General features: G+C 43.0%; 2 protein-coding genes and 2 long non-coding RNA genes across 12 annotated transcripts in view; 1 reads left to right on the forward strand and 3 right to left on the reverse strand.

Moving 5' to 3' along the window:
• Window positions 1-2,358: 2,358 nt before the first annotated feature.
• On the reverse strand, window positions 2,359-5,624 carry LOC121682313. 5 transcript variants are annotated; one of them, XR_006022515.1, is made up of 5 exons: window positions 5,466-5,624; window positions 5,162-5,249; window positions 4,539-4,584; window positions 3,131-3,620; window positions 2,359-2,692 (listed from the first exon to the last, which is right to left on the reverse strand). It is a non-coding gene; the product is annotated as an uncharacterized LOC121682313 (long non-coding RNA). The 5 variants fall into 5 exon arrangements; XR_006022513.1 differs by having other exon boundaries at window positions 4,539-4,592; XR_006022512.1 differs by having other exon boundaries at window positions 3,131-4,584.
• A 1,348-nt stretch (window positions 5,625-6,972) lies between these two features.
• On the forward strand, window positions 6,973-10,288 carry LOC121682311. 5 transcript variants are annotated; one of them, XR_006022508.1, is made up of 5 exons: window positions 6,973-7,141; window positions 7,358-7,445; window positions 8,015-8,068; window positions 8,987-9,476; window positions 9,915-10,280. It is a non-coding gene; the product is annotated as an uncharacterized LOC121682311 (long non-coding RNA). The 5 variants fall into 5 exon arrangements; XR_006022509.1 differs by having other exon boundaries at window positions 8,023-8,068; XR_006022505.1 differs by having other exon boundaries at window positions 8,015-9,476; window positions 9,915-10,288.
• A 9,130-nt stretch (window positions 10,289-19,418) lies between these two features.
• Window positions 19,419-54,493, reverse strand: LOC121681926 (gamma-aminobutyric acid receptor subunit alpha-2). The gene is made up of 10 exons (XM_042061887.1): window positions 54,199-54,493; window positions 53,660-53,745; window positions 51,895-52,010; window positions 45,845-45,912; window positions 40,927-41,147; window positions 38,944-39,026; window positions 36,953-37,090; window positions 30,200-30,352; window positions 24,464-24,666; window positions 19,419-21,354 (listed from the first exon to the last, which is right to left on the reverse strand). The coding sequence occupies exons 2-10, from the start codon at window positions 53,728-53,730 to the stop codon at window positions 21,052-21,054; spliced, it is 1,356 nt and encodes a 451-aa protein (XP_041917821.1). The 5' UTR covers window positions 53,731-53,745; window positions 54,199-54,493; the 3' UTR covers window positions 19,419-21,051.
• A 13,665-nt stretch (window positions 54,494-68,158) lies between these two features.
• The window catches only part of gabra4 (gamma-aminobutyric acid type A receptor subunit alpha4), a 29,383-nt gene continuing 25,452 nt past the window's right edge, over window positions 68,159-72,089 (reverse strand). The window contains exon 9 of the mRNA XM_042061886.1: window positions 68,159-72,089. This exon is cut by the window's right edge and continues 701 nt beyond it. The gene's annotated coding sequence lies outside the window, so the exon portion shown is untranslated.

Here is a 72,089-nt window from a genome sequence, read left to right on the forward strand (position 1 = left end):
CTCTGTGTGTATGAGTGTCAGTGTGTGTATGTGAGTGTGTGTCTGAGTTTTTGTGTGTGTGTGTGTATGTGTGTGAGAGAGAGAGAGAGAGATCCGTGCCAAGACAAGCATCTTGCAGACACAATGGTAAAGACTTGACGATGGCTCGGTGACTAAGAGTGCTATGAGACTAACATTGAGACCACATTTCTCATGAAGGCTGTCCAGTGAATAGGCCTCCCAAGAATTCATCTGACCATCATCAATAACATGATGACACATGCTTTCTTTGGCGAACACAATCATTATTGCCTTTGTCATTATAGTTGCAATTAAATTGATGACAATGTCAGCCACATTAACCCTAATAGAATCAGAACACCCCGTGCAATACATCACAAGAAGACATACCGAAGAGAAATTAGTAGGACGCATCTGGAAATGTAAAGAGTTCCGAACCATGCAGAGAATTATGGCGTTCCATTAGTGCCATAAATAATGCCTATGTCGACTAAATATTGCTTTTGTCAACTACTTATGTCCACTGAAGATGTCTATGCAACATTCACTTTACGACAGACGTGACAAAACGGCCTTGTTCATGTCATTGCTCACCTTACAAAACGACACCCCTAGTGTTGACTGTGATATTGTGCCATGACTCTGTTGTTGCACATGTCTTCAAGTATGTCGACAGGCCTGTTGTTTGATTCTGCTGTTGTGCATGTCGTCTTCTGTGTCGTTTGGATCAGCTGTTGTGCATGTCGTCTTCTGTGTCGTTTGGATCAGCTGTTGTGCATGTCGTCTTCTATGTCTATGTCGTTTGGTTTTAATGTTGTGCATGTTGTCTTCTGTGTTGTTTGAATCAGCTGTTGTGCATGTCGTCTTCTGTGTCGTTTGATTCAGCTGTTGTGCATGTCGTCTTCTGTGTCGTTTGATTCAGCTGTTGTGCATGTCGTCTTCTGTGTCGTTTGGATCAGCTGTTGTGCCTGTCGTCTGTTGTGTCGTTTGATTCAGCTGTTGTGCATGTTGTCTTCTGGTGTCGTTTGGATCAGCTGTTGTGCATGTCGTCTGCTCTGTCGTTTGATTCTGCTGTTGTGTCGTCCTCTCTGTCATTTGTTTTTAATGTTGTGCATATTGTCTGCTCTGTCGTTTGATTCTGCTGTTGTGTGTGTCATCCTCTCTGTCGTTTGCTTTTAGGGTTTAATTTTGTGGTTTGATGTTTTGGGTTTAATGTTGTGTCGTCTGCTGTGTCATTTCATTCTGCTGTTCACCACCCCCCCATCAAACGTGGATAAACCAATCGCGGCTCAGCACCAGGCACTCTCGGCCAACTTCAGCCCAGACAGAGCTCGAACTGCCGAAATTCTATCGAAATTGGTTGCAGTTCACCTTTAGTTCCTCTAGGGGCGGTCGCAAAAAAAAACATCCCCCCACCGCTTGTTTCACTTCACCAAAAAAAAACAAAAAAAAACTCACGGACCACCTAGCTAAAAAAAGAGTAGACCTACTTCAACAGTATATTATACAATAGTTTACTCACTGAACCACCCTGCTTATCGTCTTTGCACCTTGCTTATTGTGTCAGAGGATTCATATGATTTAAACTGGCATAGCTTACATAGTTCAATATTGCAAACAACTCATCTATATTATATTTTACCAGGTCTGCTCGCGTACCGTACCACCTGTGGTTCCTGGACCACACTTTGAGAAACACTGCTGTATTTTGTGGTTGTCAAAAGAGTGTTAGCCTTACCGGGCAACAGCTTTATTACTTGCAAATTTAGATACCCAATATTTACAACATCGTCTCAGATATGTCAGCATGCTGTGGCCTACAGATCTAGTGTTCAGGCATTTCTGTTAGTGTCCTATTCAGTTATTTTGATAAAATAAAAGTTGCCACCACAGCATTGATAAAATTGTAAGACTGAGCCATAATCATGTGTCAAATAAATATACAAATGATCAATAGGCCTTTATCACAGCAGCCCACAGGCAGCTGAAGCAGGGCTGTTCACTTCCTGTTGGCAGGCAAACCACAGGTGTTCCTAAAAACATTAACGAGGCCTCTGGTTGAAGTAACTGTGGCTGAATCTGACACTTAATTAGAAACAACTTTGCTCACACAGAAACAGGGCTGTTCACTTCCTACTTCGGCTGCCATGATAAAGGCCTATTACAGCTTAAATGTTAAAAATAAGTTCTATCAATACACAGCCACTGTTTCCATAACACACTTGCAACTCAATAGGCAATCAACCGTTTCAATAAAACAGTTGCAACTCATATTTCAAATAGCTGGTGAGACTGCAGCATAAAAAGGTGACATACATTTTAGATATTTTATTCATTTTTCAATGTGTGAAACAAGTGTGTGTTAACAAAAATCTAGGGGGAAAAACAACAAAAATACCAGAAGGGAGATGTGGTGGGACTGCAACATAGAAAGGAGGTTTGACACTCATTTATATTTTCAAAAAAGATTTCAGTTCCTAATGTCTGAAGTGTGTGTGTGAACAACAGAAAATACACAATGTGCAAAGGATGGGTAGCTGTCTATAAACTCTGCACACCTATAACAGGGACAAGCTAAGGAGGATGCGGCACGTTTGATGGAGCCAGGAATGTTAGGGGAGGTGTTGAAGATGTTGAAGCTGAAGGCTGTTCATCCTACTGTACACCTTTCTCGTCCTCAGCATCCTTGGTCCTAGGTAAGCAGAACAGGCACAGTGGAGAATGGAGGGAGAGAACAGAGCAGGTAACATTCAGTTTATACTTGGAACAACTTCACATTCACAGCTGCCACATTAAGTCATAACCATAGACCAAAGCAAGAGGCCATCTCCAGCAAGACCCACCACACACAGCCAACCACCTTACATCCACACATAAACTGTAACGATAACATGAAGACAGATGTTGTTGGGGATGACTTTCTGAGCGATGTTGAGAACAGTACAAAGCTGACAGCCAACCAAAATCCATAACATTTTAGCTATCATATTCAAGGACAGACTTTTCTTAATTGGTCAGTGAGGATACTTATTATAGTAATCGTTCCTGATGTGAACGGCCATTAACACAGAGACAACCATACTCATTTATCCTTCATGACTGCCAACCCACTCCCATTTCAGTGTCCAACCTGCCATGCACGTCTTTAGTAGAGTGACCAGTGCTGTCCTGAAACACCTGGTTGAGGAGGAGAAACGGTCACAGTCCTCCCTGAAAACATCATGGTTCCTTGAGGAAGTAGACCACCGGTTCGACCTTGTCGTAATTGCCCTAAGCAGATTGAAAGAGAATGAGTTAGAGAAAGCCATAAACTTGCATTGGGACACCTTCCATCTTTTTCGTGGCCTGAAGATTGGTCACAAGGGCAGCTGGATACCAGTTCAAAACGTAGTGGTGACTGCTGCAACATTAATCCTGGAAGTAAGCCAGGTACAGAAGTGCATTCTCAACAGTAGCTTGTACGAGGAATGCCTGGAGAACACTTTCAGCTGCATCAGACAGAGGAATCCTGTCCCAACGCCAGTGGAGTTAACACAGTTGTCCAGTTCCTCTCGATGGTCAAAACCGGAAGCTACCTCCTGGACTTCCTGGATATCAAGGAGACCATCTGCAATCTTGGTCTGAGGGAGGAGGAGAGGAGCTGATAAACACTACAGCAACACCTGACTTAACAAAAACAGATACTACTGTATTATATCATATTGCAGGATACAGTGTTAAGAGGGTCAACAGCAATTGACTTAGAGTAATGCCAGCATGCTGTAACAGGAAATGGCAATGACAACACACTTCTTTCATGCTATGACCTAAAAAAGAAATTTTCAGCACATACATTAGAAGCAAAATCAAATAAGGCACCAAGGAAGGAAAAGAGAACGGACGATTGGCACCTTGGGAGCAAGGTTCAAAACAGAGAGGCAAGGAAGATGTACTTGGCCTGTCCGTTCCAGCTTCAGGGAGCCCCCAGCAGCCTAATCTTCATGCCAACCACCACTACATCACTCCAATAACCATCCATCAACCCGGTGAGGTATCTGCTGTACATGTGGTGTTTACTCAATGTCTTGATGAAATCATCACCCAATTAAGTCTGATGTGAGCTCTGAATATCATAACCATGGGTGTTAGCTACACATGGTGATGGAAATATTGAAAAATGTTAGGTGGTTTCACTACTAACAATTAGAACTTCAGCGTAACATTTATAATATTAATGAGGTAGGTGTTAGCAAACCTGTGAGTTCCCCTCCCCACTGTGACTGTCAATAGCACATCCTGTTAAGGACAAAGTCCCTGGAATATCACTGTAGCTCCCTGCCTGAAATGGGGCTTTGCTTGCTACGTAATGATTCAATAACAGCCGCAGATTTACCATGCCATTATCAGATGAATTATACCTAATTTTTTAATGGGTGGCAGGGCTGTACGTTAACGCTTTCGTTGTTAGCACTGGTGCTACAGATCCATACAAGGTAAAAAGGACATATATCCACAAAAGGTAAAAAGGACATTTTATCCTTCTTATAAAGATTACTGACCTAATGATGGGCAATGTCCTCTTGTCACTTCAGCCTCTCTCGGCATCTGCAAAGCTCATATGCATTTAAGAAATTATTTGGCAGATACAGCAATACAAATTATTCCATCAACATTACATCAAGAACACAAACCTGAACTGGTGAGACTTTAAAAGTGCAAATTTACAGGGAAATAAATTATCTGAAAGCAGTTGGAGCAAAAACTCCTATCTAGCTATATCAGGTTCAAAGCAAATGTAGCACATAAATTTACTCCACTGTTCATCTGCATAACAGTAATCGCAAACTCGTTGATAACCAGCACATCTGAATATAGTTACCATGCTGAATGAAACGTATTTGATCAAAATCACGTTGGTGTCCTAGCTCATAGCATGTTTAACGTTAACACTAATGTCAGTGAGCTGTCTCGCTAACGTTAGGTAACGCTTCGGCAAATATCATTATAAACGTAAAATCCCATTGATAACCAATCTAATTAAACAACGTCGTACTTAACACTGACATTATTAGGCAGACAGCAATGGAATTGAATGAGGCCAACTGGCGAATGTCAATTTGTCAAAGTTTGGCACTGTTGAGCTCTCAGCACAATCAGAAGTGACTTGGGAATATCTCAATACCCATTTTTCCATGGTCTTCTAGTTCAACAAATCACGCAGACCACAAGTTCCAGTTCACTTTTCATGGTGTTGATGAAGTAGGGTAAAACTGAGAAATGAAAACACAACATTTATCCTATTAAATAAGCTGTCTACAGAAAATTACCCTAGCTGCTAAGTTAGGTTCGCCAGAAGGCTAGCACTAACGTGACTAAATACCCTTCGGCGGTGTGCTAATTCGTTTACAAGTTAACATTAAATAACTGACATTAATTACATTATATTTCTAATAATCTCGTAAACATAGCATTTCATTCACACGTACCAACGATGCTTTCAAAAGCCAACTTGAAGCTTAAAGAGGTTTGAAACCAGTGCAGATCACCATAACTTTCCGATCCAGTGTGTAACGATAACGTTCGTTGAGTCCAAGGCATATGACATCATCAGACAAAGACGTAAGTATCCGAAGCGCTACCCACTTTCACCATTAGATGGCATTAGTGTACCATTACTCTCATCTCTGATTACTAAACCTGTAAAAAACATGGAATTAAATTCGTTGAACACAGGACAAAATGCATGCAACAGAATATGGCACAGCCTAGTTTGTATGCCCTTTGGTATGCCATTTGTGTGCACCTATTGTTTTGTTAAATTAAAGACTTTTCCTTAACTCTATTTATTGAGAAGAATAGGATATATAGCCTAGTGCATCAACTGATCAAATAAGGATGATCCAAGCTGTCAGAGGAGGCCTGGAATGCATTACCTGTTGAACAACACAAATAAATAAATGACAAAAACAGCAAATAGCAAGAGAGAAACTGACATGCCTTTCATATTACAATTTCAATTTCCCTTTCTCTGCAGCCTTGCCATTTTTTGCTGAAAAAATCACATTAGCATCACATTGTCCTGTCGGCAGTAACCTGACCAGCTTCTAGCTCAGTGGACATGGCATTTACTGTATATACAGGGCATAGGAAACGTGTGGATGGGAGCAGAACATTTATCATGGATCAGCAAGTAAATACCGTCATTAACTCCTTTGATGGAATGAAATAAATTACCACCTCCTTGCCTGATGAGCTGAACCACTTCTATGGCTGCTTTGACAGGGACAACAAGGAGGTGGCCATAAACGCTGGTCTCTGTAGAGCATCAGCCCTTTAGGCCTACACTCTCCTCATTGTGGTCATTTAATCCAGTCCATAATTATCAAAGGAGTTAATGACGAAATGTTCTTGCAGAGCATGATACATTTTCTGCTCCCATCCAAAAGTTTCCTACACCCTATATAGGCCTATGCAGTAAATGCTACATCCACTAAGCTGGTCAGGCTACTGTCGGTAAAGGTGAGAATGTACTTTAGGCCTACTGTCAACGGGTTGCCCAATGTGATTCAAATGTAATGTTTTCAGCCAAAATGGCAGGCTGCAGACAAAGGGAAATTGAAAATGTATATGTAAGACATGTTAGTTTCGCTCTTTTTTTGCTGTTTCTGTAATTTATGTATTTCTGTTGTTCAACAGGCCATCCATTCGAGATAGAGTCATCTGACAGCTTGGGTTATCCTGACCAGTTGATCAGTTGATGCACTGGACTGGACTGAATAAACAGAGTTAAGGAAAAGTCTTTAATTTAGCAAAACATGAGGTGCACACAAATGGCACACAAAAGGGCACACAAACTAGGCCGTGTCATGTTCAGTTAAATGCATTTTTGTCCTGTGTTCAACGAATGTAATTCCATGTTTTTAAGGTTTAGTCAGAGAATGTCTAGCTCTGGTTTAGTAATCAGAGACGAGAGTAATGGTACACTAATGCCATCTAATGGTGAAAGTGGGTAGCGCTTCGGATACTTACGTCTTTGTCTGATGATGTCATATGCCTTGGACTCAACGAACGTTATCGTTACACACTGGATCGGAAAGTTATGGTGATCTGCACTGGTTTCAAACCTCTTTAAGCTTCAAGTTGGCTTTTGAAAGCATCGTTGGTACGTGTGAATGAAATGCTATGTTTACGAGATTATTAGAAATATAATGTAATTAATGTCAGTTATTTAATGTTAACTTGTAAACGAATTAGCACACCGCCGAAGGGTATTTAGTCACGTTAGTGCTAGCCTTCTGGCGAACCTAACTTAGCAGCTAGGGTAATTTTCTGTAGACAGCTTATTTAATAGGATAAATGTTGTGTTTTCATTTCTCAGTTTTACCCTACTTCATCAACACCATGAAAAGTGAACTGGAACTTGTGGTCTGCGTGATTTGTTGAACTAGAAGACCATGGAAAAATGGGTATTGAGATATTCCCAAGTCACTTCTGATTGTGCTGAGAGCTCAACAGTGCCAAACTTTGACAAATTGACATTCGCCAGTTGGCCTCATTCAATTCCATTGCTGTCTGCCTAATAATGTCAGTGTTAAGTACGACGTTGTTTAATTAGATTGGTTATCAATGGGATTTTACGTTTATAATGATATTTGCCGAAGCGTTACCTAACGTTAGCGAGACAGCTCACTGACATTAGTGTTAACGTTAAACATGCTATGAGCTAGGACACCAACGTGATTTTGATCAAATACGTTTCATTCAGCATGGTAACTATATTCAGATGTGCTGGTTATCAACGAGTTTGCGATTACTGTTATGCAGATGAACAGTGGAGTAAATTTATGTGCTACATTTGCTTTGAACCTGATATAGCTAGATAGGAGTTTTTGCTCCAACTGCTTTCAGATAATTTATTTCCCTGTAAATTTGCACTTTTAAAGTCTCACCAGTTCAGGTTTGTGTTCTTGATGTAATGTTGATGGAATAATTTGTATTGCTGTATCTGCCAAATAATTTCTTAAATGCATATGAGCTTTGCAGATGCCGAGAGAGGCTGAAGTGACAAGAGGACATTGCCCATCATTAGGTCAGTAATCTTTATAAGAAGGATAAAATGTCCTTTTTACCTTTTGTGGATATATGTCCTTTTTACCTTGTATGGATCTGTAGCACCAGTGCTAACAACGAAAGCGTTAACGTACAGCCCTGCCACCCATTAAAAAATTAGGTATAATTCATCTGATAATGGCATGGTAAATCTGCGGCTGTTATTGAATCATTACGTAGCAAGCAAAGCCCCATTTCAGGCAGGGAGCTACAGTGATATTCCAGGGACTTTGTCCTTAACAGGATGTGCTATTGACAGTCACAGTGGGGAGGGGAACTCACAGGTTTGCTAACACCTACCTCATTAATATTATAAATGTTACGCTGAAGTTCTAATTGTTAGTAGTGAAACCACCTAACATTTTTCAATATTTCCATCACCATGTGTAGCTAACACCCATGGTTATGATATTCAGAGCTCACATCAGACTTAATTGGGTGATGATTTCATCAAGACATTGAGTAAACACCACATGTACAGCAGATACCTCACCGGGTTGATGGATGGTTATTGGAGTGATGTAGTGGTGGTTGGCATGAAGATTAGGCTGCTGGGGGCTCCCTGAAGCTGGAACGGACAGGCCAAGTACATCTTCCTTGCCTCTCTGTTTTGAACCTTGCTCCCAAGGTGCCAATCGTCCGTTCTCTTTTCCTTCCTTGGTGCCTTATTTGATTTTGCTTCTAATGTATGTGCTGAAAATTTCTTTTTTAGGTCATAGCATGAAAGAAGTGTGTTGTCATTGCCATTTCCTGTTACAGCATGCTGGCATTACTCTAAGTCAATTGCTGTTGACCCTCTTAACACTGTATCCTGCAATATGATATAATACAGTAGTATCTGTTTTTGTTAAGTCAGGTGTTGCTGTAGTGTTTATCAGCTCCTCTCCTCCTCCCTCAGACCAAGATTGCAGATGGTCTCCTTGATATCCAGGAAGTCCAGGAGGTAGCTTCCGGTTTTGACCATCGAGAGGAACTGGACAACTGTGTTAACTCCACTGGCGTTGGGACAGGATTCCTCTGTCTGATGCAGCTGAAAGTGTTCTCCAGGCATTCCTCGTACAAGCTACTGTTGAGAATGCACTTCTGTACCTGGCTTACTTCCAGGATTAATGTTGCAGCAGTCACCACTACGTTTTGAACTGGTATCCAGCTGCCCTTGTGACCAATCTTCAGGCCACGAAAAAGATGGAAGGTGTCCCAATGCAAGTTTATGGCTTTCTCTAACTCATTCTCTTTCAATCTGCTTAGGGCAATTACGACAAGGTCGAACCGGTGGTCTACTTCCTCAAGGAACCATGATGTTTTCAGGGAGGACTGTGACCGTTTCTCCTCCTCAACCAGGTGTTTCAGGACAGCACTGGTCACTCTACTAAAGACGTGCATGGCAGGTTGGACACTGAAATGGGAGTGGGTTGGCAGTCATGAAGGATAAATGAGTATGGTTGTCTCTGTGTTAATGGCCGTTCACATCAGGAACGATTACTATAATAAGTATCCTCACTGACCAATTAAGAAAAGTCTGTCCTTGAATATGATAGCTAAAATGTTATGGATTTTGGTTGGCTGTCAGCTTTGTACTGTTCTCAACATCGCTCAGAAAGTCATCCCCAACAACATCTGTCTTCATGTTATCGTTACAGTTTATGTGTGGATGTAAGGTGGTTGGCTGTGTGTGGTGGGTCTTGCTGGAGATGGCCTCTTGCTTTGGTCTATGGTTATGACTTAATGTGGCAGCTGTGAATGTGAAGTTGTTCCAAGTATAAACTGAATGTTACCTGCTCTGTTCTCTCCCTCCATTCTCCACTGTGCCTGTTCTGCTTACCTAGGACCAAGGATGCTGAGGACGAGAAAGGTGTACAGTAGGATGAACAGCCTTCAGCTTCAACATCTTCAACACCTCCCCTAACATTCCTGGCTCCATCAAACGTGCCGCATCCTCCTTAGCTTGTCCCTGTTATAGGTGTGCAGAGTTTATAGACAGCTACCCATCCTTTGCACATTGTGTATTTTCTGTTGTTCACACACACACTTCAGACATTAGGAACTGAAATCTTTTTTGAAAATATAAATGAGTGTCAAACCTCCTTTCTATGTTGCAGTCCCACCACATCTCCCTTCTGGTATTTTTGTTGTTTTTCCCCCTAGTTTTTTTGTTAACACACACTTTTACATTACATTACATTACATTACATTTGGCTGACGCTTTTTAACCAAAGCGACTAACAACATGGTAAACAGTAAGTTTTTAGAACAATTCTCACAATTTTAGGACAGTTTAAAAAAAAACATTAGAGTACAGTAAGAATAAGTGCGTCGGTGAGTGCTGTTTTTAACAGTTACTTGTCAGTTTAAAACGGCTGGTGAGTGCTAGGATCAGTAAGACTTGTAAGTGTTGCTATGAGAGTAGATGTTCTCTAAAGAGCACTTGTTTCACACATTGAAAAATGAATAAAATATCTAAAATGTATCAGTCACCTTTTTATGCTGCAGTCTCACCAGCTATTTAAAATATGAGTTGCAACTGTTTTATTGAAACGGTTGATTGCCTATTGAGTTGCAAGTGTGTTATGGAAACAGTGGCTGTGTATTGATAGAACTTATTTTTAACATTTGACACATGATTATGGCTGAGTCTTACAATTTTATCAATGCTGTGGTGGCAACTTTTATTTTATCAAAATAACTGAATAGGACACTAACAGAAATGCCTTAACACTAGATCTGTAGGCCACAGCATGCTGACATATCTGAGACGATGTTGTAAATATTGGGTATCTAAATTTGCAAGTAACAAAGCTGTTGCCCGGTAAGGCTAACACTCTTTTGACAACCACAAAATACAGCAGTGTTTCTCAAAGTGTGGTCCAGGAACCACAGGTGGTACGCGAGCAGACCTGGTAAAATATAATATAGATGAGTTGTTTGCAATATTGAACTATGTAAGCTATGCCAGTTTAAATCATATAAATCCTCTGACACAATAAGCAAGGTGGTTCAGTGAGTAAACTGTTGTATAATATACTGTTGAAGTAGGTCTACTCTTTTTTTTTAGCTAGGTGGTCCGTGAGTTTTTTTTTTTTTGGTGAAGTGAAACAAGCAGTGGGGGGACGTTTTTTTTGCGACCGCCCCTAGAGGAACTAAAGGTGAACTGCAACCAATTTCGATAGAATTTCGGCAGTTCGAGCTCTGTCTGGGCTGAAGTTGGCCGAGAGTGCCTGGTGCTGAGCCGCGATTGGTTTATCCACGTTTGATGGGGGGGTGGTGAACAGCAGAATGAAATGACACAGCAGACGACACAACATTAAACCCAAAACATCAAACCACAAAATTAAACCCTAAAAGCAAACGACAGAGAGGATGACACACACAACAGCAGAATCAAACGACAGAGCAGACAACATGCACAACATTAAAAACAAACGACAGAGAGGACGACACACAACAGCAGAATCAAACGACAGAGCAGACGACATGCACAACATCAAAACCAAACGACATAGAAGACGACATGCACAACAGCTGATTCAAACAACACAGAAGACGACATGCACAACAGCTGATCCAAACGACACAGAAGACGACATGCACAACAGCTGAATCAAACGACACAGAAGACGACATGCACAACAGCTGAATCAAACGACACAGAAGACGACATGCACAACAGCTGATTCAAACAACACAGAAGACAACATGCACAACATTAAAACCAAACGACATAGAAGACGACACGCACAACAGCTGATCCAAACGACACAGAAGACGACATGCATAACAGCGGATCCAAACGACACAGAAGACGACATGCACAACAGCAGAATCAAACAACAGGCAAGTCGACATACTTGACGACATGTGCAACAACAGAGTCATGGCACAACATCACAGTCAACACTAGGGGGTGTCGTTTTGTAAGGTGAGCAATGACATGAACAAGGCCGGTTTGTCACGTCTGTCGTAAAGTGAATGTTGCATAGACATCTTCAGTGGACATAAGTAGTTGACAAAAGCAATATTTAGTCGACATAGGCATTATTTTTGGCACTAATGGAACGCCATAGAGAATTCCGGCACATTCATCAAGACACAGGAAGTAGTCCATTTGTTTGGAGTGACAGCTTGCAAACTAGATCACTCAGGAAACCTTGAAGCCTGCACTTCTTAGAGGAGACCACTTCTTAGAAGTAGATGGATGACATGGTAGATCTTTGGCAGGGCATTAGTTTGACTTTAGACTTATAGAGTATTCAGAGGAAGCACTCATGTTAACATGTAAATGATCCAGTAGTTAGTTCAGACCACACAATATGATCGGAAGACAACATTCAGGTCTGTGCTTAATCCTGAAAACACCACAGGACTGTGCCAGCATCATAGGGCTACTTGCCTTTTATACTAACAATTAGTGTTGCTTTTGTGGTGTCTCTTTGCAATATAAATCTACTTACTGCGAAGTTAATTTTTTGGCTGATTTTCGCTTTTTAGTCCTGTAATTACACAGTTGTTGTATAAAATAAACAGATCACTCAAGGTCCTGTGTCATCCTAAATAAGAACACAGATGTAATGCTCCATGCATTTCTACCCATTTCACTCTCATATGCATGTGCATTCTGTTTCTGTCTCAGATTGTCTGGTATCTGTGTGATCATCAGTTTTAATCCAAGTAAACTGTCACTGATAGTAATATTCACTATTTAACCATCAAATATATTTTCTTCATGTTGGCACCGCATAAGAATGTGCTGGTTTTAAAAATGGAGGGGCTTCTTTGAAATGAGGTTAAACTCCTGTTGGTGGAAACTGCAGAGCCGAGAGAGGTGGGGAGAGACAGAGACAGAGAGAGAGAGAGAGATGGATGCTGATGAGACACAAATGATGGGATGTTGATCCAGATATAATTTATATAGAAAAGAGGGTGATAAGGGTATCCCCTGCACTGCTGTGGTAACTACAGACAGTGCAGCGGTCTTGCCTCTGAATCGGTAAAAATGTCAAAATGTCAGCATACATGGCGTGGCACTAAATAGACTCGGGGAGTCCAGTCGAGCTCAGCGTCAGCGAGATGGACAGAAACCAGTCGCCTGGCGTCTGACATGAGAGAGATGGAAGGTAGGGGGAAAAAGTCAATTTTCTGTCTGGAATAGAGAGACTGAGGGAGAGAGTCTAAGAGCCAGGGGAGGGGATCTATATCACGGTTTGCTCAGGCGGAGGTAGACACTGGCCCAGGCGCGGCACAGATGTGGCCCTGATGTGGGTGATGGATTCCAACAGTCACCTGCTATTGGAGTGTCTAGGGGAGAATGCTGGTAGTGCTTTTCACCCGCCATGCATTGACGGCTGACAGAAAAAAAAAAAAAATAGAGAGTCAGGAAAACAGTGTGGAGAAACAGAGCAAAGGAACCACAGCATGGGAGAGCAGCACAGATTAACATGCGCAGTTGATCAAGCAAACAGAATGGAGAGATATATGCCGGCACCACTGTTTGCCATGGCTACTACTGTGTCCATTAGTGATGCCGTCACGGTGAAGCAGAGCATATAGACATTTGCAGAGAATAATACACACTTCTTGGCCAATACCTATTTTTTTTAAATGGTTTCACCATAGTGAAGCAGTCCAACACATTGGAGGTAGACATGGTGGTGAAGGCGTGACGTGTCTTTTCCACATTCCAGAAAAGGCTCCTGTGATGTGATGCTCCAAGGTGTTTCTCATTCCCTGCATGCAGCACTGCAGCTCTCTCTCTCTCTCTCTCTCTCTCTTCCTCTGTCTCTCTCTCTCTCTCCCCGGTAAATAACACACGGAGGAAGCACGGGGACTGGTACCTAATGGCTTTCTCAGAAGATCCTCTCGGACTCCTTTCCTGTCACTGCTGTTTTCTGTTTTTTTCTCCCAGGGTACACAGGGGCCGCAGCACATCCTCAGGCAGGCACACAGAGAGAGGCCCCCCCCTGGGGATGCAGTATCAATGTTTGACAGGTCGGCGCGCAGAAAGCCAAGCCACCAGAATGATGTTGAATTTAGATAGGTACTGTAACACTTGAGAGCCATCAAGCTCCCAGGCCTCGCAATTCCAATCCAATTTTCAGCGCCGCTGTCTGTATCGCCTTCACTTTCCATTCCTGATGCCTCGTAAACATGGTGTCCCGTTCCAAACACTCGAAAGGTGCCAGTATCTTCAGCCAACACAAACAGGACATGCTTATATATCAATCATATTATGGCCCTGAATGAAAGTGATAAGGACTACATTAACAGGGCCACTGTGATACAGATAGGAAGGGTGACAATAATACATTACCACTTCACCAAATACCAAATACAACAGTGTTACTGAAAAATATGTCACCTTGATTAGCACATCTGGCCTCAATTCATAGTATCTTATTTTTAAGTGGATCTACTGTACAGAGAATTAGCAAGTATGCATATTCATTTTCATTCACTTTTCATCATGTCCATGGAGTGAATCATGCCAGCTGACTGCACTCTCCAATGCTAATGTCACATGCATGGGAAATGGCAGCCAATTATTTCACCTCTAGCCTGATATTGTTCCTTCATGATCCAGAGGTGTTCAACCTCTGTTGATGCATGGTTTTGTTGTGTGGTTCAAATGAGTCGTGAAGAGGTAAGAGTGATCCTCAATTTCTGCTTTTTCTCTGAAAGAAGACCAATTGCAAACATCGCTGTGTGGTGCGTTATGACTCACTACTAGAAAGTGTTCATTTGCACAATTTGAATGCAAATGTTTCTGTCATTTTGGCTTTCTTTTGTGCCTGACAGACTGCAAGTCCCTATTAAAATCATAATGGTGAACAACAAATAAATGGGAGAATTGGAACTGCAATAGTTTGGTTGCCAGACTGTAAAATATCTCATGCAATATTAATCATTTGTGTGAGAAACTGCTGGTGTGTGTGTGAGTGTGTGTGTGTGTGTTTTCATGTGCATGATGTGCACACAAACATGTGCACATGAGTGTGTCTGAGAGAGAGAGTTTGTGTGTGTGCGTGCGTGCGTGCATGTGTGTGTGTGTGTGTGTGTGTGTGTGTGTGTGTGCGTGTGTGTGGGCGCAAGCTGGAAACACATTAATAAATCCCCTATCATCCTCCCCTCTCACTTATAACCAGGGAATTGAAGGAGTTGGGAGAAAGATTTCTCACTCTGATTTATAGATAAAAATTCTCACATGCAACCTGAAAAGAACCTCCACATATTTCTGTCCTGCATGCAGGGCTGTGCACTTCTGTGTCTATGTTCTAGATAGAGACACAATCCTGTGAGTGTAGAGTGATAATGTGAAATGCAATGTATAATATTCAAATGATTTCCATGCTTCCTTTTATGATCATGTCAGCCTTTCCCTGTGTTTCTAATCAAATTTTGCCAAAATATTTATTTGAGCCATATTTGAACGCGTGCAATTAATATGAGCAGCCTGAGCTTGTCAGCTTAAAGGAGAATTCCGGTGTGATATTGACCTAAAGTGTATCGAAACATGATACCGAGTGTGAACGTATGTCTCATAGCCCATCTCGGCTTGTCCCCTGCACTCCAAAATCTGGCGCTAGTTAGCCGATGCTACCAACATCTTTTTCAATAGTGGTGCTTCGGCATCGGGCTAGCCATGCAAATAAATCACTGTTTTACACCCATTTACGAGGCTCAATGTATCTCCACACTTCATTGGTAGACTGCCGAGGGCCCTGACATTTAAAACGAGACATTGAGAACTTTGAAAAAGCACTGGTAGTTTACTTACAAGACGATTTATACAGACAGTATCTTCACGAAGTTTAGCGTTTGCAGCCATCTTGAATTTAGTCACGATAAGTCGAGCAACGAGTAAGAATGAACAGGTATGATAAGGGATCAGATTCCAAAAATAATTCAGTGGAAATGCATGGATTCCAGTTTCTTCCAGTAGCAGCAACTGGAATCCATGCATTTCCACTGAATTATTTTTGGAATCTGATCCCTTATCATAGCTGTTCATTCTTACTCGTTGCTCGACTTATCGTGACTAAATTCAAGATGGCTGCAAACGCTAAACTTCGTGAAGATACTGTCTGTATAAATCGTCTTGTAAGTAAACTACCAGTGCTTTTTCAAAGTTCTCAATGTCTCGTTTTAAATGTCAGGGCCCTCGGCAGTCTACCAATGAAGTGTGGAGATACATTGAGCCTCGTAAATGGGTGTAAAACAGTGATTTATTTGCATGGCTAGCCCGATGCCGAAGCACCACTATTGAAAAAGATGTTGGTAGCATCGGCTAACTAGCGCCAGATTTTGGAGTGCAGGGGACAAGCCGAGATGGGCTATGAGACATACGTTCACACTCGGTATCATGTTTCGATACACTTTAGGTCAATATCACACCGGAATTCTCCTTTAAGAGAAGAGCAGGAAGCCTAAATTAGTGCGATGGAGAAATTCTAATCATAATTTCATTCTCATTGGAGTTTGGGGAATGTAGCTATATTTTAATTATCATGCTCAATAGAGCAGGAACTGGTAGAAAATAACGTGTACGCGAACAGACTTCCTATTATTCTAACAATAAGCTCTATGGACTGATCGAGTGGGGGGTACAAACACAGCCTCCACATATTTCGTTGAAATAAGTTCTGAAGCAAAATAAACCTCCGTCATTGCATCTGGGAATGGAACGCATTCCCATCAGCAGAGAACACTCTGATGTAGCCAATTATTATTCCACCTCCCGTCTGCGGAGTTGCACAATCAATGACACAGTTGTGATAATTATTAAAAGTTATAATTACTGTCATGTAGTTGTCTAAAATATGGTCTCTCTTTCTTCCCCCCCCCCCCCCCCCCCCCCCCCAAGTACACATGGGCAGTGTTTGCCAAATCCCTGCTGCCAAGGCCTCAACTGGAGACAGGAGCTTGTCTTTCATTTGGAAAAGAAGGGGGGGGGGGACTGGAAAGTGAAGTTGACTGCCTTTTGAAACCAGGCAATGAGTATGGCTATAGCTGTTGACAACTTAAGCGCTTGGCATCAATCAAATAACATGGAAATGACTTCCTCATTTTCAGACTCCAGCTGACACTCAAACCAACAATCTGCTGCCCCTGCTCCACACACACTGCCATCCGCATCATCAGCCCCCAGCCCCCAGCCCCTAGCTCCCAGTCCTCTATGGAGTTCAAGCTCCTCTTCCCGGATCTCTGATGAAGGGAGGGAGTTGATGGGTTAATGCCATGCGACGTCTTCACTTTATCATGGCGATGACTGAAAGGTGGCAAAAATAGGCCACGTGAAGACGCCATCTGTGAGCTCATGTTGCTGGAGAGAGAAAAGAGAGGGAGGGATAGAGAGAGTGGGAGAGAGAGACAGAGAGAGAGAGAGAGCTGGATACGTGCTTTTGTGTCTCAGTCAGGAGCTATAGTACCTGGCTTACTATTGACAAGCTATATGTGCCTATAATTCATGGCCTAAATGGAAATTGAATGACCCTAATGGAAGCTAACAAGTAGTTACTCAAATGGAAAGTACAATAGGGACAACAACTCAATCCTTTCTATTTCTCTTTCACTAACAAAGGACAATTAGCAATGTAGGCTACAGATTGAATTTTCAGAAAAGGCCCCTGATTTTAAACCTTATATGTATGTTCAAATACACCACGTGAATGGTTTATTATTGATCTCTCAAACATCAAAGTGTGCAACAGCAATTTCAGCCCCTGGTCGTTATCATCATCCACACTCAACAGTGCAGATATCGTGTATCTCAGCATTCAAATTCTACTCTTGTATTGAGACAGTGGTTTGCCCAGGCTTTTCTTTAAATTTGGTGGTGGTCGTCAACAAGAGCCTTTGTAGGCAAACACAATTGCTTTTGGAGCTTGACTGCACTTCTTTGAAGCAATAACTGCAAAGGGGGCACAAGTGGCACAACATAGGTGTACATTTCAAAGTGAAGGTTTTTGATAAATTATCACTTTCAATTTAGTTCGCCTTGACACCCTTGATTCAGTATGTAAGTGGCAATATATGAAACGAGTTAATTAAAACTGCCACTCAAGTTCACTGACAAACACAACCTGTGGCTCCTCCTATTACCATATCAGCCCCATCAATTTCACACAGCGTTGGCATGAAAAGAGGTCTCATCCTTAGGTAGATGTGATCCATGTGAGAGACCTCATTTTTATTCCCGGGGACATGAAAGGTAGAATGACACCATCTTCCAGGTTCCTGCTTGTCTTTTTGTCAGAAGGCTCCTTGTCTTCAGTAGCTGAGTGATGAAGACGGGTGCACCCTGGATAATGACCTCTCTCCTTTCTCCCTCTGCCATTTTTAGAAGCCCATTTCTGGGTGAACAGGACCAGGAGTTTTAATCAGAGCACTCCATCACAACTGTGTCAGTCAAGACAAGACGAGACCCAGTGAGAAAAAAAAGAAAGATAAAAAAATAGAGAGATAGAGGGTGTGTGTGATCTCCGATGTCTGTACCACCAAAGCCTCCCTGCCCTCGCCATCAAGTACTGAGCTCAGGGGAGAGGACAGCTTGTCAAATCCACCACAGGAGTCCCTTGGGGGAGGGGAGTGGGGGCTCTGTGTGTGTAAGAATCTTTTATCAAGATAAGGATGAACAAATAGCTATTAAAATGGCAGCACATCTTTTGAAGCTATAAATTCAAAAGTACCATCTAAAATCCTGTTGAGAAACTATAATTACTCGAATAACAGTTGTTCTGGCATATAAAAGCAACTCTGGATATCTGAATGATTGGTTACTACCTGCACCAATACGCCGTGGGATAATTTATACTGATACTGATGGAGGGTGTCATTCATCAAACATGAAACAACAGTGTCTTTTATGTAAAATTATTTCCAAACAAATATGTTTTTTCCCTACAGTGTAAAGTGCCATCTGAATCACATGTGGAATGAAAGGATTCAAGCACAACCTGAGTGCATCATTATTTTTTTTAATTCAGCCTTATAGCAAGAAGCCTTTGAAAGAGAAGATATGAGTAAAGATCATATTTATAAAACAGAACCTGACCAAGCAGGGATAAGACACCAGGTGGAATAGTTTTGGACACCAGCCCACAATGCTCCCAGAAATTTCAACAAACAAACAAACAGGTTTTTTACAACATGTATGACACAAGAATGAACCATGCTGGACAAAGTAATCAAAGTGTGTAGGATGGTCAAAATAATGTGATATAATTTATGAAATATATGAAATATATTTTGTAAACTCAACTAAAATGTCTGCAAGTCACCCTGCAAGACAAAATAATAAATAAATAAATAAATAAATAAATAAATCTTTCTCAAAAGAAGCAGTCAATTTCAAAATAAAAGTTCTATTACATTCCTATGCTTACAGCAGCTCTCGGTATGAACTACGTTGCCATTCCATCTGTATGTTATTGCTTAAACAGTATCTGCACAGCCAATGATGCAGGTAAGAAAGCTATGCAAATGGTTGTTGGCTCTCATTTCTGAAATCAATTAATTCTACACTAATATAGACATGACTGCTGAAGGGTTGTCTATAATTTAAAAAATGTACGTGCATATGTGTTATATTAGTTACTGAACTAATTCAGAACACTGATGTCAGACAAAAATTAAGTACTGGGGTGTGAGAGTTGCTACTAAGAATTCAGTGAGTACATGGATATTTACAGTTAGTGGCGGTTGTTTGTTGAGTTCTAATCTATGATAACAAGAAGTGCAAGGACAGACAAGTGCTATTAATGACAACCTATATGGAATATAGAAAAAATCTGCCTGTCATTGTTGTCAAAAAGTTAATAAACCCAAAATATAAATGCAATTTTCACTATCAAACATGCAGTAGGACTTGAAGCACTTGCAGGTGTTTTGGTCCATTCAACACTGTTAGAAAATCCGATCACTTCACCAAAGTGATTAGAATGAGAGGTAAGCACCCACAGCCTTCTACTAGTTGCCATGTTGCAAGTCCAATGTTAACCACATTTGTAGTCGTAGAAATAATTCGGTGCATGCAAGCCAAACATCTTGAGATGCAACATCATTTTATCAAATGATCAGTTCACAAAACCACAGCTGTTGTGATCAACTTTGTTGCAGTCACTTACTTTGAAACCATAAAAAGAATAGTCAGTTAGAAAATTAAGAAGAGTAAACAGAGAGAAGGTTGAAATCAGAAACAAACAAAAACACTTGAAGCTAAACCTGCACTTGTGTCAAACCAAAAAAGAAAAAAGACATAGCTTTGTCCTCTGTGAAGGTGATGAGGCTTTTACGTCCGTAAAAAGCTCAATAAACCACATGCTTTTGTATTTGAATAAAACCATATTGTTTGAAAGTTCAAAATTAACTTCAATGACTATGTATGCCTAAACAACGGTGATTACAGTTTAAGAATCCTGGTCATCAAACCGGTCATCTGAGTTTCTGCCTGTAAATGACTATAGTTATGATCATACATGTGTAATGCCATCCCACAACAAGCACCATCACAGAACCAATAGAAAGGCAACGTTTCAGAGAAAACAGAAAGAACTGTGAATAAATACAGTACAGCGATATTGTACTATGTCTAAGCTCTCCCAAAAAAATAACTAGTTCTGAGATACTGCTCTTTAAACACTGCCAAAATATCACAAACTAAAAATTATAAACATACTGACACAAGTACTAGTGACTGTCCCACCCTTCCCCAATCCTAACCTTAGATTATTATAAATACACACGTTATTTACAAAGGCAAATGTCAGTCCAAAAGCACTGCAGAAAAAGATGTAGAAAAAAGAAAGGAAAGAGAAGACCTGGAAACTATCCACAACTTGTCTGCCTCACTGCGTCTGGACCGGACGCGTGCACAGGAGAATCAGCAGTCTCTAGGGGGTATTTGGTATGTCTCTGGTCTCACTCTTTGATCAGCTCAGACCACACCACGGGGTTGGGAGGCAGGGCGTGCCTTTAGGTCGAGGGCACCATGTCCTTGATGACGGGCTCCCTGTTGAGGTACGTGGCCCAGTAGACCAGGTTGAAGCTCCCGAAGAGCATGGGGAAGAGGATGCGGGACATGCGGTCGATCTTGCTCACGCTGTTGAAGGACTTCTTGCACTCCTGCTTGCCCTCCCCTTTGGGCTTGTTGGGGTCGCCGGCGCCGCCCTTGGCGATGGTGGGCAGCACAGAGTCCTTGGTGATGTTTGGGGCGTAGTTGGCCACAGCGACGGCGTACGCGTTGTTCTTCTTCACCACTGAGGCCTTCTCTTTTTTCTATGCAGAGCAATCGAGGAGAGAGAGAAAGAGAGCAAGAAAGAAAACAGAGAGAGAGAAAGATAGAAAGAGAGAGACAGAGAGAGAAAGAGACAGATACGGAGAGAAAGAGACAGATAAAGATAAATGACTGTTAGACATGATATATTTGTAAAGAGGTTGCATCACTGTCTAATTTGCCATCAAGCTGAGCTAAATGAGAAAGCCAGCTTTGTTTACAAAGGAGGCAAAGCTCAAAAAAGACCTATCTGAACCTCTCGCATTAGAAAACCTGCTGTCTGGAAGTCTGAGAGCATGAACATGCTCCTCAAGTCTGACAAGGGTTGCACTCAACACCCACTGATCCCATTGCAGAACGTGCTTCTTGTTTTACTGTTTAGCTAATGCTATTAATTTGTTAATGCAATTGACAAAATAATTTTAGCCTCTCGAGGTCTCCTGGCAGAACTTCTGCTGATTCATGCTGATGCCATCTGATTGGGAGCGTCCAGCACGTCTGGCATGGGCCTCCTGGTGTTTGATAGAGACCAAAAAATATAAAATAATGAAACTAAATAAAAAATAAAATAAAACCCACACATCTTAAGAAAGGGACACTTCTGGACAGCTGCCATTCCCCAGAGCTGTGCTTGATGAATAGACACTTGGGAGCGGCACAATGTTAATTAATGAGATTGAGGAGAGGCTAATGCATTAATCTAAATGCAAAACTGTTGCAGTGCGAGGAGCAGTGGGGTGTCAGCTATACTGCCAAGCCATACACCATTAACAATTTAACAGGAAATAAGGGTGGGACTCTTTGGTCGGGTCTCATTAATTCAATCTGCTAATTACATCTGGAAGAAGTTTTGAGGCCACTGGAAGAGAGTCTAGATCTGCATGTGATGAGACCCCTCATAATTGTGCCGTTTTAATGACAAATGGGTTATGGTGCACATTTATCATTAAGTACTATGGAAAAGCGTTGGATGGGGTCTGCAGTTTGTACACAACACAAGTTATGCATAAATAATGCTAATGTATATAAATGCATTACAAAGTGGGGGGACATTCCTCAATGTGCAGCTAAATCCAGTTGTAATATAAATTACTGACTTAAATTACATTTATCAATAAAAAGAAAGATTACATAGGACTTATTTCATTAGTTCCTTTCTTTCAAGTATAACTTAATAAAGGAGAGGATACCCATTCTCCAAAAACTGAAACGCATACTTCAATGCAATTTAATACATGTTAGGTCCAGTGAATGACAATAACCTGCATGAAATATAAGAACTGACAGGCTTCTTATTAGCTCACCAAACAGGCCCATTTGAGTTCCTGGAAACCAAATATGTCTCTCTTCATTTTGAGCCTATTCAAACTGTGGACATTCCATTATCTTCCAGACACAGGGGCTTTAACAGAGTGTCTCGTTTGATTGGCCTGATGACATTTATTCTGTATAATTTGGGTGGGCTGGGGACGTTCATGAATACCCAATGCATGAACCCTGCACACATATCATTCATTTTGAAGGAGCTGACACAGTATAAGGGTTTGGGGGGGGGGGGGTGAAGATATGAGATTATTACGTCAGGGCATAAGAAAAGGAGCTCCGGAAATTTATAAACCAAGAAATTCATGAGCAGACAGTCCTGCACTGACCAGCAAGGATGAAGATATCACACACCGATCTCTATTACGAGTGGAGCTCAAAGCAATTTTCTATACTCCCCACCACCAGCCGAGTGCACAATTGCATTGTGGGAACCACACGCCGTATCTATGGATCAGCAATCATTTGTGGAGGGATGCACTAGAGAGCTCCGATGCCTTAATCTGCTATTCAGAGAGGCCACATGCTGAGCTAAGGCTTCTTCTGTCTGGTGGTCCAGTTGCATCAAATGTTTAAACAAACACACTGGCTACTGTCTAATTAATCTCTCTTAATTAGAATTCAATTGACCTGCTGAGCAAACTGACCTGGAGGATGCAGAGGGGCTGAGAGAGAGAGAGAGAGAGAGAGGGGAGAGGGTTTAGTGTCTCTGAAGCCGTGGCGATAACATCGTAACAACTTAATCTCCAGCCACTTCCGGAGCAAATACAAAAACAAGTGCTTGTACCTGGCCTGATAATATCTGAAATGGTGTGTTTTGTTGTGAAAGCACATCCGTCAGGATTGGCCGGCGCCGTGTATTTATAGAGCCCATTCATTTCTCCAGGAGCATCCTCTCTAGCGCTATCAGCAGATGGGAAAGAGGAGAACTGGACTTAAGGCGAGAGGGAGGTCAATGAATGTACAATAGGACTCAGAGGCCTCTCTCTCTCTCTCTCTCTCTCTCTCTCTCTCTGTACTCTTGTTACTTTTTAATAAAAAAGTATAAAAAAAAAGTCACCCACTAAAAACACAGGAAAATTGCTCATTTTGTCTTTCAAGGGTTTTCTTTCTGCATCTTTTATTCTTTAATGAACAGTTTATATTCATAAGATATTCATCTTAATATCAAATGTGCATGCATCCTCTCTATCCTGAATGAACCTCCGTTTAATGAAATGCACTCTTCCTTGTTTAAGACCCCACTTTAGTACCATCAATATGGACAGAGCCCTGTCCAGACCTCCGCCACCGGAGACCCTTCACAGCTCATTGGTTCTCTGTTCCACTTGGAGAGCCAGTGATGCTAGCCTCCATTGCTCACAGGAGGCTAAAAGCCTGCTGAATCCACAATCCCCCCCCCCCCTTGGAGACATTATCAGAATCAATGGTAAGTTCTTTTTTTACATACACTGTGGGTTAATTATCCCGTTGGTATTAATAATATAACAATATATATATATATTATTATATAATATAACAGTTATTCAAGTAAAGATGTATGGTTATGGCCTGAACACACAATGGCTTTTGGGTTTTATTTTGGAGCCCTGCAACAAGAGCAGAGCGCACACCACTGCTGAGACCACGGGGACACCAGGGGGATAATTAAGCCACAATGTTTGTGGAAATCCCCCTGCGCTGTATGACCACGGGGTTGTGATGGGATGTCACCTTCCCATCGATCGGATCAATGCACGCTTCAGCGAGAAAATTGAGGCTGACAGCCGAAATGGAGGCGGCCATTACCTTTTCATTGACAATGCTCTTCCCATCCCAGGCCCAGCCGCGCTTGGTGAAGTAGTTGACGGTGGCAAACTCGATGAGGGCGGAGAAGACGAAGGCGTAGCACACGGCGATGAACCAGTCCATGGCGGTGGCGTAGGCCACCTTGGGCAGCGAGTTGCGAGCGCTGATGCTCAGGGTGGTCATGGTCAGCACGGTCGTCACGCCTGTGGACACAAACATGATATCATCAGCGCAAAGGAGAAACACTTTCTCTGTTTGGAAGAAATCTGGATTGAGAGACCCCGCGAATAAAAGGACCAGCGAACGTCCTTGACTTTTTTGGCGCACTCATCACAGGAGCCCTGGATCTATGATCTCGCATTTGAGCATTCATTCAAGTACGAATGGGGGTGTGGGGGCACTATTGTGGAAACACATTTAAACTTATTTGAGCTATTGCAGGCTGCCACAATCGCTTGATTACTATCCTCGGTGGATGCTTGCACTGGCGTGGCCAGACATAGGGCCTGCCGTATCTTTCTGGGCCACATTTGCTCTCATTGTTTGGAGTCATCATTAGCCAACTGGATGGGAACCGCTGTGTCCATTCATGCTCCAGTGGACCTGCCGTGTTCCCTGGCTTCCCCTGTCTCACTCTCGTTGTTTTATATTCCCTCCCTCTCTTTCTCTCTCTCTCTTTTGTGAACAACATTTCATCCTCTTTTCTGGCGAGAAAAAGAAGTTTATGAGTGTATTTTTAGACTGTATGTCAGGGAGAATGGACGTGAATTATTCTAACCTACTTTCTGTGTGTGTTTTTTTTTTAATTGCTCGAAAAATAAATCGCATTGGCAGCCCACTCTGGCAAGGAGAAATGAGACATTGACCTTAATGAGGCTTAACTGGCAGACTGTTGTCTCCACAGAAGGTTGGTGCAAGGAGGGTCCTCTGAGCACTGGTGACATCACATAGGCATTCCACAGGAGACAGACAGAACAAAAACTGCTCCTGGATCAGTGGGAAGGCACAGCTCTCCTTGGGGGAGCACACAGACGTGGAATCCAGTGAAGTCTATCAAAGCGCATAAACAAAAGCTCCTAATTAATTTCCTGGCGACGTCAAAACACTCCTGCGCCTACTCCCCTGTGTCTGAGAGGAAGAGATGACACCTGATTGTCTGAGGTAGAAGAAGGGGAGGTAGAAGAAAAAGCATCCCCGCCAACAACACCCACATCTGGGGAGACGGATCATTCCTGACTCCTGGACCATCAGGACAAATAGCTTGCATTAGTCCATCAGTGCACACAGGAACAACAGCCATATCTCCAAGGAGTGAGAAATGCATCGATGATGACATGGGCTCAAATTTAATGGTTCTTTGGAAGGTGGGCTACTTAAGACGATCGGGGACAGAAGAGGTGGGCCACATCAAGAACTGATTGCCAACTCAGTGGGTCTATTTGCCAAAGCACATACAGTCCTAATCGGCTCATTCATATTGATGAAACAGCCACTAATCTTCAGATGCAGGGAGGCAAACGACATGGAGGAACCAAATATCCGACAGCGCTCCACTCTCTGTCCGGGAAGATGAAAGATGTTCACATCGTTTCTGTGGGACCGAGCTGATCAGATTGTCAATGAGACTGCAGAAACCGCCCATCGGCACAACGTGCAATTTATTTTCCAGATAACATTTGGGATTTATACATCATAACATCTACATCAAAGAATCCTCTACCGTCCAGTACAAGAATATTGGGGATCACCGATCCTGAGAGAACTCCTTTTCATTCCAAATATATCTGAAGATACAATCACCTCAAACAGAATACATACAAGCATTACCAGTGCATTTACAAAACAAAGACCCAACACAGTGACACATTTTAACTCTATATTTTCCATTTTGAAAAAGTAAAAAATTTGATTCCTGACATATATCACAATATATGCATGCCATGAACTACAATTAACTAAGAAAAGCAAGCAGATTGAGCTAGGTGTGTTGCAATCATGGCTGACTGAGCTGCTCATTAATTCACAAAGTGATTAAAAGGGTGATTAATTGGAATTAATCACCGAGTTCTTGCCTTTTTACGGTTCCAGTTTGACAACAAGGTCACATGCTCTTTGAGGCATGATAGTATTTCCGTACCTTACTGTGATTGTGCAAGTCCACATTATGAAACATGTTAAAAAGTGTGGGATCAATAAAGTCAGAGCTGTGAGAGCCTCTGAGGGAGTTTATTTTTAACAACAATAAACAAAATCATCCAATCATGTAAAAGCACATGTGTCCCTTTAGGAGAGAAATTCTCTCTCTCTCAGGACATCTCCTTGGGTTTTAGGGTGACCCCCTTGGACTCAAGCAGCGAGGCTTGAAATGGTGAAGTCATTAAATTCTCATCAGCTACACTAGTGAAATTAACTCAGTGCTGAAATAAACCCAAAGCACATTAAGCTAAAAAAAACACAAAAACAACAACATGCAAGCCATTAGACGTTAATGACACCTAGGGTAGAGAACCTTTTTGTTAAACGTACGCCGATGATGATCTGGACCAGAGAGCGTGTGGGGTGGCGGTGAAGGACCTGAAGAGTAGATCATGCTTGAGCTGTCCACTGCTGTGGCTCTGACCTAAATATAATGAGCTTCTAAAACCTTTGGTGTGGATAGAGAGAGTGGGGGAGAGAGAGGGGGAGGGAGGGGGGGGGGAGGGGAGAGAGAGAGGAAAAACTCCTTTTCCAACCACTCTGTATGACAGATCCATTCTGACTTGCTCTTACTGCTAACCTTTGTGGTGGGATACGGCCTTTATGTGACCACCACAAACCACCTGAGGGGGACGAATCTCGTTCTCACCTTCTCTCATACATGCGCCTGGAGAGGTACCCCCCCCCCCAAACCTATCCCAGCTACTCTTGACACTTCCTATGCATACATTACCCAGTACATGCCTTATGCCTCATGAATATTAACCCTTAGAACCCTAAGCTGTTTTTAGGGCATTTTCACTACCTTTATTCATAAGGATTTATTCTGGTCATTTTAAGTGCCACACACACATATTATATATTGTTGTTTTCAGCAGAGTCTAGGCTATCCAGATCTGCCATTTCATGTATTAGTACTAGCATTGATTTTATTTTGATTTTTAAAGAATTAAAATATAAAAATCATATTATAAAAATTCTTATATTTTGACCTGTATCTCACCACAGCAAGCTCATAGCTCTACATTCTACATGCATTTCATGTGTGTGTGTAGGGCAGACTGTCCTGAAACGGGCAATATAATTGCCATGTTGGAGGGATACTCTGGAGCTGAGCAATTTACAGAAATATGTGGTGTGTGATTTACGGAAATAAATGCCATTTTTTATTTAGCGTTGAAAAATGACCATTCTGCGCTCCATATCTGTGACACGAACTGATCTGACCTGACTTGACCCAAGTTTGCCTGTTAGCATGTGTGACTATGGTGTATGCACTCATGATGATTCTCAACTTTTTACTGCATTGCCATGAACAAAGTAAAGGCAAAAAAGGTGTTTCTTTGTTGAACAAATTGGGATGCAATGTGAGCCTTGAATTGGATGCCATGCAGGAATTTGCTAGTATCTCAAAACCGGATTATGAACATGTTTTGCCATAGAGAAACACACGATAGCGTTGGATTATAAACATGCTTTGCCACAAAAACAGACAAAAACGTGGGGTAAGTCCAGCTATATGAAGTTATTATTTTGCTGTCACTTCGTCTGTTTTATAACCCAGAAGGATGTATTTGGTATCAAATGATAGCTCTGTGTCTCCTCTTTCATCTAACATATGTGGCATATATATTCGATCACGGGTCCGTGAGTAATTACTCCGAGAGTAATGGGTGTGCAGCGTTGGTTTGTGTACATGACGTTAATATTTTGCAGTCACTTCGTCTGTTTTTATAAGCCAGAAAGATCGATATCCATAGTACCAATGGATAGCCCTCTTTCTCCTCTTTCATCTGATATGCTTGCCATATCTATGCGATCACGGGTTCGCGAGTAATTTAAACGAAAGTAATGGGTGCGCAGGTGAACGTAGAGAAGTATAGACTGTAAATATGATGCAATTTGATTTAATTTCATGATTTTTTTAAATTTTCATACTTGATCGTACAGACAAGTGCGTAGTCTCTTTGGAAAGCTCCACTTCTTCTCTGTCAGGCAATAAAGGTTTTATCTCGTTGCGATAAACAGTCGCGGAGCAATGTAACAGAGAAGAAAGGGTGTGTTTTTTGACGCACTTTGCGTCAATCGGGTTCTAAGGGTTAATGCCTGAGGTGCAGCACGCAAACACTACAACAGGAACAAGGCGGAGGCCTTCAAACAGGCCCGTGTGGAGGAGGTGTGCTAAGCTCAGCTCAGGCACCCTGTTCCAGCCAGGCAGCCATTTTAACAAGCTCACGTTTAATTACTGAGACTGAGGATGAGGCTGGCAACAGAGTGGGGGGTTGAGGGCTGTGCCACTCTCGGTGCCCGTAGGGGATGATAGGTAAGGGGATTGGGGAGCGGGAGAGTAGGGTTGTGGCTAAGGAGTTTAGTGGAGTGTGTGTGTGTGTGTGTGTGTGTGTGTGTGTGTGTGTGTGCGTATGATCACTTTGAATGTGTGTGTGTGTGTGGGGGGGGGGGGGGGGGGGCGGTTGTTGGCATCCTGACAGGCAGGCTGGCAGATGCAGAGGGCACTACTCGGGGCATGAAGCTGGGGAGTTAACAGTGGCATGAGCCGGCGTGAGCTGGGTACTGAGAAGAACATTGGAGGTGTTTACCATGGATAATCTCTCTCTCTCTCTGTCGCGCTCTCTTTCTCTCACACACACACATACACACACACACATGCAAAGTGATCATACGCACACACACACACACACACACACACACACACACACACACACACACACACACACACATACACAAACACATATACACACACACCGAAAGTGGTAGAGAGAAACAGAAGAGAGTGGGACAGAGTGATAGAGAAAGGCAAACAACAAAAGAGGAGGGAAGAGAGAAAGACAGAAAGAAAGGGGGAAAAACAAGGAGAAGGAGAGACGAAGAGAAACAGGGAAAGATGGTGAGAGCAAGAGGGAAAAGGAAAGCCTGAACAGGAAAAAGAGATAGAGAGGGAGAGGAAGAAACGGAGCGAGAGGGAGGCTCGGGTGCCAGAGAGGAGGTTCATCTCCTGCTCGCTGCCTGGGCTCTGCCCAAGAGGTCTGAGAAGCACCTCGCTAATATGATCAGCAGGCTTCAATCCCCCATAATTCCTCAAAAAGAAGACAATGCAAGAACATTTGCCAGGCTCAACGCTTTCTCTCCCCGAGGATAACAAAATCTAATTTGAGAAAAAACACCTGGCGAAAGCATAAACATTGGCTGAAGAGAGCTCATTCAGTCTCTGTGCAATGTAAATAAATTGAATTTAGAATTTTTCAATTCCATCCAATGCTCATACAATCAAACTTCTTTTGTTGCATCCTCAAAGGATCTCGTGTCTCTCACACCAGCTTGATTGACAGCGATTCCTTCAATCGCGTCCCACCCGCTCCCCTTAGATGAAAGGATAGCACTTCCCCCTGCTATAATTCAAAGAATGCATAACTCTCCATAAACACGCCATAAACATGACACCTTGATGTACAGCTCCTGTCAGGGAGAGACAGATGGGATGATTATGAGAGCCCCTTAGTGTGAGTGGTGAGTGGCACTCACCGAATACAGTCCTGGCGGGCACCGACTCCCGGTTGAGCCAGAAGGAGACCTGGGAGAGGATGACGGTCATGATGCAGGGCAGGTACGTTTGGATCACAAAGTAGCCGATCTTCCTCTTCAGATGGAAATGGGCCATCATGACCGTGTACTCGCCTGTGCGGGTGGAGAAAATCAATTACTGTAAGTAGGCCAACGGTACTGGGAATTATTACATATTCAATTGAACGAAAAGAGAGAGACAGAGAGAGAGAGAAAGAAGTGAGACAGAGAGAGATTAAGAGAGAGAGGAAGAGTGTGAGAGAGAGAGAGATTGAGAGAAAGAGAGAGACTGAGCTAGAGAGAGAGAGAGAGAGCACATGGGTGCATTAGTGAAACAATGAACGGGAAATCTCCAGCATTAAGTGCAGAGCTTATTTCTGACCAGCAACGCTGTCGATGTTTCCCCTCCTGAATTTGAGCCGGTCAGAACGTTCTGGCCTGTACTGACCGAACTCCTCATGCAAGTGTGCCCTCTTTAGTCATTTCATTTTCAGGGAAGCAGGGAGTGAGAAAAACAAAACACAACATGAGGAAGGACACCAAATGGACACAATAATGGCGTGAAAAGCCTTACGACAGCATAATTTGCTCGACCGCTTTCCTTTTCAGAGATGAGCGGCGGGCACGATGCCCACATGTGGAACTGAGAATCCCTCACCAGAGGAGAGAGAGAGAGAGAGAGAGAGAGAGAGAGAGAGAGAGAGAGAGAGAGAGAGAGAGAGAGAGAGAGAGAGAGAGCAAGAGACAGGAGAGGAGAAATATGCCCGTTGCCCATGGCAACAGAAGAGAGGAATGTGTCTCAGTCCTTGTGATTCTGAAAAGGATGCCTTGATTCTGCCACTTGGCGAAGGGGGAACTCCCTGTCTTCTGTTGAGCATGCAAAGTAGGGTTTTCTCTCTCTCTCTCTCTCTTTCTCTCTTTATCTCCATAATCCCCAAAGATTTAGCTGTGCCTCTATTGTGTGAGCGTACACTGTCAACTGTAGCCTTGCTCTCCTCATCTCTGTTGAATGCCTAGGTGTGTGTGTGTGTGTGTGGGTGTACATGTGTGTGTGTAACTGTGTGTGTGTGTGTGTACCTCCCTGAAGACAGATCCATGGAAGATGAGGCTGTTCTCTGTACACTAAAGATCCCTATATCTCTATATTTCAATTTGTGCGCCGATGGCTCTTGCCCATGCTTTGAGAGGAGCATGGAGGCTTGGAGAGGGAGTGAGGCAGATGGAGTGTGTGTGTGTGTGTGGGGGGGGGGGGGGGGGGGGGGCGGTCTGCGAGAGTAAGAGCCATTTTTTCCTCTGAGAGGCTTAATGCTTCTTTACTCTGACCGTGAAGATGGTAATTACTGCATGAAGATGATAATCACCCAGTGGTCGCCCTGTCAGAGTCAAACCCCGGCTGCCAGCGCCAACCCCCCCCGCACCCCCCCCCCACGCACACACCTATCTGAACCGCCAGCACGCCCCACACACACACACACACACACACACACACACAACCACTGCCACCACCATCACCCTTCCGAACTCTACCATGACAGATTCTTATTTACGGAAAAAGCAAAACAAAGACATTGACCAGAGACTGGGCCTTGCTCTCCTCCTCTCTGTCTAATGCCTTGGTGTGTGTTCATGTTCATGTTCATGTGTGCGTGTGGGTGTGTGTGTGTCTGTGTGTGGGGGAAACAAAGACTGAGCAGACCAGAGACTGGGCCTTGGGAGTCATGACCTGAACTCAACACAAATAGAAACAAAGAAGAATGAACAGAAGGACAACACGCTGCATTTGCCCCTGAGTGGGCGGGGAAGCTAGCGCAGCGCAGTACGGCGCGGCGCACTCACCCACCCATGGCAAATGGTGTTAGGGGAGACGTGGAAGGAGGAAGAATCTGGGTGCAGACTGAAGACTGTGTTATCGCCGTCTCCTGCTCAACCCCATCTTCCACATTAACAGCTCCATTCCAGTTCCACACGTATAGCTTGCATTGCCATTAGTGCTCTTTAACTGCTATAATTTTTGAAGGTTAATATGGCAGAAAAGATCACATACCAACCACCTATCCAATTACATGGCAATTAAATCCTTTTTAAAAAAAGGGAGACAGCATGTACAATGACCAGTGGTCCATTCTCCAAAATGGCCGAACTGATTGAACAATTACTATTACACTGGCAATAACTACTATAAGGCAAGTCAGCATTGGTACTGAACAGCGTGGTAATGACCTCGGATGCTTGGTTTTCCAGAGACCTTGTTCATTTCCTGTGAGCTTTGTTGCTGTCTCTCACTGGACCTCAATCCAATTTCCTCACAGCAACAGACGGCCATTTTCTCTGCCTTCTCCACTCAAATGAATAGTGCAACGGCGTGATGACGAGCTGGTGAAATTAGTTTCTCTGCGTTGTCTGAATGACGGCAGAAAAAAGCCAGGCTCTTAATTAGTCAATGAGACTGAATGAGTGTCGCTCACAGAGAGAGAGAGAGAGAGAGAGAGAGAGAGAGAGAGAGAGAGAGAGAGAGAGAGAGAGAGAGGCACTGATGACACCAGCGTCACTTGTAATGCAAATTCATAATGAAAAGGAAGACGGTGTCAATGAAGGAATCTGGGTCGTCCTGTTATCTCTGTAAAACTCTGCTTCCTTTGATTAGGAGAGGAGTAGAGCAAGTGCTAGCCAATTAGATGGAAATGAGACCCTCATGTAGGCCTTCACTGGACTACTGAATATGTCCATAAGTGTGTATGTGTGTGAGTGTCTTTGCTGTTTTGAAAAGAGAGAGAGAGTGTGTAAATAAACATGTCTTGTTTATTTGTTTTTGTTTAAATATACCTGTTGTTTATTTGTTTTTGTTTAATTTCAATTCATATGTATCATTTATATTTGACTTAATTCCATTGGTACAGTAGCCTACATAAGACGTTCCACAAGGTGCATTCTAAGACTTTGTCTGCACGCTTGTTATTGTCACTACGGCAACGGCATTATTTAGAATGCATTTCCTTTTAAAGGAACTAGGCTACAGTAAAGTCTTGGATACGGTGCTACTTTGTAGCTTAGGAATAGTAACTCTTACGGAGAACAAGGTTACTTGTATAGCTCTCACGGTGTAACATTGTAGCTTAAGGACACGACTCTTACGGAGAACAAGGTTTCTAAATACTTTTCTTTCTTTTTATCCTTCTTTTAATATATCGTGTTAAATTATATTGTTTGTTCTTAATTAATATCATTGTATTATAGGCTTATCATATAGCTCTTACGGTGCTACTTTGTAGCTTAAAGAAGTGGATTCTTATGGAAAAATCTTAGCACTCAGCTGGAACGGGAACAAGGTGGCTAGATACTATTCTTTCTTTTTATTCATTTTACTGTAACCTAACATATTGCTGTTATGTGTGTCATGTTAAGTTCTTATTGTATGTTATTGTATTATATTGTACATAGCTCTTACGGTGGTCTCAGGACTTTCACAAAGAAATAAAGAAACCATCAGTACGCTACAACTGTCCGGCTGGAGTTTGCTACAGAGTGCACATATATGTGTATATGTGTGTAGTTTTATGTTACTGCATGTAGGTTTAGTTATGTAATGTGTGTGTGTGTGTGTGTGTGTCCGTGTGTGTGTACAGTGCATGTGTGCGTGTGTGTGTGTGTGTTAGAGAGTGAGAGAGAGAAAGCATATGCATGCATGCCTGAAAGGAAAATAAGTCAACATATATCACTTCTTTAGAATAAATGACCTGTGAAAGCCAACACAAAACACTACTACTTCCACTAACGTTTGTGGTGGCCCAGGAGGATTTTCCTCCTGATGGCACTGAAAAACACACACACACACACACACACACACACACACACACACACACACACACACACACACACACACACACACACACAGCATAACCATCAGAGTTGCTGCATAACTACCTGCTAAGACAGGTTACACACAGAACTCCAACATGAGCTGTGTTCATGTTGAGAGCAGCAGAAGATGGCGATTAAACTGAGTGTGAAACATAACAACATGAAGCCTTTTCCTTTCCTGAAGCCTCTCCTTCTCTCTCTCTCTCAATTCAATGAGATTTATTGGCATGACTGTAAGTTTTACAATGTTGCCAAAGCAGTAATGGAGAAAATTACATCAAGAGAAGAAAATAATTAGCAACTAATAGTAATAATAACAACAATTGACATGGACTATGGATAATAATAATACTAATAATAATAAAAGAAGAAGAAAGAAAAGAATATTCTCTCTCTCTCTCTTTCTCTCCTTGTTAAGTGGATTCAGTGCTCGCGGCTCTGTGCAAGATGTCCCTTAAACACCCCTTGAGCTCAAGTGAACATTCAAGTGTGCCAAACGACCTAGATTCCCTGCACAGTAGACTACCCACTGACACTGTAGTAATGAATGATTAATCCAAAAGTCAGGCCATCAAGAAATCTACGAAAGCCCCCACAGAGATAGTCTGGCGATGTGCAAAGTGTTTCAACCATGAGCTTTCGCGCTTAGCTTGAGAACACAAAGCGCCATGTTGGGGACCTGACTGTGTGGTGACCTAACAGCGGATGACAGGTAGTGGGGAGAAACGAAAGATGGGGATTTTCCAATGCGGTGATGGGGTCCCGGGGAAATAATGGAGGTGCACTTACAGTAAGCTGAACGCCTCTGTCAGGGACTGGTGTTGGAGGGCTTTCGTTGGAGAGAATGTTGGCCCTGCGCATGTTATTGCGATCTCTGCTATCAGCTGACACTGGAATCAATCAAGCTCTGACCTGGTGAACATTGTGGTTGCCCAGGGCCAGATCAGCCTGAGGTGGTCTGTGTTTGTGTTTGGTCTATGTACATTCCTGATCTCCAGATATGGGACATGCTAAATGCCCGTCCATTAGACGCCGCACTGATCTGATGCATTTATCATGCTAATAGGCCAACACATTTTGAGATGGACTCTCCCCATTAAGATGTTTAAAGATGAAATGAAATTGACATTCCATGTACAATATTGCACATTCTTAAACATGTGATGGCAACAGAAGATAGTATATATTAGATATATTATAAGATAGTATATATAGTATATATTAGATTATAGATAGAGAGTAATTTACAGCCAACAAGTAGTTGACTTGATGCATGTCAGCTTTGTGGTGTTCAGTTATCAGCAGTTAGTTTAGGGGTTAATCCTCTCTACTGAGCTGAAGAGAAGCCAACTTGTTTTTTTTTTTTCGTTTTAATGTATCAGTGACCTTTTGAAAGCCACGCATTCTCCCAGACTCCATCTCAGAGGGGCCTGGAGTAAGCAGGCACACAGTTCAGGCATGAAGACGTAGGAGTTCCCCCGCAACCTCCTGTCTGAGCAAGCAAGTGAGCGAGCGAGCGAACAAGTGAGAGCTCCCTGTGCGTTAGGTCTCTCCTTCTAAACCACCACTCTCTCTCTCTCTCTCTCTCTCTCTCTCTTTCTCTCTCTCTCTCAGAGCTCTGCTTGTCTTGCCTGACTAGGAAAGAGGACAGACAGATGAGTGAGAGGAAGAGGGACAGAGAGAGGGAGAGAGAGAGAGGGAGAGAGAGAGAACTCGAGAATGAGTGAAAGGAAGAGAGAGGGTGAGATAAACCGGAAAGGGACTGAGTGGCTGAATGAGAGGAAGAGAGAAAGAGAAAGGGGGGGACAGTAAAGGAATGGGATGAGAATGAAGGAGAGAGAGACAAAGAAAGAGAGAGAGCGAGAGAGAGAGAGAGAGAAAGAGAGAGAGATAGACCAGAGGATGAGAAAGAGAAGGAGAGAGTGCACAGAGTAGTTGACCGGCGAGTTCCCCCATCTGTGTCCCGCCCCGGGCCGTTTTTTGTGGTCCGTCTCTCGGATGCGTCTGTCCTCCAGTGGCCTGCTCGCTTCCCGGTAAAGTGGAGAGTCTTGTTGTGGCTGCTGATTCAGGCCCCGTGGCCCGTGCCAACGCGAGTGTTTGCACTCCGACTAAATGGCACGGCGCTGGAGAGTGCAGCCAGTATTAGGGGGAAGCCATTTGAAAGATGTTTTATTGTGAAGGGGCGCGAGACGAGGAGGTGACGGGGAGGTCACTGCACACACTGACAGACCCCTGAGTGCGTGTAAACCTCACGGAGAGGAGCTGACGACATGACAAATTCTATGTTACCTACATGGGCTACATGTGTCCCATGAATATGGTGATGGTACATTGAATGCCTACATGACCAAGACACACGCAACAACAACAACTCATGCAACAAAGATGATTATATGACTATGCTGTTGTTGCGTTTTTTAAATTACACAATTAAGTACAGTAGAGCAGCACTGAGGAGCAGCAGCGTGTTGGTACTCGGGTATGTTGGTGTAATTACATACAGGATCCTGGGAGATTGTAGGTGGGATTTAGCTAAAGTGCATATAAGCACAGACTGCCACTGTAGCATTACAGATGGATAATTAGTATGGAAGGTTGTGCTTAATGGTATAATAGTGGTTTAGGTAAGGCTATTAAGTGAGTGCTATTTCTTTTAAAAGTTCAAACAGGTTTAGAATTCAAATTCATCTGCGAATGACTGGTGAAAGAGAAAAGGTATTCTTTGCTTCAACATGCTTTCATTAGTGTGATATCTGACCTGCAACAATCTTTCATTAGTGTGATATCTGACCTACTACATGCTTCTATTGTCTGATATCTGACCGGCAACATGCTTTTATTAGTGTGATATCTGACCTGTGCTGGATTTGATGGTCTCCTGTCCGACTGTCTGGCCAAGCAGATCGTACTGGTTGAGTCGGGAACTCTCTTCCTCCACCACGACTGTAGTGTTGGGAGTCCACTCATAGGTCACTTCTGACATGGTGTAGGCATCTGGAGGACAACAACAAGAACAAGAACAACACCGCTGGCATGTCATTAAACAAGGAACATATCAAATGTACGGAAAGGAAAATACGGACTTTAAGGGAAACTTGGCAGGATTTCCCCCTCTGCTGGAGAAATTGCACATTATGCTATTTCAAACTGTGGGAAAAGGTAATGATAAAGCACATGGATTTGTTTACAAGCTAGCGAACTGTTAGCATAAGTTTGGCAGAACTATATGGATGTTACAAGGTAAGAAACACGATTTAAAACGAGTTTCTTGTTTCTCACTTCTCTTTCCGGGACGGTAGTCTCAATGTTGCAAGGTTGGTTTTCCGCCTGGGGACGCTAGGCGCAGCGGGGAAAGTCACCATTTTCACCGGAACAGGTCATTTAACCATCCAAATGATTTCTAAACGGGTTTATTAAGTTGAAATAGTTGCCAAGTTCCCCTTTAAGCAGACATGGACAATATTGGATTATCGAGGCACCTAACCAAAGACAAAAGCTTGCTGTTTGCATCTTGAACCAGACAGGAAAACAGTTTAGCGTCAGCACTCTGCACTTAGCAAGGCAAGAAACTATAACATTTTTTTTGTTTTGTTTCTATACTGAACAAAGCCAGGGAGAGTTTGGTGTCTGCATCTAACAAGATGAGGAACAGCTCAGTCCAGGCCCCACTACACAGCAGGCAGGAGAAGCAAGAGGGTTTCCTCACTAATACCCACTTATTACTTTTTCTCAGCAGGCATCAGGACAGAAACAAAGGCCCTGATAATGACTCAGCTTTAAATACCACGGAGTTGGGCAAGCATTCGCCTCTGAGTTACATTACTCAGCTTTAAATACCACGAAGTTGGAGTTGGGCAAGTATTCGCCTCTGAGTTATATTACTCAGCTATAAATACCACAGAGTTGGAGTTGGGAAAGCATTCGCCTCTGAGTTACATTACTCAGCTTTAAATACCACGAAGTTGGAGTTGGGCAAGCATTCGCCTCTGAGTTATATTACTCAGCTATAAATACCAGAGTTGGAGTTGGGCAAGCATTCGCCTCTGAGTTATCTCAGCGCCTGTTTGGTTACAGTCTCGGCCTTCCAGGGCAGTTGCTGCGATGACACCCCAGCGGTCCCTCGCTTTCTCTTGCCCCATCCATCCTTCCATCGTTCCATCCTTCTTTCCATCCCTCTCTCCCACATCCCATGCTAAATATGATGAATATCAAATGGCAGAGAATATTAGACGTAGCGCTGCCAAGTGGTGAGTCATCAGGCCATTAGAGAATGATCCTTTTTTTCTACCTCTCAGCACCTTCCCTTACACTAAAGAGAGAGAGAATGAGAGAGAGAGGGAGAGAGAGAGAGAGAGAGAGAGAGAGAGAGAGAGAGAGAGAGAGAAAGAGAGAGAGAGAGAGAGAGAGAGAGAGAGAGACAAACAAGCATGCACTCAGGACGCATTCACTCAATCTGACATTTGATGTCAGGACCCAGTTACAAATTAGCACCCATCGGATTTTTTGGGAGATGGTAACACTATTTATATCAGGGAACTGCACAGTAGGCATTTCCCCCGATTTGAATGATGAACTTTTATCATTGATCTAATTTCCATAACAGTACCTGTCAAGGCATATAGATCTCTAACTACGAGCCAGATGTTTAGTATGGCAGGGCTATGAATTTACCATAGCACATTACTGGAAGAGTAAACCTGTCCCTAGCACAAGTTATGATGATAAATAAACTTCGCCCAAATTCATTAGGGAAGGCTGTATAAACTTTGGGTTGTTGTGCTTTAAATATTAATTACAGTCGTAGCATAACAGTATGCGTTGGAAGGTGTGTGCAGAGGGTAGCTTACAGCTGCCAAATTTGAGAGGGCAGGAATGGAAGTCCATGGGGAAGTCCTCAAGGTGCATCGGGCATTCTGCATGCACTGTCAACCTATGGCAGACAGAGAAAGAGAGAAGGGGGGAGAGAGAGAGAGAAAGAGAGAGAGATAGAAGGGGAGAAAGAGAGAGATAGAAGGGGAGAGAGAAAGAAGGAGAGAGAGAGAGAGAGAGAAAGAGGGATGGTGGAGATGAGAAGTGATAACAAGTGAGAGTGTGAGAGCAAAGAGATTTGTATTGTACACATCATAATTAATTCATAGCTTACAACCACCTCAACAAAATCACAGTGGAAAGGACACATCTGATGCCTTTGACAAAAGTGATGCATTGAGATGTTGGCTAAGACACATGCGCCTCGTCCACAGGGTAACTCTGGGGAAATTTGCCTGCCCTAGTCTCCCAGCATGTTCCTCTAAAGTCAGTCAATTCGGCCGGTGGCACAAAGGCCCTCCGTGACATCTGCAGAGACTCACTACTCAGAATAATAGCTCCTGTCACAAGTAACGGCCTGCCACTAGCTCTGCACTAAATCACTCTCTTATTGATTCAGGAGCACTTTAACATTTTCAGCTTCTGCCCGGGCAGAAGGAAGGGGAAAGAAGGCAATTTCAGGTGCAGAGGAAAAGCCAAAAAAGGAAGCCAGAGCGAAAGTAGAGGACTATGACTCAGGGTGCCCTTTAAATGTTAAGCAAGGATCAAACAAAAGCATGTTCCCATTAGAGTATAACTACTTTTTGGAGCGGTCATGTTTTCATTTAAAACATGGTGCTGTAAGGGTCCTGACATTCCTGATAATCCTTTCAATCATATGTGGACTTTTGATCAGCTACTCTGCTTCATGGATGTGTGGGGCCTACTGTGGGCCTATTGTGGGCCTACTGTCACATGCTTGTCCACAGGATAGGAATATTACATTGAAGTGAAACTTTTCCATATTAAAGGGACACCAGGCAACGTTTTGCGTTAATTAATCATCTTTGTAAGTCGGTATATGGTTAAATTATTCATTACAGAGCGAAAGAAGACTCTCTTACCGGCCCCTACTACATGTAGGAAGAATACCCCGCTTGCAAGTTTGGTGTATCTAACCCGCCGACCTTCAGTCTCACAAACTCTCAGACATCGCGAGAAGCAGGATCAGTTTACATCCTGCATCCTCAGCACAGAGGCAGGCTAACGAAACGCTAGCGATTGTTGCAAACGTGTGTATAATGGCAGAGCCAGCGAAGAAGCAGCGAAAACCCTTGACGGAAGATGCAAAGAAAAGGAAAAGAGCTTCAGACCGAGCGAGGGCTCGCACACGTATCGACATGTACAGACGCTAGGGGGAGCTTCGTAGAGAAAAAGCATCAGGCTTTCCTGGTGTCCCTTTAAGCCGAGTCAAATGTATTACTGTAGGTCTACAAGGGTTCTATAATCAAATGTTATATTTTCAACAGTGTGCAAAGAGCTTCACGATTTCCTTTTTCCCCTCATTGGTTCTGAAAAGTGGTTCTCACAGTGCTTTTATCCAATTAATTATGTTTTACAGTGCAGTGTAGATGGACAGAGTTACCTAACCCAGGCAACTTATTACCAAACAAATCCCATGTTAGTTATGGAAAAGTTCTCTCAATGTTTTCGTCACCTGTCTGATTTGGCTGTGACGTACAGCCACCCGGCAGCATAGACAGGGCATTGTTCTAGGGGAGCTTAGATGGAAGTCGGCTGGATATGCACATGAATGGGGCTAAAACCTGAACCTAGGCCTATACCTTCATTACGCCTGCTCCCTTAGAGTAAGGAGAAAAGTGTATAATTATCGTTATGCCTGCTTTCTATTATTCTCATTAATGATATTCCATTACCTCAATTACTCCATACAATTACGTCAGGCAGTTTGGATAAAAGCATGGACTGCATGAACCTGAATCTATTGCTAGCAACAGTGAGATCTCCACTCTCCACCGTACCTCATTGTGTAGAGCAGGGTGCCGTCATCCTGGATTCTCAGTAGCTTGTTGGGCATCGTCATGTTGTGGGCAACCGATTTCTTGCCATTGTGGAAGAAGGTGTCTGGTGTCCAGATCTTGCTGGCCATGAGGTTGTTGAGGCGCAAGATGTTCATGGGCCCATCGAATTTGAGCCTCTCGTCCTTCCAACTTTGGCGGAAGAAGACATCTATTGTGTACTCCTGTCAGGTCAGACATGAGGCCATTATTCAATCGTCACCGTGACCATCCATCAGCAACTCAGTCACGGCTGTCAAAACAACGCCACTGAAAAACACATCATATCTTGCTCATAACTCTCCCGCTATGATTTCGTGCTGATCACCTCCCACCCCTATATGTTCCTGTGGCTCCTGCAGGTTTATGTGGGGGGCCATTATCAAGCAGCGGCGCATGTTACAGCACACAGCATAAAAAAACACAAACACACTGTCATGTGCACTTTCTGAAACGGCTACAAAAGCCTGCCCCAGTCCATAAAAATGCACACGCTCGACGTCACACGTTACGCAAACGACACCAGTGGGGGCAGTGAAACAGCACACAGGATAAACGAGCCCCTTTTTTTTATGAGTGCGGGCGTGCGGCAGGCCGCTGGAGACGGGGCGGAGGGGTTATTTAACAGGTGCAGTCTGGCGCACGCTCTCCGCACCTCGCTCCTCGCTCCGCACCCCGCTCTGCTGATGTGTCCCCAACTGACGCGCTTGTGCCGGGTCCCGGCCGAGGCCCTGGGGCCAAGAGTGCAATTCAGAAGCCAAACAAGCCACGGCCCTCTTTGCCCTTCCGCCCCCTTCTCTTCCTCCTTTCCTCTCCTCCCCTCCCCTCCTCCTCTCTCTCTGCTTCACTTCATCCTCCACTCCATTCTTACAGCACACACGCTCTCTGTGTTGCTCAGAGGCAAACCCCATTAATAGGCATGCATGATGGCTGGCTGTGTGTTTGAGCGCGGATGTGTGTGTTCATATGTGAGTGTGTGTGTATGTGCGCATGCATGTGTGTATATGTATACAGTGGACTTACAAAGTACTTAAACTCAAACTCAAATTATAATTGTCATTTATCGCAATTTCCCCAATACTGCCAACTTTTGGCCATCATGAAAAAAATAAATAAGACATAAAAACCTACAATCTCTATCACACAATCTCTCTTCTTCTCTTTGTATGTATGTATGTGTCTATGTGCATTTTGTGTGTGTGTGTGTGTGTGTGTGTGTGTGTGTGTGTGAGTAAGTGTGCGTGTCTTTTCCTCCCTTGTGTCGGCGGGATGAGATAAACAGGAGCGCATGGCAAGGCAGCAGCCACAACAGTAGGGGGCTCCGCTGAGCTGGGGCCAAAAGGGAGACAAAAGCTGCCGCAGATCCATCATGGCCCGCTGCAGGCAGGGGGGGGGGGGGGGGTGCTGCCCGAGGTGTGGGGATCTTTATCATACATGTGGATGACAGCATCTTAAGAGACTAGAGGAGCTTAAGCATTTTTCATCCCGGCTTTGGCCGCCAGTGCTGCTCTGACAGAGCCCGATGAATGTCTGAGGCGCTATCGCGGGGAGACAAAACAGACATTCTACAGGAGGCAAATGGAGGGGCTGGCGGGGGTGGAGGGGAAAGGAGTGGGCGGGGGTTGGGTGGGGTGGGGTGGGGTGGGGTGGGGGACTTTATTTCTAGCTTATTGGTGAGGGACTTTGGACATTGGAACAGCTGTGGTATAGAGAGTAGAAGTACTGTAATCAGTTTACGCAGTGGAAAGAGGAGGAGTTCTATCCAGAGGAAATGAAAACGGCGAGAGCGCGTCCCTTTGAAATGAGGCATCCAGGCATAGGAACGGCGGCAGGCGCGGGCAAATGATCACTCTTAATGGCAGGGGGCCGCTGAAGCACCTGGAGCTGCTGTAGCGCTGGACACAGGAACCAGGGCTGTGCTAAATTGCTCCATAACCTCCTCGAGGTTGTTTACAAAATGCCATAGACTCACGCCTCATTAGGCTTCATTAAAGTGGCAACGCGGTCGCAGAGAGGAGGACTCAGGAACAGACGTAGGCCTAATGTGACGGGTCTGTACCAGCTTAGGGACGGATTCTGCCCACACTCGTCCATGGCTAGTCATCTGCTTTTGGTGCCTCTCCTTCCGTTTTTCACAGGAAAACTGCGGTGAAGGAGGGTCTTATAAAAGGAATAGTGAAGCTCATGTCTTTGTGGGTTTACTTGCTTGGTTCATGGGTCCACTGACTGTTGTGGCTTATTCAATCCGGTGTGGGCATTTTGCCAGCATTCAAGTTGGTTGACGTCTAGTTAGGATGCGTCTTTGAAATACTTTTTGAGACAGCTATGGGGGAAGTCATTTATCAGCCGCTAAGATTCATTGAGTAAGCCATTTCTAACGTGTGCCGGTTAATAGGTGTGTGTATGAAACAGGACAGATGACTGATGAATGTTTTTGTGTCATGTTCGGAGTGGACTGGAGGGGACAGACGACTTTGCATGACTGAGAGGATCATTTTGATTAGGCTGCAGATGATTTATTGACACTGCTGCTTGCAATGAACTAAAGACCAAAAAAACTCCTGAAACAACAACATTGAAGGGCCCGTTTTCTATAAAAACAAAAATAGCATTTTAAGTTATTCATTAGATATAAAACTGCATCTGTGAAAGAGGACTAGTATGCGACCCTTGGTGGGGATGGAACCATTTCAGTGGCAGTAAACAGGTGACTAATGTGCTACCTGAATAAGAAATGGAGGAATATATACGAGCACGACAGAACAAGGCTGTTAAAAAAAGAGCCAATTTTGCCATTTGAAAACGAACGGAAAATATATCAAAGAGTGAGCGAGAGGAGGTTTTTCACAGCTGAACATCTATCTAGGAGGGAGGAAGGAGCGGGGGGAGGGTGGGAGGGTGGAAGTCAGTGAATGAGATGAGCTATGAGAAGAGGGCAAATCGCACAATAAGACAGACGGCACATATGGCCTATCTCTTTTACCCATTTACAGAGCATCAGAATGGAACACGGGCTACATCCTCCCCTCTGAATAAAGCATAGTAAGGAGCATCAGCTCACAAAAGAAATGGGAAGGCCCAAGGGGATATGTGCTGTAGCAGAATCAGGCAAGTGGGTTTAGGGGGTTGAGTTAACGTCTTCACAGAGGCTCACACTTAGAACTGCCATGCATTTGGTAAGAATGGCATTTCTGGACGATCCAGATATAAGAAATGCAGCATGTTTAACATTCCTTGAAATATACCGTACTTACAATCAAACTGAAAAGAAACCTCAGACTACAAAGAGACCTCATGCTGGTGTTGTCCTAGACTTATCAATCCTTACACCTAACAGTCAAACCTGACATTATGCAATACCTTTGTTTATTTATTAAGGGTGTAAAGGTATAAATATTCATACTGAACAATTTAGGTAAAAACATTTTCAATGTACCATATGCAGTTTTAAATAGCAATCAACAGTAGGCTTTTTTTGCGTGCGGACAATGTTTTAAATTTGAGTTCCCACACAAACATGTTAGTGTTTGACTGTACAGAGACTGGTCAGCTTAGTTAATTAACGGCAAAAAACATTTGACAACTTTTCAAAATATTATTCCTGCTCATATGTTGAGCATCAGCAATGTGGTCAGTGAATGTTAGACTAGCAGGCTTACTGCATCGAAAATGAACTTGACTTCAAGACTTCAACCATCAATCAATCAAGAGGTATGCACCAAATTGTGACAATTGTGTACTGTTACACCCCTAATATTTACAACAATAAATACAACATTCCTCAATATGGAAGTGGACTCCATAATTTTGCTTTACATCTTCACATGTGTTAGACAAGGTATCGCTGAATTCAGACACAGATCTTTTAAAGAGTACACACATCATCTCCTATTTGGTCAAAAAGGTTCTGGAATGTATGCAATCCTACTGACTCATCAACAGACAAGCTCAGGAGGTCTGGAGGATCATCCTCTCAAGTCAGGCACAATACAGAGCAAGGGCACTCAGAGAGCGCCGTCTCTCAGCCTTGCCATGCAGCTTCTCCCATTAGGGGCAATTAGTGGCCCCCTCAGTTTGTTTAGAGGGCAATCCAGATCTTTCTGTCTGTTGCACTGTGAAGATGTCGGAGAAAAAGACGACGAAAGCAAAAGGATCATGCGGGTGAATTAAGATGCTGAGTGCTATAATACCAGGTTCTTCATGCCTTACAGCTTCACGGCTGAAATTAATATGTAGCCACTAGCCAGATGTGTGTGTGGGGGGATGTGAGTTTGTGTGTGTGTGTGTGTGTGTGTGTGTGTGTGTGTGTGTGTAGGTGTGTGTGTGTGTGTGTGTGTGTGTGTGTGTGTGTGTGTGTGTTTAGACATGAGATCCATTCACATCAAACACACCCTGTTTTATCTGAAATTAATAATCAAATTAATTGCACAGGGGCTGTCAGATGCCAGAAAAGCGCTTTTCTTTTCAAGACTCCAGGAGAGGAGGAACGCCACACCCAGGATATGAGAACTGTCCTTCACCACACAGCTCATTATTGTGCTGCACAGTATTCTGAGACATGAATAGAGAACTATCCATCAACCAATACAAAACAAGGACTGAGAGGGAATTATGTGTTAAGCTCCACTCAGACAACACTCCAAATGTGTTAACTTGAAGAAACCACAGTAGATAATGTGCCCGTAATGGGCTTTCCTGTTGTTCTCATTTACTCACAAGCTATATTCTACTATCTCTCCCTTTGTACTTGACTTATGTATTTATTTGTGTAATAATTCTTTGCATACTTTATATAGTTGAACATGAGTGATTCAGTAGATACGTTTTAGGGTTTTAAATGTCAACACAGAGATAACAATAGAAAAGAAGGAGGAGCTCTTACCATGTCGGTGTCTGACACAGGGCCAAAGCTGGTGACGTAGATGTTTGTTTTCACCTCTGTTACCCGATCTACAATTAGAGGGGAGAGAGAAGACAAGGACAGAATAAGGAAAGAAAAACACCAACTGCGCCAATCTTCTCTTCCTTTTTCCCCTGAAACTTGAAACAACTTTAATGTCTTTCACTTTGCTGTTGTTCTTACACAATCACACCGTCGCCTCACAGACTGCCATGGCAGTTTGTCCATGACAACCAGCTATTCCAAGTAAATGGCTTCAACTCTGTGGTTTCCCCCTAGTTATCTTTTCATAACAAACCACAGGATTTGTCCTCTTTTCTTTGGGAGCTGCCCTGTGTCTTGATAGGTGCAGTTTTCTGCGGTTCACCAGCCTACATTTATGTTTGTCTGTCATGAAAATGTTTGCACCAGTGCTTGCCTGATCCAGAAGGCTCACTCGGCATCCCACTCCCCCCCCCCCACACACACCCCAACCAATCTTATTTATCCCCCTCTCCGACTCAAGACTCCCCTCCACTGTAAAGAGCTGTTCATTAGGCTAAACAAAGTGCTATCAAGCAGGAGAACTCGACCCAGCTCTCCCCCTTTATATGGCAGGAGGGAGGGGAGGGGAAAAAATCTACCTCCAGAGCCTATTCATTTACAAACCCATATAGATCAAATGGAACAGGCAATAAGGGTAATTTACACCGACTCCCAGCCATGCTGACGCATTTCTAATAGCACACTCCTCTAACTATGCGTGTGTGGGTATGTGTGTGCGTTTGTGTATATGTATGTGTGTCTATGTGTGGGTTTGTGAATGTGTGTGTGTGTGCAATAATCTGTGTGTGTGTGTGTGTTTGTGTGTATGTCTGAGTATATGTGTGGGTCTTTGTGACCATATGTGCAGACGTTTGTATAATATTAAACACCAAATGCTGCAGAAGCAAGGGGCCATCTATTTCATTTAAAAAAGGAGGGTGCGCCCGACCATCGACTTCCCCAAAGTGATTTAGAGACACAGGAGGGAATGAAAGGTTGCAACAAGACAACTAATGAGTGCTGTCATCTAATTGTCTTATGAAGAAATATGACCTGGTTACTCTGCAAACAAACAAACACACACACACACACACACACACACACACACACACACACACACACACACACACCTAATAAAAACAAATAATAAAAGCATGTTGCACATGTCTGATATGCACATACACACACACAAAGCTTAAATACAAAGCAACTGCCTTCAGGGATTTTGATGCAATTTACTATTAAAAAAATCTAGAGTGCATTCAATGCCCGAGGATGCTAGTCTGCTTTATTAATAGATATGTAATGTAGGTTGGTTTATTCATGGCAGAGAATCCTCAGAACTGCTTTGAAAGACCTTGATGCCTCTGTGTTTTTCACCTCACCCCTTAGTATTCATATATGCCCAGAAATATCAAAATCTGCCAGGACAGATGGAGATGACGGGTGTGCCTGTTTCTTTCCAAGTCAAAATGAGGGGTTGCTGAAGAAACAACAACGATGTATTAGGAGGTTGGGGGGAGGATGAGACGAGACTAGACATTCCATGAGAACTCCCACTTTCAAAACAGCGGATGCTCAAACGTTTATGCCTCCAAACCCAAAGAGAGAGAGAGAGTGTGTGTGTGTGTGTGTGTGGGGGGGGGGGTTGTCTGCCATAACAGATGAGCTGAGGGTGGCTGCGGGCCTGCCTGAATTTAAATTTCCAGCGGCGGGCTGGGTCCTTCTGGGACAAGCGCAGGCACCAAGGTTCTGGGGACTGGGTGGGGGGTTGGGTTGGAAAGGGGGTGGAATTTAGATGGCGAATATGAGTGTGTGTGTGTCTGTGTGTTGGGGGGGGGGGTCTGGTCGGTTGGTTTTGCATGTACTACCTTAATAGGAGCAGCACACACACACACATGGTAATGCATGCACACACACACACACGCACACACACACACACACACACACACACACACACACTCAGGTACACACTCTCACACACACATGGTAATGCATGCACCCTGTCTGCGCTTCAGTTAGAGCCAGCTGACAAACGTGGACACCTGCACCTCTCTCACCTGCTGCCAATTCGCCCGCGCAGGCAAACACTCCAACCACCCCTAATGATCCCGCTCCAGCTTATGGACGAGAGCATGCCAACATCCATTTAAGTCTTAAATAATAACCAACAACACATCCCTCTGGCATAGCTCAGCCCTTACAATGCAAGTACTGTATTTCCACTGATTGGCCATGGTTTCTAAATTAGAGCTGCACATAACTGCTCTAGTAACTGACTTCTTTTTATATTTACAAAAATTGCTCTCCAAAGCAAATTCTCTGCATTCGATGTTCAAAACCATTTACAAGTTGTCCTGAAGGTGCCCTTAGCTTCTGTAAGTATGTTATGGTACCGTCTCAGTCTGTTGCACTGGCCTTGTATTCCCAAATGAAGAGTCTGCAGTCGTACCACCACATCCCCCTCTACCCTCTCCAGGCACCTTGCCCCCCCCCCCCATGAGACTCCTGTGTGGAGTTTTTATTGTGCTGCTTCACACCATCATTCACTTCCTATCATCGATTAACAGTCCCCTCCTACGCTGTTTATCATCATCCTGCAATTGGGTGCCTGATACCTGCTGGGCTGGGGAACCGGCGACAAAAATCACCTTCAGCTCAATCAATAGCCCACTCTTGAGGACAAAATAATAATGAAAGGGCCGTCCTATGCTGCCCTGAAATGTGATTTTTATTAGATCATTAAATCCCCTGACCGGTGCTGATAACTGCACCGCTCGGCCAATGTTGAGGGATTGCTCTCTGATTCGCTCGCAAACCTTAATCACCCCGAGGAGGCGCTGCTGCCCATGCCATCTGAGCGTGTGCCAAAGACAGAGGTGAGTGTGTGTGTGTGTGTGTGGGAGGGGGGGGGGGGGTCTGTGGACCCTTTCACCTTTTCAAAGACAAATATTTCACTCACAACCTTTCCATGCCTTCATGAAAGCTGATCAACTGTGATGGCCATTCTGTGATTGGATAATCAGGGATAATGACACCACATTTCCTCTGACTGCAACCACAACATCTCATCTCCCCCATCTGCCCCACAGTATATTTAAGTCACAATTACATAGTGAGCAACCACAGGAAATCTGTTCTTTACTCGAAAAACAGGACATTTACTTTTAAATCATGTGGCAGAAAAACACAAAGCAATTTACAGAGTTCCCACTCTAAGTCAAATGTAAAATTCCATGACTTTTCCCTGACCATTTGGGAAATAAATGGGCATTGAAAGAACAAAGTAGGGCTGACCACAACCACTCAAGCGAGCACAGTAATGGAAAAAGCTAATAACATGATAATCACAGATGCTGTGTGGAAATATATTTGTGTTAATGTATTTTGGCAAGTACATTTTCATCTGCTCAAACAAAATTCCCTGATATTCCCTGACTTTATCCCAAAAATGATATATTTCCCCCAACTTTCCATTTTTGGAATAGACTTCTATGATATTCAAGAAATTCCATGACCCGTGGGAACTGAGCATAGCATAAATAATCTCTCTAACCACTGTGAAGAAATGAAAATGTCATATCAACTCTTCCAAAATGTCATAGCGATATTACTACTGTACATCTTATGATATCTCGGGTCTGAGAGGCAAGACAAAATACGAGAGCCTTTGATCTCTTCCCAAGATTGTGGGACACCTGAAAACGGACTGACACTGAAAAAAAAAAAAAAAGTTACACTAAGCAGCCCTGTGGGGACAAGAGATGGTCAAAGTACATCTGTGTACACTGATGATGGAGAAAGTCCATCTATGTACCCTAATAGTGGATTCTACAACACGCACACACACACACACACACACACACACACACACACACACACACACACACACACATACACACACACACACACTTTCTGTATTCAGTCTCAGATGAGCTTGACATATGGGCAATATGCTCACTTGGCCCTGAGTGCTTTGAAGTTGACCAAACCATACTATGTGACAGACCATCAAGCACCATTGGCTTCACCTGCGTCTATCTAAACGATGTATCACAGATGATGTTCTATAAATCCTTTGCTGAAGTGGACATGGCAATCAGTTAGTAGAAGACTAGAGCTTGAGTTCGTACCAACAGATTACCATGACTACCACATGTTTACTGGGTACATCGTGACAACTCCTATAAATACCTCCACGTTAGTATCCTACACAATTATGGCTCTCTTTTCAAGGCTGTGTTTTCACAGCATGCAAACATGAAGCAATGCTGGTGAAGCCGCTCATCAGTTTAAATGAAATGAGGTGAAGTCAATGGAGCTTCAGCCGTGAATTTGTTTCATTTCATCAGCCCGCCTCACACTACTCAAGCTCTGGCCGTGGCATCTAAATGTCAGCCATGTTTGTGGCCAAGTTGGATTGAGTGTGGATGAGCTGCCATACCACCTCAACCTGGCCGGGCTGCTACCGCCGTTACCGCTGCTGCTGGTGCTGCTGGTGATGACTCGTCACTCTTGCGCTCGTGGCACTTTGATTGGTTTCTCCGATGGATGGGGCGGCCCTGCGTCAGGGTGAGTAAGAGGCTGAGCTCCTGACAGACTGCCAGACAAACCCAATCACTTCACGTCTGTTTTCCCTTCCTCTCCTCGTCTGGATGGACACAAGCGCTTGTGTCTTTTAATGTGCACCGTTTGGCTGCTCTCGCATCGCAACAATTTAATTTGCTCTCGTTAGCTTTAAGTAATAAATGATGGTTGAGACAGGGGGCTGGGCCTGAGTCAGTTCAGCTGAGTATAAAATAAGCAAGGGTCACTTCTCTAAAAGCAATGTGTCTGGGCTGTCAGTTAAAACATTCAAATCAGCTGACTGCACTGCTTTGGGATGACCTCCCAATCAGATGTGCCTCTTAGGATTGACCCTTCACATTGACCACATGGATCAAGTACAAACGACAGTGTCCAATCAACTAACGAGAGATCTAAAGGGAGCTTACTAGACCCTAATGATGACCCCAGAGTGCTAATGGTCAGGCTTGGTGGGGGGGTCAAAGTGTGCAAGGAGGCAAGACAGGAAGATGAATGGCCTGGGAGAGCCAGTGGGACAGTGGAGCTGTGAAATGGACACTAAGCCTCATTCTTTTTCTTTTTTCTCTTTCTTTCTGTTTCGTTTTCTTTATTTTTTATAGCACAAGTTTTAATGCAGCAGTGGGAGGTTATGAATAACAAAGGCGGTTTACAGCTCCAGTAAAAACACAGATCTTTGCCTGTGTTTGAACTCTTGCCATTCCTTATTTATGATGTTTGGTCATCTCAAACTTGAGCTGATGCTTTTGGCACTAGCCTAAACGTAAATGGACGGAACAGAGTTTGACTATTGTCAATGTACAAGGATACAAGGATACAAGGAAGTTTATTGTCACATGCATATAGTTACTGGAAGTAAGAAATGCAGTGAAATTATGTCTGGTGTTAGCCTATTTGTGCATTAATGGGGGGGGGGGGGGGGGGGGGTGAAAAGTGCAGTAGAAGAGGGGTTTAGTAGATTAAGTGGCAAGGGCTGCATAAGAAAGGTGGGGGAGGATTGGGATTGGGGGGGGGGGCACCAACAAGGAGCACCCAAGAGCAACAGGGGCAAGGAAAAACTCCCTTACCAAGGAAGAAACCTTGGGCAGATCCACGGCTCAAGGAGCTTACCCAACTGCCAGGGGTCTTGGTGTGTGTGTTGGGGGGATAACAAGGGAGATGGGATAGTGTGCTGTGTATGTGGGGAGAGGGCAGTGTGCAATATGTGTGTTTATGTATATGTGTTTACATAACTAGATAGTTCAAATTGCCACCAGTAGTAAAATAAGTGAAATGTGTCAAATGGGAACAATATCACCAGGTCTCATTTGCTAGATAAACTAAATGGTTACTCCACACAGAGAATGTAATGAAAAAAAAAAAACAATGGCTTAAACAGAGTAATGTAATTGGCACAACTCAGCACAGCAGGTTCCGTGTCTTACCTCCAAGGCCAGGTCTCAGTCGATTATCGTAGCCATCCAGAAGTCTATCCAGGATCCGTGTAAAGAGTGTGATGTTGTTCTTGAAGGCATCTGTACTGGCGTCACCAGAAATCGACCTAAAAGGGATTTTGATACGTGTTAACCAGTTGTTCATGAAGGTTACCTACAGCAAAAATGTGAAAAACCTGTATTGTTAAGTACTGTTATTACATCATCATGACATGGCAATACCCATTATGGGGTTGGTCTGGTAAGGGCCTATTTTTTTTAATAATTATACTATTATTGATTTATTAAGCAGATCGACCAACAGTGTTAGACAGACAGGAGAAACATTTTCGGCCAGACTCAAAATTCAGTCAACAAGGTTTGCTTCCTACGCAGATGCATTAGTGAACGTGCCAAACCCTTCTAAAGCCTTTCTCTGTGTCCTGTAAACGAGTCTTCCTTCCACTGCAAATTGCTGATGTGTAAGTTACAAGCACTTTAAAGCACAATGACTCCTGTACACCATTACTCCTGTAGAACGCCATGCTATATGCTATAAGAGTCTGAGGGATAATGGCAGCTAATTAATGAGAATTATTGGTACATTCAGCAAGGTTTGTGTAATATGTTACTATAGTCACCTGCCTATATATAATTAACACAATGCCTTGTCTAGCCTATGGTGACTGATGCCGTTTTGGGTTTCAAGAGAAAAGTGGTAAATATGCAACACAATTAGAATATGTGTTGCCAACAATAGCCCATTTTCTCAAAGCTTGTTTTTCATATAAAGTCGATTAGAATGATTCCCCATAAAACTTTGACATCTATGCAAAAATGTATAAAATGTCAAAGTTTGTAATGAAATTAGAACATGTAGGCTACTATTGGTAGATAAGTATCCCTCTAACATCTGGTGTCTTGTTCCATGATTAACAGCTAGGTCATATTCGTGCTTCAAAACAGTTATTTCTAATCACAATTTCATTGTTAAATAGCCTAATGTAAATAGCCTAATGAAAAACATTACAGCTTGACATTTGAGTGCGACATTTTGTTTCTGATCAAAACTAACGAGGTAGTTAACTTTGCTGGAGGTCAAGTGAAATGATTTCTGAATAGGTAAAGGTAATCTGCTCAGGTAAAAGTCACACTTTCTTCGCACACGCTGGCGCTCTGAGGCTGGAGGTGACTAGCGCGGACCGTGTCGTTTTTAAGTGTGTGTAGGCTACTGTGTAACATTTTAAGGTAGAGATGTATGGGTGATGTATCCAACGCAGCAAGTTGACGAAATAGGCAATTATAAATTAATAAACAAACGACCAAACAAACAAATAAAAAAACATTTGAACCTTACCGCTTGGCCAGCAATCAATGTTGTATTTGTGAAACGCGCCAGGCACTTTACTATCAGATCTGACAAAACTCAGTCAACGTGCACTTGATGAAACGGGGCTCCCTCCTAATATTCAATAGGCTACTCCTCACACTCCTCTCTCAGCGAAGCTGAAATCTGCCTCCACCTAGAGAAATCGTTCAGGTCCCAGGAGTGCGGGACTTGATACTATAGCCTACCATACTGCTTATGATTGTCATTCAAACAAACAAAAGCTTACCAGAAAAAAGTGACGTGACCTTTAAAATGAAGTGTAATTACTGTAATGTGTATCAAGACAGGAATCTGGACTAAGGACAAACTTGATGGGCTGACGCTGTAGGCTATTAACACTCATGGTTAACACTTTCTTTTCTCGCTGAATTGAAATGAAATGCTTACCTTGAGTGCAAAAGCACAGCTAAGGACAGACAGAAGAACAGATGGCAGAATATGATCACCCTCTCCCTCATTGCTGGTTTGAACACCTACAGAAAATAGAGCGGAACGGGGGAAAGCCGTTGAATTATTACACTTTCAGTAGTATTTATACTTACTGACAGTTAAGAATGATCTACTAGTAAGCTACAATTATATTTGACGTAAACAATTTATTTTTTCTGTTAATGTCAAAAAATGTAGGCTATTTTGGTGGACAGCCATTACATTCATATTTGCAACACGTTAACAAAGACCACTTGATATGCATTGACTGCCACTGAATTTCCAGGCGTTGCATGGTAATTTCCTTTAAAAAAAAAAAAAAAACCCGCCTCCGTCCAAAACAAATACAGCTTGTGGATGAGTGTCAAACACTCACGTGTCGGCTACCTCTTCAAATATTCTCCAAATGCACTGCAATGTAGATCTTAAGATCCGCTCATTGTTGTCAGCACGCAAAGCCCTGGAATTAAGTGAAACAAGAGTATGAAAATGCTCACCTGTTGGATAAGCTGCTTATCTTTGTTTTCCCCCCCAATCCAAACACTGAAGATATGAAAGTTGAGCTCAACAGCTCACGGCACTGATGGTTTCAGTGAGGTGTCGGTGAAGATTTCAAGAGAGCGCGCAACTGCAAACAGGGCGAGCCGTATTATAGTCTACTTCCAGTGCCAATCTCATACATTCCTACTGGAGACCCACGTTTCCAAGTCTTAAAAATAAACAACGGTTATCACCTTCTCTGTCTAACCCCAACTCCAACTCACGGCACAAAGTGGCTCACCTCTGGTTGAGTCTCACTGAGTCCACAATACATATTTTGCGCGTGAGATGGAAGAAAAACTACAAAGAAAGAGCCGCCCGTTGACAACAGGGTCCTAAAGGCAGTGTGTTCAGTGCAATGAGCCTTTTCTGCAAATCAAGATTGTGACGGAATGAGGTAATGTTGAGGGGTAGTTAGTTACTATGGGGATTTCACAATCATTCAAAACGATATTAATGTTTTATTGTTAATAATACATGATGGTGGAGATGACGATTATGTTGATGATGATGGCCATGGTGTGTCTGATGATACCAAAGAGACGAATCCTTAATGGTGATGGTAATCATGGTGGTATTGTGAAGAATTTTGGCAGAGATACTAAGAGTTATTCCAACAGCATGTTGGTTAACAAATTAAACAAAATAATATGGGTTCTAATGGATACAATTCTGCACCCATCCCCAAAAATATGTACAATGCAGAGTTTTGATGTTGCATACACTGTAGACTAGTGTTTTATAGAATAGTCAATGGAGAAATAAAGTATATGTGGGAGACATTTGGATTAGTTTGTTTTTATTATATTGGGATAGCCTAGTTCTACTATTGTATATATATATATATATATATATATATATATATATATATATATATATATATATATATATATATATAATAAAGGTGTGTGTGTGGGCGTGCATTTGTGTGAGTGTACATGCGTGTGTGTGTGTGTGTGACAGAGAGAGAGAGAGAGAGAGAGTGTGTGTGTGTATGTTTACAAATATAGCAGTACGTAAAGCACATGTGTAGACAGCACTGCATATGGTGCGTGTGTTTGTATGTGTATACGTGGTGTGTACATGCGTGTGCGTGTTTGTATGCGCATACGTGGTGTGTACATGCGTGTGTGTGTGTGTGTGTGAGTTTGTGTGTGTGTGTGTGTGTGTTTATGCGCTGCATATGGTGCATGTGTTTGTATGTGCGTACGTGGTGTGTACATGCGTGTGTGTGTGTGTGTGTGTGTATGCGCTGCATATGGTGCGTGTGTTTGTATGTGTGAACGTGGTGTGTACATGCGTGTTTGTGTGTGTATGTATGCATCGCATATGGTGCATGTGTTTGTATGTGCGTATACGTGGTGTGTACATGCGTGTGTGTGTGTGTGTGTGTGTATGCGTTGCATATGGTGTGTGTGTTTGTATGTGTGTACGTGGTGTGCATACTGTATATGCTGCATACTGCATGGTTGGAGGACTGGAGAAATCACTGACACAGGCCAACATCTTAATCTGGGAAATCTGCTATAAACATCCCCATGCTCCCGAGGAGAGTTGTAATATTTTATGTGTTTGCTTGCCTCCACTGTTCTGAGAATTTATGCATTGTTGAAAGACAGACGCATAAATAAGGCCCCACACACAATGAGTTCCAAGCGGAGTAAATCAAAGCGACCTGACAACCAGTCAGCCTAATGGAGCAAGCGCAGGTTGCCAACAAATATTCCCCTCATCCCGCAGAATGTCTGTGTCCTGAGTCCAGCGGTTTCACTGTAAAGCCTCCCAAGACAGGCTCGGCTTTTCTGAGTTTCTTGTGGACGTCTGAGGAGAGGGCAGGTGGTGCTGTGCTCACGCGCTGCCCAACTGCGCAGTCGGCAGATTTATTTCCCAGCCTCCCACTAAATCACCTCAGGATGATCATTGATCAAGCACTAACGATTAAACTCTAATTTAGCTTATGTGTCCCGCAGTCCTAGCTTAAATATTTCAGCATGCCTTCTTCAGGTCCTGCAGCACAGGAGTTGGCTTGTGTTGCCGGTGTTTTTGCATGTTGTGTGAAAGTAACAGTGAGATTAAACAGTTCCCATCGCCTGCCAGTGTCCCTGAATTAAGTTAGTAATGAGAAAAACAGTGCAGGGGAATGCCATTATTGCAAATGGCATGTCTATGTTTGCCCAGAGTAGAATACTACCATAATAAATGATTGTAATGGAGCTCATCTGCAGAGAGAGAGAGAGATAGAAAGAGAAAGAGAGAGAAAAGAGAGAGAAAGAGAAGGTGAAAGTGAGAGAGGGATATAGGGGAGGGAGAGAGGGATGGACAGGATGATATCTAGCTTTCCTCTTTGACTGAGCAGTGTTCAACCTGTACTCTAATGGCTGCTAACACCATTTTCATTCATTTCATTGACGTGGCTATACATCACCTGTGCTAAGAATAGGACTCATCACAATGTTTCAAAACACTTAACTCCTGCACAAGCACGTCCGGAGCGTAATTGAGGCCCACATCTCAGCGTGACTTTTGTTTAGGCTCACGACGATAAAATGTTAACGATAAGGAGATCACTCAGCCTGACGGAGAGCAATTACTCTTTAAGGGGAAATGAAATGGAGCTTTGACTGTTTGCAGTGTCTCATACACATGTCTAAACCAATCCCACCATGGCTCAGTGGGGAATCTCTGCCATCCACCTTTGGCGGCTAGAAATGGGAAGACATGCTGCGCTCTGCCATTTGGGGGAGACTTTTGTCCAAATGACGCACCGTGACAAGAGGACAGTGTGGCTATGATGGTCCGCCTGCTGGTAACAGCGCAGACAGGAGAAAGCTGAGTGTCTGGTGGGAGAGAGAGAGAGAGAGAGAGAGAGAGAGAGAGAGAGAGAGAGAGAGAGAGAGAGAGAGAGAGAGAGAGAGAGCATTTCTTCTGTGGAGGTAAAATAGAGATTTTCAACAAGAGGGTTGCTGCCAAGAAGTATCATGTCACATATGGTTCACATGTCAGTGTGCCTGCATGGGGGGATTGGGGGCTTCAGAAACAAGGACTGGGGTTCCACACACAGCGACGGGCAGCCTAAGCTTAACAAAACAGTGTTTGAAATGCATGTCTCCAGTGTGACACCCCACAATACTGCTCATTTCCTAACTGTAAAACCACAGCATGTAGTTGATATAAAAACCTTAGCACATATCCCATGAGTTTTGTGATGCTTTTTTCATGCATCACATACGGTTTCATAACAAAATTGCTTAGAAAGAAATACATTATACCTATATGAGTTTCACATTCCGGTATTTAATACTGTATAAAGTAATTGCATCTTGTGCCTATCCTTGGCAAACATATGCCCCCTCTGTCAGCTGAGGCCCATCAGGAGACTACGACACCTCCAAGTGAAGAAAGCGTAGGAGTTGAAACATCTTTTCCCAGCACAAAAAATGAGCACGTCTCTGGTGGGCAAGCTGAGATGCAATTTTGATCTTGTACTAATTGCATTCCCAGATCTCTACCCCTTCTGTCTGTCTCGCTGAACAGAACTGTAGTTTAGATTTGATGGGGGGAGAAAGAGGGATGTATGTATAGCATAAATCATGTGGCGTCTTTTCACACGCACACACGCACACACACACACACACACACACACACACACACACACACGGCATACACTCAGACATACACACACCGTGCCATGCACACACACTCATGCACACACACACGCACACATGCACACACAAACACACACACACAAACACTCACACACACAGACACACACACACATCAATAGTCCATTTGTACAAACTGTACCATGCTGAGGGACAAAAGAGGCGGAGAGTTTTCCAACTGAAATGATGCTCTCTTGTGAGAATTCAAAAGCCAGCGCTGGGCCAGACGTGTGTGTGGTGAGCTGGGGTGTGTAGGTGGGCTGTGTGTGGGAGGGTGAAATGTCTAATGATACCATTAAAAAAGTATGCATTTAAAACACACACTCACACACACTCACACATACTCACACACACACACACACACACACACACACACACACACACACACACACACACATACACACACACACACACACACACACACACATGTAACACTGAGAAAAGTCCCCTGCAGTTGCAAAGAGGTATGTTTGCTTTGCACACTCATATGGTACATACAGGGCCAGTACTGACAGTCTTGTTTGAAATGTGCCATCATGTGGCACATGCCTGCTATTCAACTGGCCCTATTTTTAGATTGCATTTAGTGGTGTGTACACTTTGTCTTTATGCAGACATGCCTCTCAAGCATGCCTTTCATTGTGTTCCTTATATGAACCGTTCACCACGGTGGGAAGCATCACTAAGACAGAAAAGACAAAAAAAAAAAAAACAAGAGACTGATTAAGCCCAGGCAATGAGCTGTCCAAGGCAATCATCTTGAGTTAAGTATGCATGACTCCTGACTTACTAATATGTCACCTGTATTTGAGGGATGGACACATACTCTCCTTAGATGACAATAGAGTGAACATGTAATTAACTCCAATCCAAAGCAATCATTTAGCACTGTGTTTTTCTGCAACCTTTCAATGGCCTTTAACCAAGTCTTGCAGGAAGACTGCAAATACCGCAAACCCAATTGCAACACCCCAGTCTCCTTTGCGTGCACAACATAATGGTGGGAAATATAGCATAGATTTATTTCTCTATTTCTGCCTTACCTTTTCGAGCATTTAAATGCAGAGAAAGGAAGCACACCTCATGACTAATTCCTGTGATTACATGTAATAGTTATTTGGTTATCACTCCTTCTCTCTCTTTTGTTTCCTCTCTTTGGGTTCACTCGACCAATGAAGCACACAATCCGCATTGCCTCTCTAAGCCATTTCACTCCAGGTTGATCGCCTGCACTCAAAGGCACAACAACCGTGGCATTGCCAAGCATGAATGGAGGCACAGCCCCCCCCCCCCCCCCCCCCCCCCTCGCCTCTACCCCCCACCTCTGCTCTCCCTAGCCAAGCTGAACCCCCTCTCTTTGTGCTCAGGAGCCCTCGCTGCTTATCAGCTGCTCGGAGCTCCACCTGCTTATTATGAGAGACTCCCGGGCAGCCATATTGATCCCCGAGCCATGCTGTCGCCGTGACAGCAGGTCACGATCGCCACTGCCCCTCGCCACAGACAGTGAGAGCTAAATGACCTTCAGTGCCCTTGCTGCTTTGTGTCTCCCTGTGTGTAAGGTGTTTTTTTTTCCCCTTTTTTTGTATGTGTGTGTGTGTGTGTGTGTGTGTGTACTGTATGTGTGTGTGTGTGTGAACTAACAAAGGTTGTAGATAAACCCTTTAGGGCACATAATAACACAGCAAGCAATAGTTACATTGCTACATATCTATACAAAGTATACTGGTTAAGGTACTTGGCTCAGATAAGATCTCACAATGACAACTGTTTTATGGCACCATGATAGAGTCTAGCATTCTGAAAGGTATAACATTCTTCTTGACATTCCAATTATTCTACATATACCCATTTAAGATATAGATTTAAGCTGTGACAACGACTTCACAACTCCCCCTTATTTTTCAGAAACGTGTTTCTAATTAAAGCCTGCACTTACAAATGCAAGCAAGTGATAACTCACTTTAAACAAATATGTGCATTAAATTACTGATAAAGGTTGTCACTTGTGTTATTAATGCTTTTAAGTGGCTGGTGGATTCCATTTTCTCTCTCTCTCTCTCTCTCTCTCTTTTCTTTAAAGTGCGTAATTGACAGAACAATTGGGGGAAAAAAACTGTAACGAAATGTGTTTTAAAACACTGTACACATTTGTAGTGAGCTGTGAAAAGGCTGACTTTTACTTTTCAAGCATCTATCCATGAAGATTAAAAAGCTTTGGTTGATATTGAATGAATATTAAATGTCTTTGTAGCTCCAGGGCATAAATGCATAAATGTTAGTGTTGCCTGACATTGCATCAGTGGCAACATCAGCCGCACTGCCTGGTCAAGGACAGGGAATTCCTTTTACTTGCCGGTGAAGGTCACCCAGCAGGCAGAAGCAAAGACAGGCAGATGGTAAAATGTGCTGCTTATTTTGCATCACGACGTCCACCTGCCTGGCTCACAATGGGTCAGAAACCAGATTCCAATGGAAAGGTAAGTGACAGGCATCCTCTTCACTTTTCCTGAAAGCCTAACTAGCAATCAACTAACAGCGACCTCTGCTGGATAAAATAAATATGTCTTTAACACTACCTCAGAAACGAATAATCAAGCTTTCATGTGTGGCTTGAACCAGGTAACAGTGAACAGAGTTACAAAGCATCAGAATTGCATGATCTATTACATTTAATAGATTTCTCACCTTCTTTTGATGTGTTCTTCATTTGAGGACATCAGTTTAAAATACTGTCCACAATAGGCCTACTGTTTCGACTATTGTGCTCTTAACCTTGTACGGTGTTCATATTTTTGTTTCTCAGTCAATGTTCCCAGGTCTGGTGGACCCACCACATTATTAGGCTTTTAAATCAATACAGCCATAACAATTTATGTAAAAATACTTAGCAGATGTTTACTTTAGCTCAATTACCAATGATATAGACATAATTTATGGTTTATTTTTGCCATTTACACTGTGAGATCACATTTACGATCATAGGCCTATGATAATTTTCATTTTTCTCACAAAATCATTTAAAAAAAATATTTAAAAAAATTAAATTATCATTAAAAAAAAAAAAAAAATAGAAACAAGATTTTTGATCATTATTGGTGCTTATTTCTTAGAACTTAATCAGAACAGGTGAAAGTGCTTGAAATGTAACAGTTTTGTAACTTTGTGTGGGAATAGCAAGTGCAGAAAGACAACATTCCTGCACACAAACACCTACACTCAGACATGCACACATACAGTGGGCAGTGCAAAGACACACAGACACACACACAGACACACAGAGTGACACAGAGACACACAGACACAGACTCACACACACACACACACACACACACACACACACAGCAGGCCCAGTTAGGGCCTACGACATAGCACCTACAATTATTACACTTGGGTCCTGTAGACCCGAACACCTCATATGTAATAGTTATGTGTAGGGGGGTTGTACTGTGTGCAGTCATTGCAAATAAGTTATTTTTTTATGTTCTTCACAGAAAATGAGCCAAGTCCAATGAGTTTGAGTTAGAAAAAAATAATAAATAGCATACTTCTTATTTTAGCAAACATTGAAAACGGGTCCCACAGACCCGAACACCTTACAACGGCTAAAAGAAGCAAACAACGTGATGTCGTGAATAAAATATAACATAACCTGTGAATACCAGACTCGTCGTGAATAAAAGATAACATAACCTGTGAATACCAGACTCGCATAAATCAAGCCCTGCTGACACCACCAGATAAGTTTACCCTTCAACAAGACAGTTAATTTGTCCCTCTGTCAGTGTGGCTATGATCCATCACGTGATGCTCCCAGAATGTAGCCTATTCGACTTCCTCTTCTACTGGGGTTTACGCGTGATCAGGGTACTAAACTCCGGAGTTAGATCCTCTTTAACACCGCTTCAATCAGCTGATCACGACATGATGCATGGATTACCGGTCCAGTCTATAGCCTGTTGCCGAGGCAACAAAGCAGTGTGCTGCGGGCACGGAGGGCGCGTGATGTTGCGTAGGCAGTGGTGGGTCGCTGACACTGATAAATACTCCATGGGCGATACAGCCGGGAGAGAGAGAGGGAAAAAACTTTTTTTTCTCTCCTGATTTTTTCTTCGTCTTGGCAGCCAAAATGGATACAATATGATACATCTTAAACAAAAAAAGTGTTTTGCCCTCTCTTTTCTTTTTCATTGTGCAAGGCCAGGCCAAAATGGACAGGATATTACACACAGGGGCAGCCGTGGCCTACTGGTTAGTGCTTCAGACTTGTAACCGGAAGGTTGCCGGGTATAGTAGAACCCCGATTAGTAGGAATGGCTGAAGTGCCCTTGAGCAAGGCACCTAACCCCTCACTGCTCCCCGAGCGCCGCTGTAACAGGCAGCTCACTGCGTCGGGATTAGTGTGTGCTTCACCTCACTGTGTGTTCGCTGTGTGCTGAGTGTGTTTCACTAATTCACGGATTGGGATAAATGCAAAGACCAAATTTACCTCATGGGATCAAATGAGTATATATAATTATACTTATACATTTGACAGCTAAAGCGCAGCTAAAGGGTCTACATTTTTAAATTACAGTTCCCATCCATTGCATCCATTGAGTTTCAGCTTCTCCTCCCATGGTCGCAGGTTCACAATCCCATAGGGGTAGAACAAAACGATACAAAAACAGTTTTGTTCTTGCACTACACTGAGGAATAAGTCAAAGTTATAGCCTATATTTCTTTTTCTTTTTCTTTTATTGATTTTATTTATTTTTAGTGTTGTATTTTAGTGCACTCCAATATCTCACGATGATCCGGACCTGTTGGAAATGTTTAACTGCCATTGTCTTAAGTTGGATGACGTGTGATTTGTGCCTCTGTGTTCTTTGTCTTTTTCCCATATGTGTCTGGGGGCTCTACTGTAAACAAAATCTACCTCTGGGTACTAATAAAGTAACTTGAACTTGAACTTGAACTTGATCTTCAACAACAAGAAGAAAACAATCTCCAAGGAGAACTTTTACTGTGTTGTTTTTAAACTCCATTGGTTCAAATCATTGTGTGCTTTATACCATAGAATGTGTGCACACACACACATATATCAAAGAGCACTGGCTATGAAAAGATAATGTTTTAGAATCTTGTCACTAAGGTCCATATTATCTGACCACTATATGGTAAATTAAAAACCAGAATTCAGTTCTATTTTATCCAGCAAGGATATTGACTATTTTCAGCATTACAAGCGTAGCTATTATATTACAATCTACAGCAATTCAAAAGGAATCGACCTGGAGTGCTTAAGGGGGCCCTTAAGATGCTTCCCCTTGTAGAGGCTTATATATATATATATATATATATATATATATATATTTTTTTTTTTACGAAAGAGGAATGGGTCATGATGTTTTCATACTACATTGTATGTTGTGAGACATTCGTCTGTGGGCGGGAGAAATCGTCAGTGGCAGTCAAAGTGATTTGGGTCAGGAGTTTGGGGGTGGGTGGTTGTGCAACAACCCTCTTTTGGCAGGAGTCTTATAGCTAGCTCAACAAACCCACATTAGGTTCCAGAGGAGATGCAACATTATTAAAGAGAGAGAGAGAGAGAGAGAGAGAGAGAGAGAGAGAGAGAGAGAGAGAGAGAAATGATATAGGAAAGCATGTTTCTCTCTCTCAACAGTATTATAGAGAGAGAGACAGAGAGAAATGATATAGGAAAGCATGTTTCTCTCTCTCTTTCTCTCTCTCTCAACAGTATTAAAGAGAGAGAGAGAGAGAAAGAGAAATTATATAGGAAAGCATGTTTGCAGTGTATGCCATCATAATTTTACAAAAGTAAGAGAGGTGTAAAAGTGGTGATGGCTACAAAGTTGAACTCCTGTAAATACAAATGCAGAGGGGTGTTGAAAGGTGCAGATGGCGGCACATCTGAATTCACCTGACAGAGGTTTTCATCCATCATTCCTTAACCAGATCCTCAGCTGCATCAGAGCACGCTGTGTGACTCCTGTTACTCTCCAAGTGTTGGCTAATGACTGATAATTACATCCTGCATGCTAGGTTCTACCCAACAATAATTAGGAGAAATTGGGGAATCACATGCATATAATTAGAGAGGATATGACTGATTTCACCTCTATGTGTGTGGTGTGCTATTGACTTATCTGTGCATACTCATAAATCAGGCATACTGTCTATAGGATGACAATTCAGCCTGAAAATACATATTGTATCCATGTATGACATCTCACATCTAATATTTATGATAAAAAAATGGCACCATCAATTCATACCTGTGTCTGTTGTTTTTTCAGTGTCTTTTTAAACCGACCATGGCTGGACTCACCTAAATGGGAAGGAACAAAGGCTGTGAAATTCACCAGGGACTCATATGGCTTCCCCTGTTATAATGCAACTCAGTGGGGCAGCACCGGGAGTGACAGCTTTTGTCTGAGACACGAGGCCAGTGACTGCTGTGGCTATGTGTAACCTGTGCAATAGCAGCACTGCTTACTGACCGCCCCAGAGACTCTCTCTCTCTCTCTCTGTCTCTCTCTTTCTCTCGCTCTCTCTCTCGCTCTCTGTCTAAAGCCTTCTACAGTGAGTCATTCTGTTTGAATCAAATGCACAGGCCTGCCAATTCCAACCTCACTGGTGCTATTCTCAGGAGTTTGTGTGTACTCTTACAATTGCTAATACCACTAGTTGGTTACCAGGGAAACAAACCTGAGCAGAATTCTTTGTCATGTGCGTTCTGATCCTCTGCGCTTCTTTTTGCAGGCTGTTGCATCATGGCATGGCATGCAAAATCAGAGAAATTTGCATCCATTTCTGGGCTTAATCTACTGGAAAACACCAATTAAGTGTATTTTGAATGTCAACATAAAAAAAGACATACTGAAGACATGTACCCCAGATACTGAAACGGGAAATACCTGAAGAAGTTATGATGGCGCATAAACCTCATAATCAAACGTAAACTATTTTCTGCAGATGAATTGTTTTTATACAAATAGGTGTTTATATGTATTAGTTAGTTAATCAAGTTAACATGGGGTGGTGGAAGTGTAGTGGTTGAGAAGCTGGGCTAGGGTGCAGTAGCCTGAAAGTTGTGGGTTCAATTCCCAGCTTCCACCGTTGTGCCCATGAGCATGGCACTTAAAGGAAAATTCCGGTATTTAGCACTTTGAGTCCCTTTTCTGGTTTGTTTTGGATGAACTAGAGTGGTGGACACCGAAATTTTGACGATTGGTCCTGTCTCGACCTTTCTGACTCGTTTTGAATCACCTTTGACTAGTCAGAGTGGCTGCCAGCAGGCATACTGTAGGCTACTCAAACATGTCCTAAAACAACCCTTAACGTTCATTTTCAAAACTGTGCAACTCACCGAGTGGTTAGTGGTGGTTAGTTTATGTTCCAAAACAAGTAGCGTAGCGAAATACAGTTTCTGTCGTGTTTTATTTGGCATTTTGTAAAATCCCATTGATTTCTGTTGGAAGACTCATTGCACGTTGATATTACTGCGCCACGTCTATGCTTCAAGTTCAAATATTGAGCGGTTGTGAATAGTTCCACAATAGCAAATAAGACGGCTGGAAATCATACATTGGCCGATATATTTGCTTTTAATAATCAACGAACACCACTAACCACTCGGTGAGTTGCACAGTTTAGGGTTGTTTTAGGACATGTTTGAGTAGCCTACAATATGCCTGTTTGCAAATTTTGGTGTCCACCACTCTAGTTCATCCAAAACAAACCAGAAAAGGGACTCAAAGGGCTAAATACCGGAATTTTCCTTTAACCCCAAGTTGCTCTGGGGACACTGTAATCACTTATAATATAGTTAACATAAGTCACTTTGAACAACAGTGTCTGCTAAATGAATAGATGTAATATTAACATCTTTGTTGAAAAAACTTCATTTAGTGTAGAGAACTAAAGTCATTCAATGGTCTGGATACTGTTATTGAGCTCTTGACCATGCATACAGGTACAGTGGTAGGAAGGCCACCCAAGAACCCCTATACAGTACAACTGTGCACGTTTCTATTCACGGACGGGACAGCAATATGTCATGTGTTTAAGTATTTATCTTCATGTTCTCTCCATTCAAAAAGAAAAACAGTAAAGATAACCTCAAATAAAAAAGAGAGAATCACTCATAATAAAAACATAACACTCTCACTCGACACCAGCGATTAAACTGGGCACAACACTGGTGTATATAACATCCAGATGGTTCGATCTTGTTGAAAGGCAGAAATAGAAGGCATACCGTTTTTTGATCTTAACATGAACAGTGTTTATAAATAGCACAGAAACTGTGAGCATGTGTGTGTGTGTTTGTATAATATGTGTGTGTCTATATATGCATGCGTAGGTGGGTGGGTGTGTGCGGGTCCTGTGTGGGCGGGTGGAGGTTATGTGTGAGAGGGCTACCTGCACATACAGTATGCCTGGGTATGTCACAAGTAGTAAATGCTGACAGAAACATAATTGCAAATTATTCCCCCTCCTGGCTTTTATAACAAAAATGATATAAAACAAGCGAAGAGAGGGAAAAAAAACACATTGTGAATAAATAACTACCCACTTACTCTCATATGACCAAGTATTGCAGTGAGGGACAAGACATATCTGCCGTCTCACAGAGAGTTTTAGTCTTCCATTCTACAGATCTTCTTTTGCCCAGTAAAATAAACAGATTAAAGACAGTTAATTGTATATTGAAATAAACACACATTATCCTCACACATGATAATGCCTTAATGTGATAATACCTTAAATGCCCATCTAAAAATGGGAACTTTAATTTTGTGGAGTTTATGTGTTCATCAGTTTAACCAGAAGGGGGCCCTATTCAAATGATATTGAATCACACATATGCAGTAGAGGCCGCTGTCTTATAAATAGCACTGATAATCTGGCAAAGATGAACATTTCATGGCTACTAAAGGAACAAGTGTGAACTTGTGTAATGAAGCATGCATGAAACACATGATGAACATCGTAGACAACTCAGTGTGTATCCATAATGGACAAATTGTGGTGATAATCTAATATTTACTCAGTGTGCAGCAGTGCATTTTTTATTCATTTTTTTAAGTATAAACCCTTGCCTCTGTATGTATTAATAGTGTGGTTTGGTGTGTGTGTGTGTGCACACATGCATGTATGTGTGTGTGTGAGCGTGTGTGTTTGGGGGTTGGAGTTGGGGAAGAGGAATAATTATTTCCTTCTCTTCCGTCACAGCAATAAATCCAGTTCAGTACAGGAATGGAAAAGTCAGAACAATTATGAACAAGAGCCAAGGGCCTGAACCCATTCTCCCTCTGCTGTCAGAGACAACAGCCAAGCCGTCCAGCCATGAAGTCATGTTTCTTAATTAGACTTTAATTGCTCCGCAGAAACTGCCTTTCTTCAGCTAGCTATTGAAAACTGTCAGTGCCATAGCTGTTTACAGTTTTTTTTTGCTCTCAAACTACGGTTGTCATGGCAGCGTCTCCTATTTTTAGACTGATGTTTAAATGTGTTGAAGAAAGAGAGAAGAACTGGCTTCTTTTGTCAGTGGTTAGCACAATTTAGTTTTTTTCTGTTCAAATGGCTGTCCTCCACTGACAGACATGCTCTTTTGGAGAGTCCAGGCTGTCACACACAGACTGCCGTGTTAGCAGAGTACACACTGTGCAGGGCTCTTGAGAGCTCGGTTGCTCAATCACCATACAGTACGTGTTGGAAACACTAGGAGGACTGGGCTTTTGGTATTTCTAACTGACTGATTCATGCCAGTGGTGTGTGGGGGCCCCCAGTGTTATTATTGGGGGTCCTCTTGGGTTTGAAGGAATCTCTCTCTTTCAGTAGCACAGCAGGGGGAGGCAGAAAAGGGTCGATTCAGGGTCGATGCAGCTTGGAGGTCTGGAACTACACCAGGCCCTCAAGCTCTTTTTTTACTCTGATTTTCTGTTCTCTCTCTCTCTTTCACACACACACACACACACTTTAAGCTTATTCTATCATGTATGTACATGCACTGGTGTGTATTGACTCAGGGTTGCATAGAACAATGCTAAACAAAATAAATAGCCTGAAGCATTACTGTCTGCAGGAAGCACAAAGTAAACAGATTGAGATGTGTTGTTGTTGTTGGCACACCTGCCAGAAATTCCAGAAATATCTGTGCATGTAACCTCAGCATACCTTCATATGATATAGAATATAACCATTAAAATGGACACTACTATTAAAACAAAGAGGAATTCTTTACAGCAAATAACAGAGGATGAATGGTTATATTTATTCGAACATTATCACTGGTTTTATTTGGCTGTGATCGATATCATCATTAAGGAGACCATCTTAGGCACCTGCACAATGTCATATTCTAAGGTGATTGTTTTGCATAGAGCAATTGTAAATATTATTTTCAACTACAAAACACAGAATGTTAGTATTGTCTGTACAAACACATTCAGTTATTGATGACCGTATTTACAGTAAGTGTTTAAATTACAGGTGTTTCCAGACTGGTCTGTTGGTGAGGAACAAGACTTATTTTGTTCGTCTTCACACATTTCATTTGCTGTCTGTGTGCTGTGTGCTTCGTTTCCCCCACTGCTGCTCCTTCTCGTCCTCCTTGTGGGTTTTTAGATGCAGTCCAAGAGCAAGATCACACACAACTACGAGCTATAGGGCAATACAACTTCCCTAGGTGAGGTCTCCCGCTGCGGCGGACAATGCTTCTTGGTGAGGAGAAGGAAAAACAAAGTCAGTATGTTGGGATAACGTTTGCACACCCAGCTGCCAGTACTCTGCATCATCAGCGGCAGTGGATGAATGGGGAATGCCCTGCGTCTTGCACTGCCCGACAGAGCTCCAGGTTCACTGAGGTTAAAATCCCATCAGAAACACTGAAGTCCAGTGGTATCCTATTAAGGTGTCCTTTTTCGCTTACAAGGAATTAAATAAATGCCGATGCATCTTTTTTTTTTTAAATCATGCATGTATACACATAATTCAAGGCCTGCCTAACCTGAGATGATCTAGTCTGGTTATTGATGCAAGCAACATGGAACAGGAAATCTGGGCATTGCTTTATTGCACAAAAAAAACAAGACAAATTGGAAAAAAGAGAAAGAGAAAAGAAAGAAAATCAAACACCACCACAAAGTTCACAACAGGATGCTCGCTGACTGTGATTTGCACTTTCATTAAGCTTCTTAGTGATGGAGAAAAGACCGGAAGAGAAAAAGAGGAGAGAGCAATAAAGCGTGTTGTCTCAACAGATAGCTTGGAGGGTCGGTTTAAAGTGTCGAATGCAGTCAGTGAACCACAGCCCTGTCTTCGGTAATGATATTTCTGTTAGTTACTGAGCTCGCCTCCTCTGGCTGAATGCTTTCTTATGTAAACGGCAAAACTATTATCCTCAGATGACATGCCTCCCTCAGAGCAGGTGAGCTACAAGAGAAACGGCAGGGCCAGAGGGTGTGAGAACAGGACTAGGTAGGGCGACTCCAGTGGTTTCTAAGCAAAGAGATGGCTCATCGGAGGTCAAAATTGTGTGTGTGTGTGTGTTTCTAAAAACAGGTATAGGTGGAGTTAGATAGGGGAGGGGGTAGGTCAAGGTTACAAAGTCAATTTCACCCATGAGCGCGTTTTTTCCTAGGACACTCATAGTCCCAAACGTCTTCATCCCTCATCGGTCTTCTGATTTGAAATACATCCCCTATTAAAGAGTGTATCCAAGATGAGCTGTGGAAGGAGCATTATTTTAGAAGGAATGAGTGTGTGTAAGTGTGTATCTGTATGTGTGTGTGTGTGTGGGGGGGGGGGGGGGGGGTGAAAGAGAGAGAGAACAGAAAGCAGGATAGGGAAAGGAGAAATAGAGGGAATAGAGAGTGCACACAGAGAAAAGGAATGAGTGAGAGAGAGAGCGAAAGAGAGAGAAAAAGAACAAGACAGGTAATGAGCTACCCAGTGTTGTATAGAAGTGATACATCCCTAGCAAAGGTAAGTGCCTGGAACAAGATCCCCAGGGGCACTAAATATCTACTTAGCACTTAGCACTTTAACCTTTGAAACGGCACTGCTGGTTTCAGAGAGGAAAAGAAGACAAAAAGCCTGCAGATGCCTCAGAAAGTATTAGTATTCTTCCCACATGCTCCAGGCTCAGGCTGAAGAAATGCCTTACATGGTTGCCATGTCAATGCATCCTCTCTCAGGAACAACAAAACACACACTGATTTAATTTAGCGGCTAGCAGATTAAATGTACTCACTGGGAGATGTGTGTGTGTGTGTGTGTGTGTATGTGTGGGGGGGGGGACTGTTCTCAGTACTCCAATCAATAAGGCAGCTATTAACAAGGACAACAGGGCAGCCATCCTAATACTTAGAGATCGAGCTAATCCGATCGCCTACTATTGACCACAATAAGGACATGACGCGATGATCTCTGTCACTGTATTTAAGTGTGAGAAGAGCATATCATCTGGTATTGCATCTTCTCTGCCCGCTCACGGTGGATGGGCCTTGGGCTGGAGAAAGCTCCGCGCTGGCCTCCCATCGCCCGGTCGAAATTGACATTTAATCCGGGGTCTGGCTGGCTCCTGGCGATTTACCGCCCCTGCCGGTGTCCTCCTGGCTCCCGGACACATCACTCTCAACACACCTGGCACAGCCAGACAGGCCTGGCACATCACCAGCTCCCGAGATTGGCAAGCGCTCTGAGAAAACTCAATAGCTGCAGAGGGTGTGTGTGTGTGTGTGTGTGTGTGTGTGTGTGTGTGTGTGTGTGTAAACTGGACTGTGGCTAGAGCTTGGCTCTGACCCGATGGCCGGTATTAATAACAAGGCCGGGACGGACCCGGGGAAAATGTGGTTGTGTTTTAGGGTGAGATATGGAAGTTTCTCAAGTTAATGGTGTGTGTGGAAGACACTTCCTGGGCAACCAGAATTGCTTACGCCTGGTCAATATTTCCTCTCTGAAGTAGACAGGGCTTTGCTATCAATCTGGCCCTTTCTCTGTGCCCTCACCCCACTATTCAATCTGGGCATTTTGCCCTTCAGATTGGGTCATCGTACAAAGTCTTTTCTCAAACCTATCTGCCCTGATACAAATAAACATGCAAACTCATATCATCCCATACAATCTTTGTTTTCAAGGAGAGTGTACCGGACCATGTCCAAAGATTTTGTGCTATGTAAATCAAATACCTTTCAAAGTTCTGTTAAGGTTCCACTGCTGTAACAGCCTCTGTTATTGTTTGGTCACATGATCAGGATAGGCAACAGAATGCCTATACACATGTATTGTATGAAGTATCATTTGTTACACCATACTCACTAACCTGCCAGCCTGATGACAGGAAGGAATAACACATTCAAAGAAAAGAAAAGACAAGAAAATGCTCTACCAATAAGTAAAAAAAGTTAAAACGTTAAAACAAACAAGCATATGTCAAGCCACTGTGGGTTCGCTGGACTTAATACTATTCTAGTCAATAAGAGGTTATAGAGACAGCATCAGTCATCCATGTCTCTGGTCAGGACTGTGTCACAAAACGAAAAAATAAAGAATTAAAAGACATGCATTTAAATTAGTGGTCTTACGCTGGTGAAACATCAGCTGAATTGCTGTTCAAGCTGTTGTATTGTTTAAAGATCCTGTACTTGACCCAAAGTTTGCAACGACTCAGAGAAGCTTACATTGGATGAGACCTTGATTTGTTTATGCTATTTTAGCCAACCTGAATTTAGGAGGGAAACAGGGAAAGGTGGGTTGAGAACTGGCCCCCAGTGAGGGGGGTGTTGCATTGTGGGTAAAAAAAACAGACCTGGAAAGTGCTCAGTTCCTACTGAGTCCTATTGTGGCATCCTCCCAGGTTAGATACTCTGATTGAAAGGAAACTGCCAGATGTCCCTCAGATGAATTGGCATAAATATGTGAGCACAAATAAACCCCCAAACAAACAATAAACAAAAACAAAATCCAGAGATTTTTATATTCCATCTCTGGAGACTGCTTGAAAGATTTTTTCTTATTAAATCCACATGCTTGTTCTTGAGGGACGGTTAGCATGGGGGTCCTTGACGATGAACAACAACAAAAAAAAAAACAGGCTAAAAGATTATTTTTGCTGAGATAATCTGCAACAATGCTTGTTCAGTGTTTTTTCTGACTTGTCAAGATATGATTTCATTTCT

Source organism: Alosa sapidissima, chromosome 14, assembly GCF_018492685.1.
Source record: "Alosa sapidissima isolate fAloSap1 chromosome 14, fAloSap1.pri, whole genome shotgun sequence".
NCBI classification, from domain to species: domain Eukaryota; kingdom Metazoa; phylum Chordata; class Actinopteri; order Clupeiformes; family Clupeidae; genus Alosa; species Alosa sapidissima.

Coding starts and splice junctions, on each gene's coding strand:
- LOC121681926 (XM_042061887.1), bottom strand. CDS start 53,730: ATGAGGGAGAGGGTGATCATATTCTGCCATCTGTTCTTCTGTCTGTCC. Junction 41,148..45,844: donor CTGTGTCAGACACCGACATG/GTAAGAGCTCCT, acceptor CTGACCTGACAG/GAGTACACAATAGATGTCTT. Junction 24,667..30,199: donor GCCCGCCAGGACTGTATTCG/GTGAGTGCCACT, acceptor TTGTGTCCACAG/GCGTGACGACCGTGCTGACC.